Here is a 72,089-nt window from a genome sequence, read left to right on the forward strand (position 1 = left end):
TCACTCTGAGGGTTTTTTTCTGGTTCAGTCCGCAACTGATATGTGTGAATATGGCGTGTGATGCTGTGTTTCTCATCATGGAGAGGAATAGTGCGTCTAGAATCGTTGCTACTGGCGGCATGAGGGAAATCGGATGACTTCAGTAGCCATCTTTTCAGGCTTCGGATACAATATGGATGGCTAAGGATAGGTTGAGGACATTTGTTAAATACTCAACTCCGGGTTCATCCAGTTGCTCAGGCATTACTATTGAGTACTTCCTTGGCTGGGAGGGCTCTTATAGGGCGTAACACAGCTCTCTTCGGCCTATCACTCTCGGAGTGCTCTATAACGCACATCTTCGGATCTGTTACCCACTTTTTCCTACTAGCCTGTTCACATTAGGCAAATATTTGCTCCAGCGACCGGCAGTGAGCGGTTACTGAGAGTAAGTGAGCATAAATTTCAATACATTAGGTCAGTTCGATAAACCAAAAGTTTGTACAAATTTTTACAAACTTTTACAAAATCCGGGGCACAGTGCGAAATATGGGAAGTTTAGTGGAACTTTAAGGAATTTTGAAGTATATAACATTAATTAAATTTTTACTCCACTGCAAATGATCCATACTCAGTTTGGCGATTTACTCCGCGAAAAGACTTAAAAATGCACTTTTGTTTCATCTTTTCTTTTTTTTTAAGAAATATAATTTATGTTCATTAAAAAAAATAGCGTGGTGCGGACAAATGGTAAGTCAGTATGCATGATTTATTTTACTAAGTAATTGTGATATTTTACTTTTAAAAAATGCAAAAAACTCTTATTGTTTTCATGCAATTTTAATAGGAAAGAAGTGCTTTTTGAAGTTTTCAAAATTAATTTTTTATTTTACGTGGATATTTCAAAAGAGAGTTCAGTACATTTCCGTGTTAAGATATATATGATCTGAAAGCTTGGGGTCTGCTCTGTTCGCAAAGCCATAAAACAGCTGCGGAAACGTGCAGTCTTCGGAGAAATTCAAGTTTTTTTTTTTAAATGACTTCGGAAATTTCATTTAGTTGTATTTTCCAAAGTTGAAGTTAAACGCGGCAATGAACGCCATTGTTGACTGTGTTTTGAAGAAATTGACTCACTAATACTAACAAATGATGATTTCTGTTAAATTAAGAATCCTTTCGCAATTTTTCATAGTTTTGACCCGTAAATGTTGGTGATTTATATATAGTGCAACATTTTTGGATGCTGTGGTAAAAGTACCAATATACGTTAAAAATACAAATACATTGGAAAATGTGTCCCTCTACCGGTACCGTACAATGGGGGCTATACCTAAACGCTATACCTATATTGAAAATATTGTGTACTTAAGTTTTCTATCCGCTGAAAACTGAATATACCAATTTGCAGCGAAATTGATTGAAAAATGAATGTAAAACGTAAAAACGGCAGCCGGAGTTACGTGAACGCTACGGGAAACCGCGGGCCTATGTGGCCCAATTTGAGCCCCACACTATCCACTACTATAAGTGCTCATATTTCGCACTGTGCGGGGGTCAAATAACGGTTTGCAGGACACATCATTTATCAGACCGAGTGCCGCATTGGTGATGTCCACAAGCTGTGGCAATCTCTTCTTATCTTCGTGAGAGCGTCTTCATTCACTGTACAAAATGTAGAGGTAAACTCAAGCGAGATATGTCTGTACTGGATAGACTGATGTAAAAGCAAGGCAAGTCTTTCTCCCCCGCCTCATCTACAATCCTTTCGCAAAACGTTGTAATCTCTGCAACATTGCAAGCAACAGGTGACGGTGAGCTCTGTTTCCAGGATCGTGGCGACCATGATGTTCTTGTGGTTGTAGCAGCATATAATGCTGGGTTGGCAGCCGCTGGGCGAAACACTTTTGGTTTTGGGTCAATCCGGTACGAAAGAAATCGCTGCCTTGGGATTGAAGTCACAAAGTCTACTGATTAATTCAATTAATTAACAACTTTCATAAATAATGACCTTCGTCCTAATAAGACAACAATAAATAAAAATTCCCAGCAGAACCCGACAGCCCCGGCTGAGGTTTGAACCTGGGTCCTCTCCAACAAACAGACAATGTTATCGAGGTCTTAGCGTTCTATGCCAATGCCAATCTATCGAACTTTCGAACTGGAAGGCATTACAATTCATGAAGGAAACCCCCTTCGATTGTACATGTGTATGTAACCAACCAGCTAGCACCCAGCTAGCATTTGGAAGATTGTTTTTTCAAAAATCACATTGCGGAGTCTTTTTAGAGTCCTTATGGTGATCCAAAATTGATTAAGTCGCTTGTATGATCAGAAAGCGACTCGAAAGTGACTCCCAGTAATGATTAAAAAGAGTTCAATTTAAAATACAACAACAAATGTGTAGCAATCACAAATAAATCATTGAGGCGTTTAAAATATGACTATTTTTTCCTTATTTATTGTCACATTTTGATCTTCATGAAGATTAAAAAATGCTTAATCAAAAAACACAACACATGTTCAGGTTTTGCCAAATCCCGATCCACACTAGCGTGAATTTCATTAAAAAATTTCATGAAATTAGGTTTTCTTAAATCGAATTCCCCACTACAGCAATTTTATGATTTTACTCTACTATGGACGTCGATCTAGAGACGCATAATTTCATATCAAAATATCAGTGAAATTACTGTAGTGTGGCCCGGGACCAAGTGAAATGAAGAAGCAGTATACTAACCACCGCGCAACATAAAAGATAATTAAAAGACATAACAGAGAACTTAACAAAGAAAAGACAATAAAACAAAGAAAAGAAACAAAAGAGAATAAAAAGAAAATTCTTTTAATTTATTTCGTCTAATAAAAAGACTCATAAATGACTCCCTAAAGACTCATAAACGATTATATACATGACTCAAAAAGACTCGATAAAGAGTCCCAAATTAATCAACAAATCACCACTAAATGATTGAAATACGATTCGAAAAAGACTTTATGTACCATCAGAAAATGGGCAAAAATGACTCGAAACTAATGCAGAGGAAGACTTATTTGTGATTTGTTTAGAAGAGTCGCCTGAGGTTACGTTTTCCTCCCGACAAAGGAGTCATTTATGATCCGAAAATGAGCTCATATTCCAGCTTTTTAATCGTGCAGTCGGATCAAAAAAGACTCGAATTTGATTAAAATTTTCAAAAAATCCTGGCTGGGTATTGAGAAATGATTCTAGATAAGACACTAGGTTGACTTGATAAAAAAGGCTTAAAAAAAAACTTCATATCTGCAAATACAAACTCCTTAGGTCATGTAAGGTCGATTAATTTAATTAATTAAAAAAGTCTAGTGACGACGTTGAAGACATGCTCTGGCGCAGCAAACAGCAACATAACTCCTATCGCAGTAGTCCTGAAGTGCACCGATTCTCTACATCAATTACATCTTACCGAAGTTGAGAAATGAGAATCTGAACTGAACTAAATTTGAACTTCTGTTATGCTTAACACCACCTGGGTCAAAATAAAGACAAGATGCTGTGGACTTCGCCTAACCACAAATCTACAGCTAATATCAAGTCTAGTTTCATGGCAGCCGCAACACAGTGCGTCACCTGTAATGCGTCTGAAGACAGGGCAGATCGTCGTATTGAAACCGTTTCTGGACTTCATTAACCACAAGTATTATTATTAATAAACCAACACTTACAAATTTTAGCAGTAAGCGGACTTAAATGTGCTTACATTACAGTTGGGCATTTATCCACTTGAGATGAAAGTTGGTCCATCTTTGACATCTATCATCCACTACGTCACCCAATATTGTCTCGCATAAGCATAGCTGTAATTTTAGTCATTTGTGTTAAGACAAAAAAGTCTTGGTTATTGTTTATTGTGGGATTCCTTTTCTTTTACCGCAAATAATACAACAAAAACGGTACTTTACCGCACGCATAGAACAATGGCGCAATTTTAATCATAGCTTTTTATATATAAAGAAATTATTGTACAATTTGTTTAACATAGCCAGAGTATATAAAAGATTTCTAGTCATAAATCATCAGTCATTTTAATTACCCCCTTTAAACGGATATATTGATATCGGATATTGTTTTATTGTGCAATTTTTTATCGGCGTTCTATATAAAAGTGTATAAAGTGCAATGAGAATAACGTTGATTTTATTATTCTGCTGCTTGGCTATGACAGCCGCTTTTAGCAGAGGTGGTGCCGGTGGAAGGGTAAATATAATATTGATTTTCTCAATACATACATATATAATTATTTTTAATATTAAATGAAGTTTAAGTAGTGATCATGGGACAATTACCCAGGTAGTGGCATCATAAAATTTTGAATATGTTATGTCAAAACTTTCTTTATGTTGTTGGGGAAATTACAACAAAAATATTTGTTTTATAAAGGGATTTGACTTTTCATATTCGATCAGCTGGTGTGATACCACTACCTGTTAGTTCTGCCATGGTAGTGATAATATTTATTATTTGCATGGAATATTTTTTTAGTTTGCTGACCGTAATAGCAATTTTGACAAAAGACAAAGTTCGACAAGAGTCATGATAATATTTTTGATTATGTAAAATGGTAGTAAATATTAGAGAATATATAGGAAATCACTCGATCAATATAAGATCGGAAGTAGGCATGTTTCCATTAGGGCTATAACCGAAAAAATACCACGCCAGTACCATGGGCGGAATATTGTTCCGATAACGAAAAAGCATAATTTTAGAAAAAGATTGATTCATATTTATAACACATATAAGGGACTAATTATACAAGGTGGCGCAAAAGTAAACTTCCGATGTTTTTGGCTGTAATTAAAAAAAAAAAAATGAAAAACTTTGATTCTTCTTGTGGATTATTTTTATTTGGTCTTTTCATTTTTTTTACATCAAGTCGAGAATATGATGTTGTCTTTAAGAGCTGAAAGAGTCTGAGGCTTTTTGACATAAACCCGCGACGTCAAAAAGACCCACAAAAAGAAGTCTGATGAAAAATCATAAATAGTCACCAATATTCCGCGTTCTGAAGCAGTGTAGCGTAACATTGTTTATTAACGTGTATTTCGCATGTGACCAAAACAGCGCTGGCTGAGCAGATTGACAGTTCTACGATTTGTTCGGTCAATGAGGAAGCCCCTACCAGAATTGGAGGAGAGAGTCACAGTTCGCCAGACATAACAATCGTGTCACCTGGTCTTACAAATGACGTCACCTGGCAACCCGTCATTTCCCTTGGATCCCCATAGTTGTATCCATTAATCAATCATGGGAAAGTAGATTGGCCGAGTTTCAGAGAGTTCACTAATCACAGATTCAGAGAACTACCCAATACTATACTATAGCGGAAAGTTCCGAGACATCATCACTGCCGCATCCGCTCGCCATGTACCTGCTGGTCGAATACCCGAAGTAAGACCAAACTTCCCAGCAGAGGCGACGGGACTAGCAAATGAACGTGATGAGCTTCGCCGAGACAACCCCAATGACCCCAGAGTCAGGACGCTGACACTGGAAGTTAACGGGCTGGTCGGCGAGCATAAGCGGAACAAGTGAAAAGTTGCAACATTGGAGCCGGTATAAGCGAATTGTGGGCAACGGTATAGGATAACAGGTACAACACAGTTTTCTATATAAATTGAGGGCGTTACTAGGTTAGGTTTAGGATGTGCAGCTGCTGTAATGGTAGCTACTCCACCCGCAGACCTCAAGGTCCATTGTGATCATCCTGAATATATTGAAGTTTGATGGTTTTAGATGTGTAGATGGTGATGGTTGTATATTGGATGTGTTGTAGATGCGGTTATGTATGCGATTGCAGATATGGTTAAAGATGCGGTTATATATGTGATGATGATGTGATGGAGTTGTTATCGTGATGATGATGCGATAGAGGTGTTGATAGATGTTTGTGGATATGGTGATGATTGTAGATGGTGATGGTTGTAAATGGGATGAGGTTGGAGATATGGTTATAGATGTGGTAAGGATTTGAGTGAGGTGTTATCCTGATGATGAATGATGACTTCTGAGCTATTGCATTACAGTTGACGCTATGGAGATGGAGGTAGATTATATTTAGATAGGAAAAAGTGGAGGGGATGGAAAGTGGAGAGACAGGGAAGAAGTAGAAAGAGAGTAGATATAGAAGAGAGATATGAGATGGAAGTAATAAGATGATAGATTGATTGAAGAGATTTCCTAGACTATTTTTAATCTATATTGACCTGTCTCATAGCCACTTAAGGCTTCTGCAGAATGCCTTGTTGTTAGCAGGGTCGATGTTAGTTGTAGGGTCGATGGAAGAAAAGTAAGTGAGGGATTCAATCATATATGCACCTCGATTGTCTCCGTCTCCTCTTCATCCTCACATAACCTACAATACACAATGTTATTGTCATCCCACTTGCATGTCATGACCCCTATAGCGATTCTGATTTCTGACTTGCACCGTGAGAGGAGGGACGCAGTTATACGCCCTGAAATTGTTGGCCAGATTGACTTAGATACCTTACAACCAGGTACGTCTTGCCAAACTTGTACGGGTTTCTCTGCGTAGAACGTACTGAGCTTGTCGAGGAAAAAGCAGAGCGGTGGCTTGACACAATTATCGACCTTGAGGTCCGAGGATTGGGAGCCTCGTCTTGCTAATTCATCAACTATCTCATTTCCCTCAACATTGCAATGCCCTGGAACCCAGCAAAACTTAACAACTATGTTTCATGTTTTTAGGATAGACCTGCAAATTTGAACTGTCCTAGATTTAATAGTGTATGATCTTAACGCTTTTAGATCAGCCTGGCTGTGCACGTAAACAGTGACTATCTTATGTACAAGGTCCGTCATTCCCACTAGGAACTCCAAGGCTTTCCAAACCGCAAAGACTTCTGCCTGAAAAACACTACAATTGTCATTAAGCTTATACGAGTTCCTGATGTTTAATTCTTCACAAAACACCCCAGATCCCGTGCATTCTTCCAACTTTGACCCATCGGTGAAGATTTATAGGCTATCGGTAAGTGGTCTGCCTTGTTCCCATTCACTCCTATCGGGGATTATTACTTCTGCTACGTCAAAGTCCAGGCATGGTGAGATATAGTCAGTCTCATCTCCCCTGTCTCTTAGTCCAATTTGATTGTCTATCCGCTGTAGAACACTAGCATGTCCAAGATGTGAACAACGCCACAGATTTAGCTCCTTAAGTCTCAAGGCAGACCGTTATGGACGATACTGTACCATAATATCCAAGCGCTGGACGTTCAGTATGGCATTCAGTGCTGTCTGAGGGTTGCTTTTTGCTGCTCCAGTAATGAGAATTGAAGCAGCTCGTTGCACAGTAGCTAGTTTGGACAGATTGGCCAACAGACGAGACAACCATAGGTTAAAATGGGATAGACCACTGTCCTATACAACCAGTGTATTACATGCGGTCTAAGGCTCCCCTCGGTGCGCTCCTCCGTGTTCCTTTTCCATCTTAGCCGATGGTCGAGGACCACTCCCAGGTATTTCGCCTCCGTAGAGAGATCCAACCGCACTCAATCCAGCATTGGTGACAAAAATTCAGCAATATTGTTTTTCTAGGGAATAGTACCAGCTCCGTCTTTGCAGGGTTCACCCCAAGGCCATTGTGGCGAGCTCAGCAAGAGAGCTTTACCAGCGCACTCTGTATCGGTTCAGACAGCGTCGACAAGAATTTTCCAATAATTAAAATGACAACGTCGTCAGCGTATGCTACTACATACTTTAGTTCCTAATCCGTCAAATTCCTTGAGTATCCCGTTCACCACTAGGAGCCACAGTAGAGGAGATAAAACTCCACCCTGTGGGGTGCCCCTAGTGACTGACATCCTTACGGAACTCTCTCCAGCATTCTATCAATCCAGTTGATTAGGATAGAGGGGACACTCAATATCTCTAGAGAAGAATGAATGGATTCAAGTTTCACATTATTAAACGCTCCTTCTATGTCTAGAAAAGCGGCCAATGTGTGATTCGTGTTATCCATGTTCTTCTCTATATAACAAACTACCTCATGTAGCGCTGTTTCTGTAGATTTCCCTTTCATATAAGATTGGCTTCCCAGCCTTGGGAGTATAAGTCACTGTTACTTCTTTCCACAGTGCCGGTATGTGCGATTTCCATTTCATATAAGCTGTAGATTTCCCTTTCATGTAAGCGTGCTGTGAGTTGCTTATAAGGTCATGATTTATATAACTAGGCGTTTACACACAGACAGTATTGGCAAGCAATGAACGGAAAGAAACAAAACGATTCCCGTACCAATCACACAAAGCCACAAACTTTTCAGCTTCTCTGAATCGTTTCATTCCCACAACCAAAACAAAAACACAAACTTTTCAACGTAAAAAGATGGAAACCGTACGATTGGTGAAATGTAACTTCGGCTATGCTTTGCCTAGTTGTTTCATTCACCACCGAAACGACAAGTATTTTTGGGAAACGTTTGCCGTGCGTTATGGTCAATGACACACTCAGACACACACACACACATGTGATTGCTTAACAACCCTATAAGTTAGCATCAGCATACCACAGTGAATTTTATCAACCACCAAACGTTTTTGATTTATTCACATGTGTTAAGTACTATTTAGTTTTCTATCTGTTGTTGTGGAGTTGAGTACTTTTCGTTTTGTTCGTACTCACGAATGTAAACAAAACGAAACTAAACAGCGAGCTCGGCCAACGAGGGTTATGTTTCGTTTTGTATTGTTCCTATGGAAAATACGAAACGAAACGATTGGAAATTTTATTTAAAGTATTTTTACGTACTCTGTTGGCAAGACAATAGCAAAGTTACAAACCATTTTCACCAATACATTCATACTTTTCTCTATACATATTTAAAAATTTATAAATGTATTTGTGAAAAAGGTTTGTATTTTTGATATTGTCTTGCCAATACTGGCAGTACAGTGATCAGAACCGGCGGTGAGTTCGGAATCATCGCCGGAATGACCAGGAGATTTGTAGGGCCGAAAAGTGCCGATCGCCCAAGAAAGACCCCCTCGTCAGGGGTATAGGTTCTGTTCGTATCCAGAATCAGCGTCCTTGCATCCCGGAAAGTGGGTCTCTGCCAGCAGGTCTAGAGTCTCCCAATAGGCTTAGAGTCGTTTAAGATCACCTTGCGAAATCTAGTCGCTGAGTTCACTCCCTCTATCACCTCACTATAGTTTATCCAGGAACTCCTCTTGGCTTTCCTGACCTCGCTTTTGTACTTATTGAAACTATTTCTATACTGGTCCCAATCCGTTTTAAGTTTGGTCCTGTTCGCTTTGTTATATGGCCTCCTGCTAGCCTTCCTGAGGTTAGCCATATCTTTATTCCACCAAACTGGCTGTGTTCTCCTGCCTGGATAAGATAATGGGCAAGACTGTTCATAGCAATCCCGCAGAATCTTTGTGAGGTCCTCAACCCGTTTGTCAACTTCCCTCTCTGTGGGAAGTTCTGGAATTTCACACAGTCTTGAAGAAGCCAAACAGTTGAATTTCTCCCAATTGGTTCTCCTGGGATGCCTATGAGGTGGTTGCCTTTTACTTCCACACGGGACTCGAAAGTGTATTGTCCTATGGTCCGAAAAGGAGCATTCCTTCGATACCCTCCAGTCTGTTATGGAAGCATCCTCCATATTTGTAAGAGTGAGGTCTATTACCTCCTCCCTTACCCTATTCTGGAAGGTGGCCGTGTTTCCCCTATTACATACTCGTAGGTTATTATTTAAAATGAAATCGAATATGGACTCACCTCTCGTATTGGTGTCGCAGCTGCCCCAGTGGAAGTGGTGGGCATTTGCATCAAGGCCCATTATTATGTTGCAAGTGCCCGAGTTATCATCCACCAGCTTAAGCCCCAATCGACTCGGTGGGTCAGGTACCTCATACGGTATGTAGACCGAGGCTAACACCAAGGCTCTTTCAGAGCCTACTTCCAGCATTACTATATCCGGACCAAAATGGAACTTGTTTGCCTGAGGAGCAGCCTCTTACCCTCCAAATTCGCAGAAGGATGTTGATTTATTTATGACTTTATTGATTTTATAGCCGTTTATGCCTTCGAATAATGTCTGTATTGAACGGTTTTGATGATAGAACCGAAAGTTGTCGAAGACTACCCCGCAGTATTTTTGGATTATGTACTGTGCATATACCCAAGCCTTCGATAAATAATAAATTATATCTAATTATCGAAATTTTGTTATCGAAGTTGTCACATTTCCCATGTTAAAGGTTATAAGATCGTTAGTTTAAAGTAATCTAAAAGAATCGTTCACTTTTTGTTTCCGGTTTTTTCAGTCAAGTATGAGGTCACCATCTCGATCGTCAATGCGATCTGTCCATATGGTAAAGTATTTTGCAGCAATTTTAAACTTTGTTTGCCTCAGATTTACATTTATTTCTTATAATATTTTTCAGACCAGTTTTAAAGCTCCATCTCGTCCAGCAATGAGAGCGCCATCTCGTCCAGTAATGAAGGCACCATCTCGTCCGGTTATGCGAACACCATCTCGGCCAGTTGTAAGAGCTGCACCGAAACCTGTGGCAAGACCCGCTCCGCGACCAGTGATAAAACCTGCTCCGAAGCCAGTTGCAAGGCCGGCTCCGAAGCATATAGTAAAATCTGCTCCGAAACCTTTGGTAAGACCTGCCCCGAAACCAGTTGTGAAACCTGCACCAAAACTCGCTCCAAAACCAGTTATGAAACCGGCACCAAAACCTGCGCCTGCGAAACCAGTTGTGAAACCTGCACCAAAATCCGCTCCGAAACCAGTTATGAAACCTGCCCCGAAATCAGTTATGAAACCTGCCCCGAAACCAGTTGTGAAAACCGCTCCGAAACCAGTTGTGAAGCCTGCCCCGAAACCAGTTGTGAAACCAGCACCAAAGCCTGTCCCGAAACCAGTTGTGAATCCTGCACCAAAACCCGCCCCTAACCCAGTTGTCAAACCAGTTCCAAAACCAATTGTGAAACCTGTAGTAAAGGTAGATATTACATGCTTCTTATCCGTATTTTAAAAATCTTTCTTGGTTCCGGTCCACAAGGTCGAGTTCCATACAAAAGTAATTTTATGAAATTCCTGTAGTGTAACTCGATCTAAGAAGCCTAATTTCATGAAATTATTTCGTTGAAATCACTCTAGTGTGGATTGGGACTTAGAGGTGGATTATAAAGAATGTTGCCTAAACTTAAGTATATGTATATTATACGCAACTTTGAACTATAGTTGTATAGCTCACGAAGAACTACGCGGTGCGCCTTAACTAATTTTAAATGGAAGGTGCTTACACCTCGGAAGTTTTTGCAGATTCTGAAACTACAATGCTCATAGAAGAGAAATATCAAGAAACAAAAAAATCGCCGGAGGGATTTTCAAATAAATCGCGATTTAAGTTCACATTCTTAGGGATTCTTTAAGTTTTCACGTTTTTGCTGCGAAACCGCGAGTCCTATGTAAATGGGCCTAAAGAAAATGTTATAGCTGTGAAAATTCTCTACAAGAAAACTCTACTAAAGAAGACTTCTTATCGCACGTCTTCACTGTCCTATCGCACGGCTTGCTCTGGTTGAGTCCTCGACTAATATGTGTGGAGATGGCGTGCAGCGCTGTCGTCATGCTGTGCTTTTACGGATCGATGATCGAAAATTCTCCACAAGATTGACTATTATGATCGTTTCGTAGGTTTTACCGTTTTTGAGATATAGAAGTTAAAATTGAGACAATGCACTGACTGTATTGCCTCCTTATAAAACAATGTCATTACTTCAAATTCCCAAATTAAACTTATATATCTTGAAAATGGTACAACCTAGGAAAAAACAAGTGAGCAAAGGCTATAGTCGGGACGGGGCCGACCATGTGATACCCTACACCACTACCCCTGTGCATAAGCTTTTCACTGGTAAACATTTATTTTAGGGAACATAATCCGACTACCACCAAACATATTTTGGTTTTTAATCAAAAAAATATGCCTCTTTCTCTCTGGGACCCACATAAGCAACCAAAATTTTGTGACCATCCGATCAAAATTTCGACCTGTAGAATGGAAGAATTGTATGCATTACCGAATATTGTGGTATATCCCTTGTTTGACCACTTCGCCAACCTACTTTACACCAATGTACAGGTAATATTTTCTTCTTCCATTGACAGGCTTTGCCGTTGAAATAACCCTACTAGAAATCGATATATTCACAAAGAATAAAATTTTGAATTTGTCTCCACATGAGTTTTTCCCCATTCCGATCCCTAAATATTATCCGACTATCACCAAAATCAATAGGCATCTTCCTCTGTGGGGCCCCCATCAACCTCCAAAAATTCGTGACTATCCGATCAAAATTCCAACCTGTAGCGTGATTACAAAAAATGAAAAAATTGGATATAATATATTTTATAATATATTTTGCGATATCTCGGTTGTTTGCCCATTTACGCCAACATACTTTGCGTCAATATAAAGGACATCTTTTCTTCTTCCATTGGCGGGATTTCCTTTTGGAATACTCCTACTAGAAGCGGAAATATTCGCATAAGAAAAAAAACGTTGACTTTTCTCCACATAAGCTTTTTGCTTATTCCGACTCCTGAATATTATCCGACCATCACCAAAATAAATAGGCTTCTTCCTCTGTGGGACCCGCATAAAATTCCAAAAACTTCGTGACGATCCGATCAAAATTGCGACCAGTAGCGTGGTTACAAAAAATCGGAAAATGGGATGCATTAACGACTATTGCGATATCTCTGTTGTTTGAGCAGCTACGACAACCTGCTTTACATCATTGTAAAGGTGATATTTTCTACTTTCCTTGCCAGGTTTTGCTTTTGATACACCTCTTAAATAAACAGAGATATTCGCTTTGAAATAAAACGTTGACCATTCTCCAAATAAGTTTTTGCCCATTCCGACCCCTTAATATTATCCGACCATCATTAAAATCAGTAGGCTTCTTCCTCTGTGGGACCCCCATTAACCTCCAAAACTTCGTGACGATCCGATCAAAATTGCGACCTGTGGCGTGATTAGAAAAAAATCGGAAAATGGGATGCATTATCGGCTATTGCCATATCTCTGCTATTTTACCACCTACGACAACCTACTTTACACCGTTGTAAAGGTGATATTTTCTACTTTCCTTGCCAGGTTTTGCTTTTGATGTACCTCTTAAAGAAACAGAGATATTGGCTTTGAAATAAAATGTTGACTTTTCTCCAAATAAGTTTTTTGCCCATTCCGACCCCTAAATATTATCCGACCATCGCCAAAATCAATAGGCTTCTTCCTCTGTGAGACCCCCATTAACCCTCAAAACTTCGTGACGATTCGATCAAAATTGGGACCTGTAGCGTGATTTCCAAAAAATGGATAAATGGGATGTATTACCGACTATTGCGATATCTCCGTTATTTGGTTACCTACGCCGACCTAGTTTACGTCATTGTAAAGACGGGATCTTCTACTTTCATAGTCAGGCTTTGCTTTTGGAAAGTTTCCAACCAAAGCTGTGATATTCGTCAATATAATTAAAATCGCAAAAATGAAAATTGGGGTTTTATTTGCTACTATTGTGATATCTTCGTTGTTTGATCACCTACGAGCACCTACTTTACATCAGTAGAAAGGTGATATTTTTTACTTTCATTGTCAGGTTTTGCTTTTGGTATACCCCATGTAGAAGCTGAGATATTCGTTTTGGAAAAAAACGTTGTCTTTTTATCCACCTAAGTTTTTTGCCCTTTCCGACCCCTAAATATTATCCGACCATCACCAAAATCAATAGGCTTCTTCCCCTCCGGGACCCCCATCAACATCCAAAATTTCGTGACGATCCGATCAAAATTGCGACCTGTAGCGTGATTACAAGGTTTAGATGGACAGACGGACGGACGGACGGACTGACGGACGGACACACATAACCAGATCGACTCAGCTCGTCGAGACATTCATTTTGGTATATATAAGTATGGGTCTACGGCCATTATTTCGATGCGTTACAAACTTTTTGGCCAAAACCAACTTATAATACCCTCCCCACATAGTGGTGTAGGGTATAATAAATCATACAATGTTCACAGCTTCAACATTTTCTTTCTTTTTCCATTTTGATATGACTTGCGGTTTCCATGCAAAATTTTAAAAACTTAAGATAAAAACCTAAAAATTTGAACTGAACCTCTATATCTCAAAAATGGTAAAAACTACGAAAAAACCTAAAGGTTAGTCTTATAGAGAATTTTCATTTTCCTTTAGACTCATTTCGATACGACTTGCGGTTTCGAAGCAAAATCGTGAAAACCTAAAAAACCCTAAAATTGTGAATTTTGATCGCGATTTATTTGAAAATCCCTCCGGCGATATTTTCTGTTTTTTTATTTTTCTTATCTATGAACATTGCTGTTTCAAAATCCGCGAAATCTTCCCATGTGTAAGCGGTTGGTTGGTTGGTTAAGGCGCACTGAGCATGATATTGTTTTATAAGGAGGCGATACAGTCAATACATTGTCTTAATTTGAACTTATATATCTCAAAAACGGTAAAACCTACGAAACTATCATAATAGTCAATCTTGTGGAGAATTTTCACAGCTACGACATTCTCTTTAGGCCCATTTACATAGGACTCGCGGTTTCTAACCAAAATCGTGAAAACCTAAAGAACCCCTACAAATGTGAACTTAAATCGCAATTTATTTGAAAATCCCTCCGGCAATTTTTTTGTTTCTTGATATTTCTCATCTATGAGCATTGTAGTTTCAGAATCTGCAAAAACTTCCCAGGTGTAAGCACCTTCCCTTTAAATTTGGTTAAGGCACACCGTGACTAGTTTAATTGAATGATTCATTGAAGCGTATAGTTCATTATAGTTTACTGAGCACCGACCGAAAGATAAGAGAACCGTCAACGAAGGAACGATTAAAGAACAAACGATTACCAATCTATTTCAGTTCAATTCAATAGTTCAATTTTGTGTTTGTGTTCGTGTAGTTTTTACCTTGGGAGTGGAAATTTATCCCGGGATACCTGCTCCGAGCTCCTTTGGTTCGTGCCGGGATAGAGATGAACCCCGGGACAGTATGGATATATTCCTTTGCCAAATTCGCATGCACCACATGTCAAGAATGGAGAGATGTAATGGATATAGGGCATGGGAGCATTCCGAGGGTGCCCTGGCATTAGTCGCACTCAAGATTACTGCGATATGTATGTTGCTGCTATCTGCTCCAGAACATCTGTCAGTATGTTTCCCACAACAACAAAGGCAGCATCTAACACCACAAGTTGCTGTTCAGCGACCCGGAAATGCATTATTTCTGCAATTCTATTGCAACGATCTCCGCAATAAGTTCAGCGAAATTGTAGACTTTATGAGTCGGGAAAACATCATGGTCTCCGCGATCTAGGAAATAAAGCTAACATCCACCGTTGCTACGGTTAAATCGTTCTGCGAAAGTAACGCACAAGAAGTGGAGGAGGAGGACTTGCCTTCCTAATACACCAGACTGTCTAGTACAGACCTATCTCGCTTCAGCTTTGTTCTAGTGACCCGTACATGCAGAAAAGTGTGTTACTGTCGAGGAAGAGTTGCCTAATGCGTACATACTGCTGATGAATTGCTGTGCCCTGTGTTATATGCCAGATATTAATTCGTTTTTAGAGGGCAATAACAGCCTGGTGCTAGGAACTTCTATGCCCATAATGAGCTTTGGTATTTCGTCCTAAATAATGACCAGAGGGGTACAGTGCTGGCGGAGCAAATTGATAGCTCCACGTATTACACGGTGATTGAAGAGGATAAGAGGAGATTGCCACAACTCGCCAGATATCACCATTGTGGCACCAGGTCTGATAAATGACGTAACCTGGAAATTCGCCATTTTCCTTGGCTCAGACCACCTACCCATCATCTTCTCCGTAAATAGACCACCCAACTTCATAACTTCTGAACGCCGTACTTTTCTGAACCATGGGAAAGTTGATTGGCAAGGGTTCAGAGAATTTACCAATAACCGCTTCAGAGAGCTGTTCATTTCCTTAGATCCTCGGATAGCTGGGAGACATCATAACTGTAACAACCGCTCGCTAAAAACCTATTGGTCGAATATCCGAAATCAGACAGGCAAAATGATGATAGTACGGCTGTTACTTTCAAACGCGTGACAGTAACTGATCCAAAGAGATGCGCGTGTTATTGTAACAAGCACCGCGGAAGAAATATTGCGAAGAGGAGTGCGGCGTATAAAAAGAACCCTCCCTGCCGAGGATGGCGATGTTGCAGAAGTCTTCCGAAACGCGAAATAATCCAAGGCGTTGGCGTTAGCCTCCACCTTTCTGAAATTCCACACCCACCCCTGCCGGCATAGAAATAGTAACGTATGCGGGTGATTGTACGATATAGTGATAGGTTAAATGTCTACATACATAGCTAACAAAGTACAGTTTTTCCATCTGAGGAATATGAAAATATCAGCCGCTGAATCCACTGCCACACTGTTCATCACTTGGATGGCTGAAATAAGGCCTCACTGAACATAATGGTCGATGGTGATTACGACCACTAACTACCCCAAAATATTGGGTGTAACGTTCGATAGCATGTTTAAGACGTCCGCGCCAGCCACAGCTATTTCAGATAATATGAGGAGTAGGAACAAGGCCCTCCTTGTTTAACCTTTTACAAAGCAATATACCGGTCCGTTTTAAGCTATGCGGCGCCACTGTTGTATGCAAATGTTAGCTGTACGCAGTGGAAGAATATTCAAACCTGCCTGAATGTTGCCCTGAGAACTGCAACAGGGTGCTTTCTCATGCACGTTTAAGACGTCCGCGCCAGCCACAGCTATTTGAGATAATATGAGGAGTAGGAACAAGGCCCTCCTTGTTTAACCTTTTACAAAGCAATATACCGGTCTGTGTTAAGCTATACTGCGCCACTGTTGTATGCAAATGTTAGCGGTACGCAGTGGAAGAATATTCAAACCTGCCTGCAACAGGGTGCTTCCTCATGACACCAGTGGACCATCCTCATGATGAGACGAAGGTTTTACCGGTGCATCAACACGACAGGATGTTGTCGATGCAGTACCTAAGTGGGTGTAGTCGCAGTGAACATCCCTGTCACGATTTAATGGATAGGCTTCCCCCACCTAGGCACGTCAGGAGAGATCTTCATGATCTAGAGAGACAGAGAGAGTTCCAAAGGTATAAACAGGAACCTCTAGACCAATGTGAGGCATTGTGAGTTTCGTGAGCGTAAATTTACTATCGCTCACAACTTGTGTAGACTTTAACTGGTGGTGAGCGAGAGTAAATTTACGCTCACGAAACTCACAATGCCTCACGCTGCTCTAGACCAACGGGCCTATCAGTCAGTCTTGGATAATATTGCAGTCGCGCAGGCAGTACAGAGATACAGTGTGAATGTCGTGCTCGGAGACCATCCCACATTCATTGCAGCAGAAGAGGGCCAGCTGCCAAGGCAAGCACGAGTACTTTTAGCCCAGTTAAGATCCGCCTCAATTCATATTGGGCCCGAATTGATGGCACGATACCCAACACATGCCCTGCATGTGGATTGGGACCGCACGACACACTGAATTTGTTTATATGCCCAGCTAACCCCACTCACCTGTCTCCTGATTCTTTATGGACGCAACCAGTACAAGTTGCAGATTACACTGTGCAACAAAATGGAGCTCAAAGTCTGGGGGGTGGAAAATTCCTTTTGGGGATGAAAGCTCTTGGTGAGTATATACAGAACCCAGAAGGACAGATCCGCCGTGAGTCGAACTTTTGATATATGGCGTGATGAATATTTTGCTGGAGACCCTATAAGACCTCAGATATTAGCGTTATATCTTTGTCCGCTGTTGTTTTAGCTTATTTCTGAGATCACACTTCTTCAGCCAAATCAAATGAGGATTATTTTCGTAGAGCATTTCGACCTTCTATCTCGCTTCCTTCAATGTCCTTTTCGTCCTTTATTTTAAGAGCCGCTATAAAAGTACCACAAGATGACGTTTTTCAGCTTCGAAATATTCTGCAAAAATGTCGGCCAGAAAATTTTAGGTACGGCTCTTATTGACAACAAATCCATTTTGTCGCGTTTTCGTGGTTGTTTTGGGCATTTACCCTGTTTTTGTTCAGAAAAATACTATATTTTGTTTTTTGTATATTCGTTACAGAACATACAAAAACACAAAACACAGTTTTTTCTGAGCAAACAGGGGTAAATGTAAAAAATTACTATGAAAACGCGACAAAATGGATTTGTTGTCAATGAGAGCCGTACCTAAAATTTTCTGGCCGACATTTTTGCAGAACATTTCGAAGCTGAAAAACGTCATCTTGTGGTACTTTTATAGCGGCTCTTAAAATAAAGGACGAAAAGGACATTGAAGGAAGCGAGATAGAAGGTCGAAATGCTCTACGAAAATAATCCTCATTTGATTTGGCTGAAGAAGTGTGATCTCAAAAATAAGCTAACACAACAGCGGACAAAGATATAACGCTAATATCTGAGGTCTTATAGGGTCTCCAGCAAAATATTCATCACGCCATATCTCAAAAGTTCGACTCACGGCGGATCTGTCCTTCTGGGTTCTGCATATACTCACCAAGAGCTTTCATCCCCAAAAGGAATTTTCCACCCCCCAAAATTTTGGTTCACAGTGTTATTTGAGTCTATATACAAAGGAACTAGAACCTGATAACTGAAATAATACATGATCGAACATACATACTTGCGTTGATACTAGGGATAGGCAATGGAAAGCAATAATCGATTTTTCGATTTTGGTCTAAAACTAAAAATGAGATTTTTCGGTCTGGCGATTATTTCAGTTATCTTAAACTCGACTTTCGACTTTTTCATAACCGCCAAACCTGTAAAAACGCCAAGTCAAAAATCTGTGGGCAAACTCGAAAATCGATCACAAGATAATCGATTATGCGATTTTCACTGCAGACAAAAGTCGACTACGATTTTTAAACTATTAGGTCTGTTCGATAACCCAAAAACTTGTTCGTAAAAGAGAAATGAGAAGTAGTTGCAATAACTTACAGTACTTTCTACTTGCGAAGTTATCGAACAGGCCTATTGACCGCAAAAAGTCGATTAATCGAAAGTCGACTTACCTATACCTAGTTGATACAACAACAACGAGCTAGTTCAGCATGTTATTCACGAATTAGAGTTGTTAAAATCTTGTTCTTTTGAAGTAACTAGTTGACAATTTAGTTCAATGAACCGGATCATTTGTATGAAAGCATTACGTATGAGTGATTACAGATAAATGATTCATATAAAAATATTAACAAATTCCTCATGTTTTAAAAGTAAGTAATTCAAAATTTATTTTATATTTCTAGACACCTGTCAAACCCGCTGTAAATCCACCCAAACCAAATGTTATTAATAAGGTATGCCCTCAGAACCAAATGCCACTTCGAATTATAAAAATAATATATTTTTTTCCTATTACCTAGACCCCATCAAAACCCTCAGTTGCAGTTGCACCAACTAAAGTTGATCCCAAACATAGTGGAACCATAAAAATCAATCAAAACTTAGCACCCAACAAGCAAGGCCAGTTGAGTATCGACGCCAAGCAGAATATATGGGAGAGTAAAAATAAACAACATTCGTTAGATGCTACAGTTAATGTGAATAAACCAATAGGTGGAACCAAGGGTAATACGAAAACGGATGTAACTCTTGGAGGGCAATACTCTTATAAAACGGATAAGGTGGGTGCAGGGGAAACACTTTTTTTTTGCATTTTTATCATTTATTTCCATTTCTTAGACACAAATAACCGCTACGGCCAATGGTAAACCCCATCAAGGTGTTGATCTCAACGTCCAGGCAAATCAAAATATTTGGCAAAGTGCAAATCAAAAACATTCGCTGGATGTGAGTGCAGATGCTTCGAAACATTTGGGTGGGCCCTTGGGCAATACCAAGACAGATTTAACGCTTGGTGGTCAATATAGTTTTAATACTGATAAGGTAAATACTTCTCTGATAAATTAAATACTTCAAATACCTTAAACAATATTTTCCCATCCTATAGACCCAAATTGTGGCCGGCGTTAAGGGAAAACCGGGTCAAGGTGCCGATGTTAGTTTAAGTGGCCAACAAAATATTTGGGAAAGTGCAAACAAGCGTCATTCCTTCGATGTTAATGCTGAGGCATCAAAACATCTAGGAGGTCCTCTGGGTAATGAAAAAACACAAGTCAATATGGGGGCTCAATATACCTATCAAAATCCCAAGGTAAAGGTTATTAAATGAACAATTCAAAAGTTTTTAATTTACAAAAATATTTTTTTTGTCCTTTAGACCCAAATAACCGCTGGTATAAATGGTTCTCCTGGCCAGGGGGCTCAAGTCAGCATTGATGGCCGTCAGAATGTCTGGCAAAGTGCCAGTGGCAATACTAAAATCGATGTGACAGGTGGTGTGTCGAAACAAATTGGTGGTCCAAATGCCAATGAAAATCCAAACGCCCATGTTGGCGTTGAAATAAATACTGATTTCTAAGTTATAATCTTAAGCGGAAAAATATTTTACTTTTTTTTGTTGTTGTTATTAAAAAAAAATTTTTAATAAAATATTTTCAAGGAATTTTGAAGAAATACAGACTTGACGGACAGACAGGGCAACGCTAGGGAGTGGTAATCACGCCAGCCTTACATTCAGAACGTCTGCGGTTCAATCCCAACCAGAACATTCGAATTTTCGGTGCTGGTAAATCCCCTCTAATCGCCAAATGTAGGTCCCATACTATTGAGCCAATATGAATCGGCGTGCACTCTCCCTTGACCCTTCGGGGATGTTGCGGAAACATATGTATGTATTTGTAAGATGCGGGGTACTTGTATTGGATTGTCGCGAAACTGGTATAATTTTGTTGTTGTTGTAAAAGTATATGATATGTTTGTAAGCTCGTTTTTCTGCTTAATCTCACTCTGGTCCTATCTTAGGTTCTAGAAATGTAGCTGCCACAGGGCAGTTGAAAAGGTGCAGTGTGTAGTGCGGGTCTGCGCTGCAACTGGTCAGATGTTTTGCACGGTGTCATCGATGTTTGTCCTATAGGAATTTAGACGGCTGCACCATCCTAGGGATAGGTAATGGAAAGCAATAATCGATTTTTCGACTTTTCGATTTTGGTCTAAACTGAAAATGCGATTTTCGGTCTGGCGATTATAGGTCTATACTATAACTCAAAAGTTTGTACAAATTTGTACAAACTTTTACAAAATGCTGTTCGATAACAAACTTGTTCAATAAAAGTGAAGAAAATCTATTATAATCGACTATTCATCGATTTTCGAGTTTTCTTTTGAAACTGCAAAACCGCCAAAAGTGTAAAACCGCCAAGTCAACAATCTATGGGCAAACTCGATAATCGATCACAAGATAATCGATTATGCGATTTTCCCTCCAGACAAAAGTCGACTACGATTTTTAGACCTGTTTCACTATGTGTGTTCGTTTACTTACAATTTGTACAAATTGTTACTGGATGTTGTTCGTTTACTTTACAGCACCATGCAAAAGACATTAGTCGAGTACAAGATGTTACTGGACTTGTAGAAATTATTGAGTAAACGAACAGACCTACTATGTCGAACAAAAATGAAAACGAAAGAAATACTATGTACTTAAAGGGGAGTACACACTAACAGTTAAAACTGACAGTCAACGTACTTTAAGGACAATTTTCCGGCAAATAACAACTTTTATTTAGCAAAAAACGTTTGAAATACAATATTTACGATATTATTTAGAGATTATAAAAGAAATTTTTCAATTAGGCTTTGATATTCACGAAATAGACCTCGATGACTGTCAGTTTTGCTTGTCAATGTGTACTATACTTAACTCGTGTACGATTTTAAGATTTTGTAGTTGCTTCGAAGCCAAAACAAAGTCAATATTACCATGAAAAGCAAACTTTAGGTGTTTTTCGTTCGCATTCATTTTCTTTCGACGATTCGAATACAAATTCGTTCGAAAAACTACCAAACTACTGTTTTTTTTTAATGTTTGAGTTGTTTTTATTTTCAATCACGCAAACATTTTTTACAAGAGCAGTTATTTGATAGCAATTCGAACGAATTTGGAATCGAATCGTCTTAGAGAAACAGATCATTAGTCTCTTCATGTAGATGTCCCACTGAAGACATGAGCAAGCGTTCTGTTGCAGTTCTCAGGACGACATTTGACATTTTTCAATATTTTTCCATGAAGTTGCGCTTATGTTCGCGTAACACACTTTCGCCGCATAGCTTACTACAGACTGACCCATCGCGTTTTATGTTGTCAACAGCAAGGTTTCTTTATCTGCACCCCAAGTGCTGCTGGCTAGGGACTTGATGACCTTACTACATCTCAGCTTGTCGCAGATAGCTGTGACATGCCCAGACGACTTGAACACGATGTCAAATATGACCCCTAGATACCTGGGGTAGTTGGTGGTCGGAATTCTGCATCGACCATGACATTCAACTCAGTGCTCGCCTCTGGAGTCTATGTGCTGAATAGAGTGACCGTAGATTTAGTAGCGGATATTTGCATATTCCTCATCCGCATACGTTACGATCTCAATGCCGTCTGGAGGAGGTGGAATTCTTGTTCCTGAATTCCAAGTACGTACGTTTCAAACTTGGCCGGAGGGTAGTCTGCACAATGCCCTCGAGTGTTTGAGAGTATCAACGGCTTTTGGTAAGTCTTGCGTCACCATCACTGTTCTATCACAGGGCTTGCTCTGGTTGAATCCTCGACTAATATGTGTGGAGATGGCGTGCAGCACTGTTGTCGTGATGTCCTGCTTATGGAACCAATACTAATAATAGGCAAATTGATAGCTATTTTTGATGCTGGGGAGGAGTAAAGCCTCAAGGGTCCTTGCTACAAGCAACAAAAGCGAAATCGGTATGTACGATGCGCCTTTGCTGGCATCCTTGCCCGGCTTCAGTAGCAGTACGACCCTGCCCATTTTCAAAACTTCAGGAACGATGTGATTGGCAGCTGCAGGTTGAGAACTATGATGAGATATTCGACTCCTCCAAATGTTTCAGCATTACTATATGTTGAGGGTTAGTTTGGCTTAAGGTCTTCGAATAAAACAATGTTTATTTTATTGTTTGTTCTCTAATTTTTATTGTTTCCAATATTTCGACTGCCATCGACAGTCATCTTCAGGGATATTATTTTGTGAGAAAAGCAACAGTTTTGCTGCACTGTCTACGCTAAAGCATTACAATGAAGATTGCATCAGAGTCCAACGCTCTGGATGATTTAGCGTTGCTGATGACATTCGCAACAACATCCATTGTAAAATGTGGTGGTTCATCCTCCGAAGACTTCAAGTCTTCAGAGAATTTACCAATCATCGCTTCAGAGAGCTACCCATCGCTGCTGCAGCCGCTCGCTACACACCTTCTGATGTTTAAGCAACTTGAATAACCCGTTAGACACCCAGAATCCAGGAAATTTGGCAGATTGGTACTAAAGCCAGCAAGGATGCCAGCCCAATAAAAAAGAAGTCAAACCCCCCGTATACTGAAACAGGGAGTTCCCCAAGGCGAGGTGACGGTTTAACATCTACCTTTCTGAAATTCCATACCTATCATCCTATCATCGAATGCATATTTGATAGGTAAAATGTCTACATAGCTGTCTTAGTGTAGTTCTTTCATTTTAAAAATATGAAAATATTCGCTGCTAAATCCACTGCCACACTGTTCATAAACTGGGCGGGTGAGACCCCGCCTGAATATGTTATTCGATGGTGTCCTAATTCCGACCACTAACTACTCCAAGATATAGGGTGTAACGTTCGACAGTATGTTTATGTCGACAATTTTACCAGTGCATCGACAAAAAAAGATGATGTCGATGCATTATCTGATCGGGTGTTATCGCTGTGGGCATCCCTGCCACGATCAAGTCGAAAGGCTTCCCCCAACTAAGCAAGTCAGGAGAGGTCTTCATGATTTGGAGAGTGAGTCCAGAGGTATACGCGAGAACATCCAGATCAACAAGCCTATCAGGCAGGCTTGAATAGCATTCACAATAATGCAGTTGCCCACACAATCAAAAGTTACAGCAGAACGCCAGCTGCCAAGGCAAACGCCCAGTTAAGATTCGTTTCCCTTTGGTGAGACCATCTCCCCATTATTATCTCCATCAGTAAACCTCCAGTGATGGAGTCACCTATGTATGTTCGTTTTTCTGCTGGATCTATCTCCAGTTCTATGAACGTGACTGCTTCGATGGATTGTAACCACAAAGATACTGGAGTTAGTTGAGTAGGTTTGTTTTGAAAAGGTGCGGTGTGTCGTGGGGCATGTACCGTATGCTGCTTGCCCTATAGAAATTTAGACGGCTACACCATCCCGAGCGTAGTTGAGTCAAAAATAGTCTGGTTTATTGTGGCAGATAATTTCGATAATTGGCGGATGTTATCCGAGGACTGCATTCACGATAACTGTTTATGGCATCTGAAAATGCATTTGTGTGAATGCCATTTAAACCTGCTTGATAGGCTTGTTGAACTAGGGGTTCTCTCTTGGAATGCTGGACCTCTCTTTCTAGGTTATGAAAATCCCTCCTGCCATGGCTGGGTAGGGGCATGAACAAATACATGTTTGATGAGCTTTGACAAGCCAGCCGCGTAAACCCCGGAGTCAGGGAGCTGACACTGCAAGTTAAGATGTTGGTCGGGGAGAATTAGTGGTTAAATCATCAGAAAAGTTGCAGCATTGGAGTCGGGATATGTGATTTGTGGGCAACATTTAAGTCGCTCTCGAACCATTCAACGAAGTAAGATAGGACCTCAGTCACGTTAGCGACGTTAGAGGCGCACAAGTTACTTTAATATACAGTTTCTTGAGCACTTTAGAAGCGAGTGGGCGAAGAGAAGAGTACTACGATGCATTAGGTCTTTTCCTGCCGATGCCGAGGAGGAACCATCACAATTTATAATTAATGTTGTTGCAAATGCCATTAGGAACGCTAAATCATCCATAGCTTTGAGCCTTAAAGGAATCTGAATGGTAATGCTGAAGCCAGGCAAGGATGTTAGCAAATGTGAATTGTACAAACCGATATTCCACCCCTCGAGAGGGCATTGCGTTTGTCACGTATGCAAATTATTGTTCGATCTTGGCGTCGTGTATCTTCCCTAATGCCATTTATGAAAGTCTGAGCTCCTTGATCGACCTTACCGTGTTTTTCCACGCGAGAAATATGCAAATATCTGCCATTGAATCTACCGCCACTCTGTACACCACGTGAACTGCGGAGATGAACACTGAGATCAATGTCATGGTCGATGGTAGCAGAATTTCGACCACTAACTGCGCACGTTCACGTCGTACTTCGTTTAGGAAGTGTTGGAACAGGTTTGTCAAGTCTCTATCCAGGAGCACTTGGGGTGCAGATGAAGAATATTTGTTGACAAAATATAACGCGATAGTTCGGTCTGTGGAGAGCAATGAGGCGGATAGGATCCCCCATCCATACATGTCAGGATCGTCATTATATACAATGAGTGGTCCAACGTTACAAGAGAGAACCTCTAGAACCAATCAAGCAGGTTTTCAACATCCTGCTGGAAAAGATTACACGAGATGCAAACGTTAAAAAATGGCACAATTTACACCAGTAGCCACATGTTACTTGCTTATGCTGACGATATAGACATCATGCACCGATCAGTAAAAGAAGTAACTGATACCTTTAAGAAGGTCGATGGTAAACAGCGGGAAGACCAACTTGATGTTGTCGACGCGCAATGTGTCCATAGAGCTCCGGCTAACGGTGGAAGTTGGTTCCTATAATTTTGAGGTAGTAAAAGAATTCCTCTACATCGGCATCACCGTAAACACAACACACAACATCGGTTGTGAAATAAGAAGAATTGTATTGGCCAACTGATGCAAATTTGGCTTGCTTTATCATGATCATTTTAGGGCGAAATCTATAGCTCTGCGTGTGCGTTCAAAAATACAAAAACAAAATACATGTATTTGTTGTTGTTCTCAATTTGAAATATGTACATTAGGGTTAGGGTTAATTATGTGGAAATGGCATGTAGGGCAGGCAAAAATAATAAGAATTGCGTTTTTACTTTTTCGAAATTGTAAAAAAACCTTCCGCACAAAATGCAATTACTTTAGCTAAAACAAATTTTTTAGTTTACTTTTTTTTAAATTTTTAAATTTGAGAAATTTTTTTCTGCAATAGTTGTTCTTGGGAATAATTTTTTTTAGTTGGTTTTAGTGCATCGATTTCAAATATGCAATTTGATCAAAAATCTGTCATTTAGTTTTTAAGCTACATCGATTTTAAAATTTGTAACTCGGTTTCATTTCCCAGTTTTAAACATTTTAAACGAGTTGCTCTAATAAAAGTTTGACAATACAGAAGTAATGTCATAATACATAATTTATATCGTTTTGAGTTTTAAATTATGTTTTCATAGTTTGTGTTCACATCGCCATGTCGTTTAAAAAAAAGTTGCAAACATGTCCAAAAGAAACAGTGATAACTGGGTCAAAAATTTTAAAGCAAAAATACCGAATGAAATAAAAAAAGCTGTTTTGCCGCTATACCATTTATACGAATTTCCGAAAGAAATTTGAGAATTTTAGCTACAATTTTTAACCGAACTAGCTGTAATGATCGGTATTTTATTTAAAAAAAAATATTATCAAATTTTAAAAATCAAATAAAAAAGTTGGTTTTGAGCTAAAGTAATTGCATTTTGTGCGGAACGTTTTTTCACAATTTCGAAAAAGTAAAAACGCAATTCTGCTTGTTTTTGCCTGCCCTATATGCTATTTCCACAGATTTTGAATCTAAAAAAAATGACTAACCCTAATGTACATGTATTTTGTTTTTGTATTTTTGAACGCACACGCAACACGCAGAGCTATAGGTTTTGCCCTTAAATGTACTTTTATATTATTTTGGAAGGAAATGTGAAATAATAGCGGTATGTTCAAAGGTTTTTTTTTTAATTTTTTGGAAAAAAAGTGGTTTTTGAGGCCACTTTTGGACACATGGTTTTATTATATAACTAAGTTTGATGCGACCCAAAACAAATGACATGTAGTCCAAAGTCACATTTTCGGCATCTAGTTAAGTTTTTTTGATAGCAGGTTCCACATCGTGTTTGTTTTTCTATAAAATTACTCAATGGTCAATCGGTCATAACGCAAATCAGTGTTAAAACTAAGCGTTGGATGACACCTTCGAAGAAGTAGAATTCAAAAGTCAAAAATAGTAGCTCAAAATAATGGAACAACAAATGGTCTGTTCCAGAATTGCAAGAATCGACTAATTTTTACTATTTTTTTTCCGATAACATAAAAGAAAATTTGTTATCGTAGTAAAAAATAGTAGATTCTTGCGGGTTCTGGAACAGATCAATAGTAACCCACGAGGTATAGATGTATACTGAGTATATCAACAAAATAAACAGTAATTCGATAAAAGTACACGGTGGTCTTGAAACAATTTTAAATGGAAGGTGTTTACACCTTGGAAGTTTTTGCGGATTCTGAAACTACAATGTTTACAGATGAGAAAAATCAAAAAACAAAAAAAAAATTGCCGGAGCGCTTTTTAAATAAATCGCGATTTATGTTGATATTTTTAGGGGTTGTTTAGGTTTTCACGATTTTGTTTAGAAACCGCAACTCCTATCAAAATGGTAGAAAATGTTGTAGCTATGAAAATTCTCTACAAGATTGACCCTAATGGTATTCTCGTCGGTCTTACCGTTTTTGAGATATAGAAGTTCAAATTGGGACAATTCAAATTCAATTCAATTCTGTATCGCCCCCTTATAAAACAATGTCATTACTGCAAATTCCCAACTTAAACTTATATATCTAAAAAAATGGTACAACTTAGGATAAGTTACTTAAACCAGTCTTGTAGAGAATTTTCACAGCTTTAAGATTTTCTCAGGTCCCATATCGATAAAACTTACCGTATTCAAGCAAAATCGCGAAACCCTAACAAAAAACCTAAAAATGTAGAATGAGCTTCTTTATCTCAAAAATGGTACAGGCTGGGAACAAATGATAAACGTCAATCCTCTGGAGAATTTTTACAGCTACAACATTTTCTTTAGCTCCATTTCGATTGGACTTGCGGTTTCCAAGCGAAATCGTGAAAACCTAAAAAACACCTAAAAATGTGAATTTTGACCGCGATTCATTTAAAAATCCCTACAGCGATTTTTTGTATGGTTCCGTAGCCAGGGAACTTACGCAAGCAGATAAGGAAGTGCATGATGGGTTTGTGAGAAAGATCTACGGGCCAATCTGTGTTGATGGTGAATATCGGCGTCGTATGAACCACGAGCTATATCTGCTATACAACGACATCAGTATATCTAAACGTATTGAAATACCACGATTGCGTTTGCTAGGTCATGTCAAAAGAATGAGCGATGATTAACCTTCTAAAAAAGGGTATAAATAGGGGTCACATGGCGGTACACGCAGAACTAGCAGGTTAAGGCTTCGATGGTGCAAACAAGTGGAAGACGAGATCGAAAGACGCGATTTTCCAAAAAGTAAAACAACAGACAGAAAGGAAGAGAAATCTTTTCTTAGTTCGGCTTATAGGACAAATGTTCTGTAATAGGCCAACTAAGTAAGTCATTGTAATTATGACTGCGACATTATATATATTTTTAGTTATTTATACAGCAAACAATTATATATTTTTCTTATTTGTTAAGGGAAGACAATACTACTTGTGATATGGACCCCAAAATTACGTAATATTTATAGTCCATTCTTCATACATCTCTCGTAGAAGTCCTTGATACAATGCTATAATTTTATTCTGTCCAGACTGTATTATCGGTGGAAAATTTCGGCCCGCTGAAAACTTCCAAAACTTCTTTTGTCAACTACGAAAATGCTATTCATTTCAAAACTAGGGATCTGCTCTTAGCACATTTACGAGGGCAGTTCGGAAACTTCTTAGCCTAGCACAAAAAGCGCGGTATAAACAGAAAAAAGTTAATTGTTTTGGAAACTTTCATCTCTGTTATGAACACATGTTAAATTTTGTTTCGATCTGGCAACTCCTTCATATAGAAACAGGTGTTCAACTACGAAAATGCTATTCATTTCAAAACTAGGGATCTGCTCTTAGCACTTTTACGAGGGCAGTTCGGAAACTTCTTACCCTAGCACAAAAAGCGCGGTATAAACAGAAAAAAGTTAAGTGTTTTGGAAACTTCCATCTCTGTTATGAACACATGTTAAATTTTGTTTCGATCTGGCAACTCCTTCATATAGAAACAGGTGTTCAAAAAAGACGCATCCGCAATTTTTTTATAATGGAAAAATTAGAAATGCTTGCTGTCATTAAATATTTACATAAAAAAGGTTTATCAGGACAAGACATTCATAATGATATGGTGAATGTGTTAGGTGAAAGTGCTCCTTCATATGCAACAGAAAAAAATTGGTCGTAGAAGCATTGAAGATGAACCACGTAGTGAACGTCCAAAAACAGCAACAACAACAGAAATTGTAGCCAAAGTGCATGATATGGTATTAAATGATCGACGAATAAAAGTGCGTGAAATTGCTAATATCATGGGCATCTCAAATGATCGAGTCCATTTAATTTTGCATGAAGAACTACAGATGAAAAAGCTTTCTGCAAGATGGGTGCCGCATTTGTTAACAGTCGATCAAAAAACGCATAAGAATGAACATTTCTCAAGCTTGTTTGGATAGTTTTAAGTGAAATAAAATGGATTTTAAGCGTCGTTTCATAACTGGTGGGGAGACATGGATCCACCACTATACTCCAGAGACAAAAGAACAATCCAAACAATGGACTGATGCTGGAGGAAGTGCCCCAAAGATGGCAAAAACAATTCAATCGGCTGGTAAGGTTATGGCAACGGTTTTTGGGACTTCAAAGGTATGTTATTGATTGACTATCTGCAAAAGGGTAAAACAATAAATTCAGAGTACTATTGCAACCTTTTGGATCAATTAAATGTACAAATTCGAGAAAAACGTCCTGGCTTACAACACAAAAAAATAATTTTTCATCAAGACAACGCACCAGCGCACAAGAGTGTTTTAACAATGGCTAAATTCAACGAATTAAAGTACGAGTTGCTTGACCACCCACCTTATTCTCCTGATTTAGCTCCCAGTGACTTTAACTTGTTCCCAAATCTAAAAAAATTCTTTGCTGGCAAGCGTTTTACCTCAAATGAAGATGCAATTACAGTTGCAAACCACTATTTTGAAGACCTTGAGGAAAACTATTTTAATCAAGGGATAGAATTGCTAGAAAAGCGTTGAACTAAGTGTATTCAAGTTTCAGGAGATTATATTGAAAAATAAAAATATTTTTGAAAAACATACTATTCTCTTTCATTGATAGACTAAGAAGTTTCCGAACCGCCCTCGTAGGTTTCACCGGTCCTGTTATTTTTCTATGTAGATTCGCAGGCAGAGAGTATATCTCTGTTGGGGTCTGGGGATCTGCTCTTAGAACATTTAGTTTCACCACTTCTGTTATTTTTCTATGTACAGTAGCAGGATGAGAGTATATCTCTGTCTGCATAGCTGACTGATACTTTCTTACTTGCTTAGTATTAAATTTATTGAGGATACTGGAAAATCCCGACTCTTACTTTAAGTTCGACTAATAGATGAAAATCTGTACGAGGAAATTTCCCTGATTTACATAAAACAAACCTTTCAAAATATTTGCTTTTTCAACGTTTCTTTTTATTCTTAATCATAGTTTAAGCAATTTTAATTGCATTTAGCCATTTATTTTCTACCATCTGTAAGTGTAAATACCGCCACCGCGATAATCAGGACGACTATTACCATAAGGTCCACCCAGATGTTGGCCATAACCAGCTGTAGCATCAAATGAATGTTTACCATTATCACTGGTCCAAATATTTTTACGGACATCGGCATTCACATTGTAGCCATCCTTGGGGGAGCCACCAACATTAACATTTACTTGCGGATCCTAAAAGGACAATAATTTCAAAATTTACATTAGGTCTGTACGATAACTCAAAAGTTTGTACAAATTTGTACAAACCTTTACAAAATGTTGTTCGATAACAAACTTGTTCAGTAAAAGAGAAATGAGAAGTAGTTGCAAGTACTCGCAAGAACTTGCAAATACTTTTTACTTGCGAAATTATCGAACAGGCCTATTATTGGATATTCAAATTCGTTCGTACCTTAATTTGTTGCGGTGGTGGTGATTTATCATCGGCAAGTGCAAATGCGCTTAGGGCACACAAGAGTACGAATGCACAAATGAAATATTTCATCTTTTTAATAACTTTGTTTGATTGTAGAGCGAATGAAATGTCTTTTCAAACTGTGGCATCTTTAGAATTTGTTTCAATATTTATGGGAAAATACAGTTGACAAGAAATGTGGTCTAGAAATTAAATGAGGGGAATCACTGGCAATATTCCCCTCAGAAATTATTTTATATTTTATTTTTATTAATTATTATGTATGTTTCGTAGATGATTCATGACGGAGCTGTGCTTTTCAAGCTTTTCTGTTTGTATTATTAAGAAATAGGGGATTTCTTATACAATGTCGGTATCTTGAAATCTTACTGTATTGATAACACTCAACATGACCCTTTCATGGGTTATACAATTAGTTTTTTTTATAAATGCATTACAAAGTAAAAAATGAATCAATCAGCTTTGCCGACAGCTATATGCCGTCAGCCTATGACTACAAAAAAAAAAAAAAAAAAAAAACAGTAACATATTTTATTCTATGGAAAGATCCCCAATAGCATAGAACTCGCATTTCGTAGGTGAAAAAAGAAGTTTTTAAATTTTTCAGCTTAAATTTTTTAGGAAGTGAGCCTAATTATTCTGACTTGCTTGTTCCACAAACATCCCAAAGGCACTCCCCGATTATTATTAGCTCAATGATATGGGACTTACCTATATAGTGATTAGGAAACCTCTCACGGTAACATCCGAGCAAGTACTGCAACGAAAGCTTGCCATTCTGTTGTTGTACTCGAAGAATCTTTGTAGATGGTCTACTGAAGACATGAGGAGGCACTCTGTTGAAGTTCTCAGGGCGGCATTCTGACAGGTTTGAATAATTTTCCATCATATTCCGGACCATACTGGCGCGGCATAGCTTACCAAAGACCGAAGGTTTCTTTATCTACAACCCATGTGATGAATATAGTGGCCGTAGACTAAGTGGCGGATACTTGCATATTCCTCGCGTGAAAATGGTGGTAATGATATCCGCATACTTTAGATCTCAATGCCGTCTGGAGGCTGCGGAATACCGGAGGGGTAGAGGATAAACAGTTCCGGAGATATCACCCCATCTTGGGGCTTGGACTTCTGGTCTAGCCTGCCTGACTCAGTGTACACATGTACATGCGTTGACGGTGAATACGCGTACAAGCGTCGTATAAACCACGACCTGTACCAGCTGACCGACATCGATATAGTAAAACGTATTGAGCTATAACGATTGGGTTGGCTGGGCCATGTCAACAGGATGAATAAAGATGTCCTCGCCAGAAAGACATATGAATACGATCCATTTGACGGTTTACCCCTCAAGGAAAAACTCCATGCAAAGATTAAGTTAAAGAAGACATCAGAAGATCGGTGCGTTTGGAAGTCTGTTCTTAGTTCGACTTATTGGACAAAACGTTCTGCTTTGGTGCAGCGATGATGCATTGCATCAGAACGCTTGAATATTTTTCGGGTCAACTTTTGTAGCACAGTGTCATTTATGGACATTTTCCGAAAAATTTGCACTGTCTGAAAGCCAAAACTTACTTAAGAAACGTTCCAATGCTTTTGCGATGAGCTAGAGAGTTATCAATTATTATCTTGGTTGCAATTTTTGTCTTAGTGCGGGGTCGAAAATCTCAATGGTAAGGCTGTTTATGCCAAAATATCAAACAAAAAGAGTGGATAAAAAAACTTCAGGTCAAAATTGGAATGCTCGAATTTCACCGTAGACATATGCTCTAGTAGACATTTTTGCTCAGTACAATCCAAGGAATCAGAAACGCGACCCGCCCGGTAGGGTTTTTCCTTCCACACAAATCTCCCCGCCCTAATACTGTATATTCTTGATCAGCATAAAATTCGAAGTCGATATAATCAAGTCCGTCTGTCCATACGTCTGGGTGTATAAATAAACAGCTCGCAATATTTAAGTTAGAGCTTTATAGTTTGGTATAGAAATTTCTATTACACCTAAGATGTTTGGTTGTGATTATGGGCAATATCGGTCCACGTTTTGATATAGCGTCCCATATAACGATACCTCTCGATTTTCGGTATTTCGATGGTTGTGGCCTCAATATCCCACCAAAATGGCTGCAATTTAGTATTTTGTCTTCATTAGGGACATAAAACTTTCGGCCAGAAATTTGTCGGTATAGAACGTTCCCTTCCGATTTTCTGTATTTTTAAGGTTTTAGCGTCATTGTCAAACCGAAATGGATGAAATGTATAATATAGTAATATAGCCCTCATAGAAGGGTACCTCCCGATTTTCAGTATATTGAAGGTTGTGACCTCAAAAACCAACCGAAAATAAAATATTCCACCTCTCCACTTTGTCGATATATGTACGTCCATGACTTCAAACAATATCCATAGAACAGCTGCAGCTGCAAGAAACATGGTAGTTAGCAGTACCAGATTTAATCATCTCGATATTCATAAGGGCACCTAGCTGTCTCCAGATCAAAGAACAAGTAATAAAATTGATCATGTTGTGATAGATGGAAGACATGCATCAAGCGTGTTGGATGTACGATCGTTCCGAGGTGCAAACATAGACTCGGACCACTACCTTGTTGCAGCAAAGGTACGTACCAAATTAAACGTTGCAAACAAAGTGCGAACAGACACAACACGGAAGTTGGACATCGGTAAGCTGCAATCACAACAGATAGCCGCAGCTTATTCCACTCAACTGGCCCAACTGCTTAATCAAAGTACTCCTCGTCCCTATAGCATAACAACACAATGGCAAAATATTGCCCACTCCATGCAAACAGCCGCAAAATCCATATTTGGATTCCAGAGACCTCCACAAAGGAATTCATGGTATGACCAGGAGTGTCGTGCTGCTACCGAAGAGAAAAATGCGGCATATAGAGCTACTTTACAATCAGTAGCAATTCGTAGCGCACGAGAGAGATATCGGGAGAAAAGGAGAGAAGAGAAACGTCCGTGCAGCAAGAAAAAGAGAGAAATGGAAAAGCGGGAGTGTGAAAAAATCGAGATGTACAGGAGCCAGAATGAAGTCCGAAAATTCTACCAAAGAGTGAAACATCAAACAGATGGCTTTGGTACAGGCACATCCTCCTGTAGAGACCAGCAAGGTAATCTGGTAACAGATACAGATAGCGTGCTCAGGATATGGAAGGAACATTTTTCCAATCTGCTGCTACCACAGATCCAAACCCAGAAGATGGTATAGAATGCATACCACCCGGCCAAGATGAGGTAAAAACAGCAATCAACCGGCTGAAGAATAATAAACAGCAGGAGTCGATGGCTTATCAGCCGAGCTGTTTAAAACCTGAGGCGAAGTGCTGATATGGTGTATGCATCAGCTAGTTAGCACCATCTGGCAGGAAGAACGCGTACCCGACGATTGGAACCTGAGCATCCTGTGTCCCGTCCACAAGAAAGGAGATAAGACCGTATGCTCCAACTATAGGGGCATACGTCTTCTCCCTATTGCCTGTAGTGTCAGGGATATTGTGCAAACGACTAAAGCCAATGGTCAACGAAATAATTGGACCATACCAATGTGGCTTTAGACCTTGCAAGACCACCATTGACCAGATATTTACCCTGCGGCAAATCCTTGAGAAGACCCAAGAGATGCAGATCGACACATATCACCTTTCTGTCGATTATAAAGCAGCTTTCGACAGTCCCCTCCGATCAAAGGTATTCCATGCAATGTCTGACCCAAAATTTCAGTGGGCCAAAATGCATTTTTGAAATTGTGAAATTTTCACAATTTTAGTGTTTTCTAAAAAAGTTTTCCTAAAAAAATATTTTTATAAAACCGAAATTCGCATACGGCGCTTATTGTGGTCTTATTAGGACGATTGTTATTATTTATGAACGTTTTTAATTAATTGAATTTTAATCGACCTAACATGACCTAAGGAGTTTGAATTGAAAAAGTAAATTCTAGCGAAGTCCCACACACCCAACCAATATGCTACGATCGTTTCGCTGGTGGTTTAATTCAGCTCATCAGACATATCGGATGTGAATGGCTAGAAGACAAAGACTGATTTTGATAACTTCTATTATACAACCATTATTACAAATTTGCAGATATGAAGTATTTTTGAAGCCTTTTTCTTATAAAGTCAACCTCTAAAATTATTTCTCAATACATACACATTTACAATCAAAGATGGCGCGATTTTTTTACAAAAATATTTTCACATTTGTAGTAAATACAAAGTTTTTCTAAAAAGTTGCAAATAATTTTATAAAACCGAAAAAAGGCCGCAGGCGAAAATATTAAAATCGCTCGATTTTTACAAAAATATTTTTGTTATTTAAAAAAAATACAAAGATTTTGTAAAAAAATGCAAACACATAAAAATTTCCTTATTTAATTTTTTTTTTCAATTTAAATAATTAATATACTCTATATACGAAATGTCTTTGTCGAATACCGTAGTCTGGTTAAATTTCTCCGAAATGCTACTGACAAATTTAGATATAATTTCATTTCTAAATACTTTTATGAAATCTGGAAGATTTTGTGGAAACTTCGGTATTGTTTGGCACTTAAGCCTTCTCAAATGTACAATGCCGTTTATATTCTAACTTCTTTCTAAAATTTATAACCGTTCATTGATCAATAGAAAATAATGAAAAATTTCGCAAAAAAAAAATAAATAACTTTGACACTAAGAAAAAAAATCGTTGGCACTTATTTCTGTGTTTTTTTTTTTTTTTTGTAGTTATGTCCGCATTACTTCACGGACATTACTCCCAACGAATTTTGGGAGTTATGTCCGGGCACCGTTTTTTTTTTGTTCTTTTTATGAAATTACACCCTAATTTTTGTTAGTTTTCTTCATAATAACTTTCGAAAAATCACACCAATTTATTTTCTGTTAAACACTGGATTACATTTGGGCCCTAAACATCTGCAAAAAGGCCTCAATGAAAAATGCAATTAGACCCCAATATTATTTTGATCCCAATTTTTCAAATGATCGATTTACTTGTTGTGAAGACAAGTTGGCCCCAACAGCTGAATGAAAAAAGGACCCAAAAAGACGAAAATAGGCCCCAAAAGTTTTGTTGTTGTTTTCCATATATCTGTTTGGGGCTTATTTTCATTTTCAATTTGGGGTGTTATTTAATATGGCCTTATTTCTGTATGCCGATTAGAAGCGATTTGTATTTTTAAATTTTCGAAATGGTGACATGAACTATTTGATTTTTGTCGTTGGGCGCATCCACTGTGGTGTAAGGTATAAAAATACCGTCCACTTGAGAATGATAAACATGTGGTAAGCAGACCGCATCCTCGTACGTGGTCGATAAAATAAAATGAGATTAGAATTTACATTGCCACATCGGCCCGGCCGAACATAACGCCGTTCTAATAATAATATATAATAATAACTGTTCCACAAACATCCCAGTCGGGACAAGGGAGACTTCTCTCACATCAATGAGTGCACCCCGATTCATATTAGCTCAATGATATAGGACCTACAGTTTATCGCCGAGTCCGAACGGTGTGTTCTAAGACACCACTTGCAGAGAAGTTTTACATGGCTGAAATACTCAGGAAATGTCACCAACATTACTGAGGGGTATTTTGTCACCGTTGAAAATTTGATGTTACATGGTCGGGGAACCGAACCCACGACCTACTGCATGCAAGGCGGGTGTGCATTAGGGTTATGACTTTTTGACATTTTTCCTCAAAAATGATTTCCTGTAGCAGGGATGAATGAACTTTTGCCTATTAATCACTATGCTATCATTTATTCCATTGAAATATAAAAAAAGTTCACGCACAAATCGATTTAAAAAAAATAATTTTTTGAAAAAATATATGAAATGAAAAAAATTTTTTTTTTCAAAAAATTATTTTTTGTTGCACGAATGAATAAATATAAGCCTACTAATAACTATAATAACGTTTATTTCATTCAAATATTAAAAAAGTCGCGAAAAGTCACTTTAAAAAAATTTTAAATTTTTTGTTTTTTGTTAAAAAAAAATATATTTTTGAATAAAAGCGTTTACGAAATTTTTACGATTCTCAGAATTGATGAAAAATAGTGAGAAATAAATTTTATGTCATTTTAATTATCTCATGTGGCTCTAAAGTTTATTTCCAATTATATATCTGTTTTCAGTGACTTCAAAAAATTGTCCATAATTTTGATAAATTCAAATTTTAAAATCATTTTGTGCGTGAGGTTTTTTCACCGAATCACCTTATAATTAAGATTTTATGTAATCTTATGGCAAAACTCATCACGCTATGATACAGGGATATGAGGTTGTAAAAAAGTCATAACCCTAGTGTGCATACCATTGCACCACGGTAGCACCCCGTTCTTACATGTTTTATATACAATAAATTCGATGTTGTGGATGCAAAACGGATGTGTTATCAAAATATGAAGAACAGGCTGTATGAGCCATGGCTCTCTATGCATTGCTTCGAGAAGAAACTGTTAATGTACAGTTTCATTGCAAAATAAATTAATTTTATTTTGCTGGGTAAGTTCTACCTAAAACCACGTGTTTTGTATTTTTGTAATTTATAATTTATTATTCTATAATCTTACTATTAATTTAATAGCTAACATAATATTTAAAATCTAAAAGTGTAGACACCACCACCTCGAAAATCAGGACGGCTATTGCCATAGGGTCCACCCAAATGCTGTGAGTATCCTCCGGTCACATCAATTGAATGTCTGCCATTTTGGCTTTCCCAGACATTTTTACGAACATCGGCGTTAACATTGAAACCATCCTTGCGGGAACCACCACCGCTGACAAAAATTTTGGGATCCTAAGAAAAAAATAAATAATAATATTAAAAAGAACATGAAATATTAAAATTTTATCTTACCTTTATCTCTTGCGGTGCTGCATATACAGCAGCAATAATGCACGCCAAGAGCATGAAACAGCCAAAGTATTTCATTATGTATGATGTGCTGTCTGTTAAGTCTGATTCGAAACTGATAAGAGATATTCTCCAGCTGGCTTTTTATATAGCTCGAAACATATGTATGTTTTCTTTATCGCTGAGCTTCTAAAAATATTGGGGAATCACTTGTGGTGCATTTCTGTCTCTCAGTATTTTTATTTGTTTCTTATTTTTTTATTTTTATTTATTTGCTTATACTTCAGTCTTCGGAAACTTTTGGGGGATTTTTTTTAATATAAGACATTGTATGTATTTTAATTCTATGGAAATTATATTTTAAAAGATAATTTTATAAGCTACAACATTTTTGATGATATGTGGAAATAACTCTTAGAGGATGATATATCTTCTTCAAAAAAGTTCTTAAAGTTATCTTGTAAGACCTCTACTGAGGTACCAAAGGCTATATTCTACTCAGTTTGAGGATGAATCAATGTGATCTGACTCAATGTTTTGACTTTATTTTTAATACAATATTCATGTTGAGACAATTTTTAGTGCAATTGGTTCTCTAAAGATCCCTGGCAATTGTACCTTTAGCGTGAGGTTTCAAGCAGGATCGATTACTTACCCCTACATTTATGGCAAAAATCCCACATGTACACTTTGGAATGGACTATATCGGTACATTCCTACGGAGGTACCTCCCACACAAAATTTAAAAATTTTTGGCACAAGTGCAGCTCAGGATCACTTCTTGGATCGTCATGAAATTTTTTGCAGCAGGTTGTGCTCGCCGCCCCTTAAGCGACGGTGCAATTTTTTTCGGGTGCATGTATGTACATACTTTTTGAAATAATGTCCCAATAGATCTAAATAATCCTGCCAACACCAACTCAAATTTCCGAATTTAGTATGCGCTTGGGCCGAAACTTTGCACATCGTAAAACTTCTTCCAAAAGAACATGATTCCTGACATAATGATCTAAAAGATCCACAAAAATCCATTGTGACTAACCAAAGTGCCTGATAACTGTCGAAAGAGAGGTTGGCATTAGTCTAACCTTTGCTCGTCGTTATATTTCTACACTCTTAAATCATGTTCAGAAAATGTTTTTTCAAAATTTTCGCTAATGCGAAGTTTACGGACATGTCATTGAAATTTGTACAGTCTTCGCGGCTCAAATTACGATAGTATAACTTTTATCGGGTGTTAGTACATAATAAGACTATTGCCCTTGAGCTGTAAAAATCCTACGGTCGCCAACTATGGCTCTTAGAGGGAGTTCTCCATTTGGTCCATTGAAGATGGACTATATCGGTCCACTTTTGCCGGTACCTCACCGGATGCCAAATATGGCTCTTAAAGAGAGTCCTCCATTTGGTCCATTGAAGATGGACTATATCGGTCCACTTTTGCCTGTACCTCCCCCACTGATCATCAATAAGAAGGCTAACATTTCTTCTACGTAAGTCCGACTGGTCATTCATGGAAGCCATATTGATCTTCTATAAGAAAACCTACTGAACTTCTATGAAGATTTTTTTGAGCAGAGCTTCAGCTACTACTTTCCTTCTATCATTGTGCTGCGCAATAAATCTCGAATATTTTCAATTCAATCAAAGTCGCTTAAGGTAAGTTTAAGGCTCTCCTGGTCTTTAATTGCTTAGAATTTTTACCGCATGTAGTCCTAATGAGGTCTTTTTTGTCATATCGCTCATATTCCTGATGAAGGTCTGAGCTCTTTAGAACTTATCTGTGAGTAGATTCCAGAAACGGAACAAATGTATTTACCACCATATATCAATGATATACAAATGGGGGCGTGACCTCCTATTAATTTAAGTTTTATTTGTAAGATAGTGCTTTATTATTTTGGTATAGAAGTTACTATTACTCCTAGCAGCTTTGGTATCGGTTGTGGCCTCAATATCCGAACGAAATGACTGAAATTTGGTATTTAGTCATCGTTGGGGATATAAAACAGTTCACCTGAAATTTGTCGGTTTAGGTCCACGCCTTCATATTGCCGCCATAGAGTGGTACTTCCCGATTTTCGGTATTTTGAAGGTTGTAGCCTCAATATCCCACCGAAATGGCTGAAATTTGCTTTTTACAATTCGTTGGTGGTATAAAACACTCCACCTGAAATGTTTCGGTATAGGTCCAGCCTTCACATAGCCCTCATAGAAAGGTAATTGCCGATTATCGGTATTTTGAAGGTTGTGGCCTCAATATCCCACCGAAATGGCCGAAATTTGGTATTTAGTCATCGTTGGGGATATAAAACAGTTCACCTGAAATTTGTCGGTTTAGGTCCACGCCTTCATATTGCCGCCATAGAGTGGTACTTCCCGATTTTCGGTATTTTGAAGGTTGTAGCTCCAATATCCCACCGAAATGGCTGAAATTTGCTTTTTACAATTCGTTGGTGGTATAAAACACTCCACCTGAAATGTTTCGGTATAGGTCCAGCCTTCACATAGCCCTCATAGAAAGGTACCTGCCGATTATCGGTATTTTGAAGGTTGTGGCCTCAATATCCCACCGAAATGGCCGAAATTTGGTATTTAGTCTTCGTTGGGGGTATAAAATCAACCACCTGAAATTTGTGTGTATAAGTCCAGCCTTCACATAGCCCCCATAGAACGGTACCTCCCGATATACTGTAGTTAGCATATTCCACTTCACCTAGGAGAAATCCCTAACGTGGCGGAGATTTTAATACCTTCACAAATGAAGGGAAACTATGTTATTGTTCAATTTTTCTACAATACATCTCATGGTGGAGGGCATAAAAAGGTCGACCCTACCGATTCTAACTTAGCTCTTACCTGTTTAAGTATGCAATCATTCCGAGACTACTATCACACACTAAGTTTATGATTTTCGCATGTTGGAAGCGTGAGGTCCTGACTCTCAGATTTTACGCAATCTGTTGCGGGTTTCTGGTATCAGAATAAACGCAAGTAGAGCTAAAATTGCACCAGAGTTCCAGCGTACATTTCAAATGTGAAGTAACGGAAGAGTAACTGCATGTCGTCTCTGCAGCCCCCTGTTTCCTTCATCTCATGTTTACCGTTGGTGAAGGCTGCTTTTAATTGAGCAGAATTGTTCATCATGGATTTCATGTTAGTTGAGGGGCACCGATGTAGCAAGAGGGTCGGCCCTTTGTCGGAAAAATGTAATATTTATATTTCCTATTGTAGAGAAAAACGTCGGTAGTTTTCTTGAAAAAAAAAAAAAAATCATGAAGAATGTTTTTTGGCCTGGACAACGGGGGTAACCTTGTAATAGTCCTATGGATATCTTCGAATTTCTTCACTTAAAAAATAAGGTCTGATGGTAAACAAAAAACCAATATCTTGCATTCGAAAAGCCCCCAAGCAAAAATAACTATGTGAATAGAAGATTCCACAAATTCTACGAACGACATACCAAACAAGTAATTCCCCAGTAGTTTTAGACACTCATAGGAAAATGAAAAAGCGATAATGGTCTGATCTATAAAAACTGAGCTTGTGAAAAATTCACTATCAGTTTTGAATCAATCTTCAATACAGAACAAACACATTATTCAAAATGAAATTCGTTGGCTGTTTTGCACTCATGGCTTGCATTATTGCTGCTACCTGTGCAGCTGATCCACCACAACAACAGATAAAGGTAAAATAAAAAATGCTGTTTAAGTTAGAATTGATTATTACATTTAAATTGGTCCTATGAATTGCATAGACATATTCCTTAAAATCTCCTCATTCCCATTTATTACACCCCTGTAATAGTATGAGAGATTTCAACGAATATTCACTTGACAACCGCCCTCTTGAAGCATCTATGCAGATGTCAACATAAACTAACAAAAAAAAAAAAAAAAACAAAAGAAAGAATCGATCGACAGCTTGACTTGCAAGCAACAACACCCGCGCTTTTTCGTAAGCATTGCTACATATCGTTGTAGAAAGGTAATATTGTTTACCATTAAATAAACAACGGCAATTGAGCCAAACTCTTTTACTAAAAACTATCGTGTTTTTATTTTTATTTTCTATTTCTTTGCATTTGTATTGACGGCCAAACGTACGCATTGGGCGTACTGGCTCTATTGGGAGAGCCTACGTACACTTGTTCCCCCCAAGTCCCTATAGTGCGGACTAAACATTTGGTCGCTTCGGGCCGAATAAACATTTGATCCAATCGAGCCGGATATTCCAGTTGGCATAATTTTGGAATTAAAATACAGTCCACAACATAATTGCAGCTTTCAACTACCATCGGTACGAATAGTGCAAAGTGAGCAATAAATAAAAAGAAACACAAGTGTTCGTTTGTTTGTGCGGTCGTTTTACAACGTCATAGATTCCCTCTTTTTTGTTAATCGGTCAAAGTCCAAATCGTGGACAGACATACGGAAATAGAAATATCAAAACAAAAATAATACATATTTGCTTCTAAATATTTCGCTTTAATTTTTGTTTATTTTCCTCTAAATTGTCGTTTACCTGTTTCTTATTGTTGTTGCAAAAGGTGTAAAAAATATTCCCAAAAATATTTCTATTTTGCATTGATTTGTTTTCGCTAGCATTAGCAGTGTAAATATACAAACGTATATTCATCAATACATCGATTACATATTTACACTGCACGGCCTATTCGTGGTCCCTTCTGTGTTGATACACACACGCTTGTATAGCTACATACTCCAGCATCGTCGCTCTGTCGTACCGTCTAGTCGGTCAGTAAGTGGCTTGCATGCAAATATATACAAACACGCATGTACGCATAAATATTGCATTTTTGGACATTCCTCTTTCTGTCGTGTCCGTTTTTATTGCACAGTCTCCCGCCGGTGTATTATTACACAGTACTCGGTCAGTAAATTAGTACTGTGACACACTTTATTATTTTTTATGGTAAATATAATAAATCGGTGTCAGGGAACATTTTAATAAAATTTTTGGACATTTTAGAATTGCGTGCACCCTACAATCGGTCAATTGGACATTTTCTTGTGTAGGGAGTTATTAAAACGTATTTATTTCGATTTGTATATTTTTCGAATTTCAATATAGTTTGAAATTCTTCTTGCATTTTTGGACACAAATACGCTACATTCGGTGGCTATTTGTATAAAATCGCACCCTAAAGTCGCTCAATTGGACATATTCTTGTGTAGGGTGTTTTTTAAACAGAATTTTGGCAATTTTATATTTTCTTGGAATTTCAATATAGTTTGAAACTTTCATTGAATTTTGGACACAAATAAGCTACATTCGGTAGTTATTTGTCTGCATTTGATATTGCACGCACCCTACAATTGGTCCATTGGACTTTTCCTTGAGTAGGGCGGTTTTTACTCAAATATTTTCGAATTTTATAATTTTTTGGAATTCTTATATTGTTCGAATTTCCAGTTATATTTTTTGGCAAATACACTACAATAGGTAGTTAGTTCGTGTCATTTTGGTCGAAAGCAGATATTTATTATTGGCTTTTAATGCAAATTCATATCGCCTCGTACCGTTTTTGGTAATAATCTCGTCAACTAAATGGTAATTTACAAATTATACATCATTTTTGGATCTAACTATTAATTTTAAATTTCCCATTGTTGTTCTTAGACAAATTTGTTGTTCTTAGACCCTTAGAGTTGTCAATTCTATTTTTAGTTGCTTTTCGCTTGCAAAATTTAGAGACTTTTTGGAATTTTGAATACTGTTTTAAAATTTCTCATTGCAATTTTTAGATAGACGCTACAATTGGTAGTTTGAGAATTTATCCCTTTGTTGAAAATAATATATTTTAGTGTACATTTTACCGATTTAAATATAGTTTAAAATATTCTTTCTGAAAGTTTCGCTACAAAAGGTAGCTTGAACATTTCTGGTTTTGTGAAAAATAATATATTTTATTTTCATTCTTCTTTGTGGCTTTATATTTTTGTACTTTTGTGTCATTCGCCATTTTGTTGGTTTGTTTTTCCTAGTTTTCACTAATATGGCTTTCACTCCTCCACATTTATTAATTCGTGCTTCCAAGTCTATCGTGACATTCGCTGAACACTTCAGTACATTAAAGGAAGACGAACTTGACTTTTATGGCCTCGAAGTTTATTGTGAGGAAATTTAAAAATTGTGGAAAACCTTTCAGGAAACTTTTCAAAAATGCCTCTCTCGTATAGAAAGTCCCGAGAAACTTCAGTCCATTTATGAGGAGTCGTATCAAACATATGTTAATTGTTCTTCAATAATAAATTGTTTGTTGTCAAAGTTTAGTAGATCATCTAAATTGTCCCTGAACTCATTGAAAAATAGTTCGGTAGATTCCTTAACGGAACATCCAGGCGATATTTCTTCGGAAAAACAGTCTTGTGATATAAATGTTAAAAACAAGAGTTCGCCGCATCACACCTCTCAAGATGTTGGCACGCAAGCGACTAGTTCCACAATATTTGGTATTGGGAATCCTAGATTAGGCTCGAGCTTTGTTCATGATCTCCCAAAATTTGATAGCATTCATAATCTTGCGTTACCTCCTTTGGATATTGAAGTTTTCGATGGAAACATTCTTAATTGGCCCACTTTTAGAGACTTGTTTAGTGTGGTTTATATAAATAACTCCCAGGTGACAGATATTGAACGCTTGTGTCATCTGGTGAGTAAAACTAGTGGTGAGGCTCGAGAAATCGTCTCGAAGTATCCTTTGACTCATCGGAGTTTTAATCTTGCGTGGAATGAATTGAATTCCACCTATAATAATCCACGGTTGCTCGTCCACAATCAATTAAAATCTTTGTTTTCGCTTCCTGTGTTGGATCAGGAAACTAGTTTGGGACTTAAGTCTATTCAACGCGGGATCAATAGTTGCCTTTCGGCAATGGCAATTTATGAAATACCTACGGATAATTGGGATCCGATTGTGGTTTTCATTTGTTTGCAAAAATTGCCTCAGATCACTTATGCTTTATGGGAGCAGAGTGTGAAAAATAAGTCTCGTCTTTCAACTTGGAAAGAATTAGATCAGTGTTCACCAGCGAGCTGCTACTGAGAGCAAATTATCGTAACTTTCAATCCAAAACACACGGTAATGTATGCTCAGTTGCTCTCCGTAGGGGCTCGCTGGTGAACACTGAATTAGATGCATTCTTGACAGAGAGAATTCGTACTCTTCTGTGTTTGCATGAGATGAGAAGTGTTGGCACTTTGTATAATTCGACTTGTAAAGTGTCTCCTAAATCTTGTACTTCTTCTCCTTACTCTTCTCCCAGTCCCAAACTATTCTCGACACCTCTTCCATCGTCGCCCAAGACTTGTTGCGTTCTTTGTGCAGAGCAACAACACAAATTAAATGTTTGCCAGCGGTTCGTAAATTGTACGCCGTTGGAAAGATATAAATTGGTCAAAAGGCATCGTTTGTGTGTGAATTGCCTTCAGAAGGGACACGAGGTCAAAAATTGTAAAAGTCGTTCTTGTCGCAAGTGCAATCAGAGGCATAACACTCTATTGCACTGAGATCGCTCTATGGTGAGCAGTCCGAGTCAAATTGTGACTCCCAGAAGAAGAAGTAGAACCTTAAATTGTAGCACAAGTTCGTCTACATCTAGCGCTCCGTCGACATCGGTCGATAATGTAGTTCGACAATCCTTCCACGTCAGGCAGAAAAGAAAAGTTCTATTGGGAACAGCACTGGTGAATATCGTTCACCAAGGTGCTTCTTTTCCTGTTAGGGCGTTGATCGACCCCGCTTCTGAGTCGTCTCTCGTTTCGGAACGACTTCAGAAGGATCTGGGACTCCAGGTCCACTCCAATAAGTCGTCCATATCTGGAGTAAATAATACTGTCGCAGCTACATGTCGTAAAAGTTGTACATTGAAACTTCGTAGTTGTGGTGACAGGTCGTCTATTTATGAAATTTCGGCGTTAGTTGTAGATTCGATATCGGGAAATCTTCCAACATTTTCGGTCACTTCGGACCTTAACGAAGACGTGACAAATATAGTTTTGGCAGATCCTCAATTCGGCGAATCGCGTCCCGTAGATATTTTGATAGGAGCAGATTTGTACCCGAAGATAATTAAAAATCATTCTCTTCGACTTTGGTCTGGTTCACTGCTCGCTCAAAATACATCGTTTGGGTGGATCATTACTGGCCCTGTCACATAATTTGTCGTTTTCGTAAATCGTACGGAAAAAAAGTTGTAAAGCGGCCTCAAACAAACATAACGAACGTTAGCTCACGTTGCACTATCGTTCGCAGGGTCCCTAATGGCCCTTTCGTTAGCCAGGTCTATAGTGATCTGCACAACTACTGGGTCCCTAATGGCCCAGTCGCTTGAATGGTCCCTCATGACCATATTTACCGCGGGGTCCCTAATGGCCCAATCGTTTAGTTTGTAAGCCTATCACATGGTCCCTAATGGCCATATTTACCGCGGGATCCCTAATGGCCCGGGGTCCCTCATGGCCCATCGTTTAGCATGTAAGAATGTTTTTGAAAAAATGATATGCTAAAAAAAGAAAAAAAATTGTTTGAAAAAATGTAAAAGGTTATGCTCACGCCTGCACTATACTACAGCTTAATACTTTTGTATACATATATCGTTATAATGGAATCTGTTAAAACACTTGGATGTTTCAAGGGAGGCGGCAAATGTTTAAGTTAGAATTGATTATTACATTTAAATTGGTCCTATGAATTGCATAGACATATTCCTTAAAATCTCCTCATTCCCATTTATTACACCCCTGTAATAGTATGAGAGATTTCAACGAATATTCACTTGACAACCGCCCTCTTGAAGCATCTATGCAGATGTCAACATAAACTAACAAAAAAAAACAAAAGAAAGAATCGATCGACAGCTTGACTTGCAAGCAACAACACCCGCGCTTTTTCGTAAGCATTGCTACATATCGTTGTAGAAAGGTAATATTGTTTACCATTAAATAAACAACGGCAATTGAGCCAAACTCTTTTACTAAAAACTATCGTGTTTTATTTTATTTCTATTTCTTTCATATTGACGGCCACTCGTACGCATTGGGCGTACTGGCTCCATTGGGGAGCCTCGATAACACTTGTTCCCCCCAGTCCCTATAGTGCGGACTAAACAAATGCTATTATTCCAAGTTCCGGTTTGATTTAATGTTATTATTTGCCGTTTTTCCTTAGGATCCCCAAGTTCATGTCAATGGTGGTGGTTCCCGCAAGGATGGCTTCAATGTCAATGCTGATGTTCGAAAAAATGTTTGGGAAAGTCAAAATGGCAAACATTCAGTTGACTTGACAGGAGGTTATTCTCAGCATTTGGGTGGACCTTATGGCAACAGTCGTCCTGACTATCGTGGTGGTGGTGTTTACACCTATAGATTTTAGATAAAATATATTTGGGAAATTTATGGCAAAATTATATGTATATTAATGAAATAAAACAAATGAATATAACATATATCTTTATAGCTTTTTCATTAGTTTGAGAATTACGAATTTAAACACAAAGAATAATTTGTGTTTACGGAGTTTCACCCTCTTCACACCTCTTGCCTCTGAACTCGTTTTCACCTTAATGAAAATTTTCATAGTCTGGCACAAGACAAAGTTTTCATTTCACATTTTCATAAAAAGAGAAATTGAGCCCCTGGAATGTTATCAATAAAATAAAATCATAAAATACAAAAAGTACAAAAGTGAGGAACATAATTGCGATCTCTGCTGCATAACAGAAGTCCATGTTTTGTTGCATGTTGGACCCTGAAAAGTATATGGAAATTTTGATACAAAACATATTCTGTTCCTACAAAAATATTCAAACAAATCAAGCATTTTAACTCTGATATACCTTTAAGTAGTCCGTTAAATTTGAGAGTCCTTCCTCGATGATTCCTAAAAACAATTTAAAGGCTGCGCTAAGCGTTTGTCATGGAAGCCATGCAGATTGAATGGACAAATATTCACCTCTGTAAAAACAAATTGCATATTATAGAAAAAAGTTCGATGACAGAGAAGCCACTCCACAGCCGATATGTCCAACAGCGAAAAATCATCGCTCATTAAGCACGACTCCAACGAGAAATTAATTGAAACTCTATTATATATTTAATTATTGTTTTTATTTGTTATGCACTTTATTGTTGGTTTTTTTTTTCTTAAAATTAAATATTAATTTGTTTTTGTTGTTTTATTTTACATTAAAACATGTAACATTTGATTTCTTTTTATCAATACATAAACTTAAATAATTGAATATAGTATTTATTATTTTAATAAGTTGTAGTTGTTGTTTTGTAGGCTTACAAAATAGTTTGCTTTTGACAGTTGTTAATATTATTAGTTTTCATTTGCTCAGTATAGAGTTGAATTAAATTATGTTTTTATTTTATTTATTTTTAATATAAAGATACAAAGTAGCACACAATTAGCAAATTAAAATAAAATATACATACAAGAGATTTATTTTTTTTTCATAATTTTTACATTAAATGGCACAATTTAAGAAGCTTCTGTTTACAATTTTTTTTAAACATTTTTATTCGTTTTTTATTTGTTCGTTATTAGAAAGAAGTGTGCCTTTAAGAGTTTTTTTGTGAAAGTAGGAGAGAGACTCTTTGTAACAGAATTTTTGAACTTTTTTTAGTAAAGAAATGCTAGATTTCAGCAATTGATTTTATTTTTTGTTTTTATTTTCATACAAAATGTTCGAAAGCCTGTTGTTGAGATTTAAAATGGACGTTGTTTAAAGTAGAGCCAAAGAAAAGAGAAAGGATTACATAAATAGTAGAAAAAAAAATCAATATTCCGTAGCACAGTGATTTTATTATAACATTTTTTTAGGAATATACAGTCCAATCATAAACATTATCTCACCGTGAGTTTTCTCACTCTCGCCTCCTTCCTTATTATAATCATCACAAGGGAGAACAAAACTCACGTTCGTGAGAAAAGTTGCTATCATAAATGTCATAAATGTGAGAATGTGAGGCAAATTTCTCTCACTACAGAAATGAAGGTGAGTTGAACAAATAATGTAATTATGGTCATTTTTATAGAAAAAATCGACAAAAACGAATATTTTGCATTTATGTATAATGATAATCAATTGTATTTATTTTTGTTTTACGTTGAAAGTAGCAAATAAAAAACAATTAGAAATTCTTTTGGCAACTATACATATTCATCAGTGTATCAATGACGCAAGGAAAACCTCAATCGAGTTTGGCGTAATTTGGAGGCGGAGTTGAAGGTGGCCATCATTTTTCAGATAAGGGAAGCGGTTCAGAATCATAGGATGGCAACAGGAATGGAAGAGGACCCAATCAGGAGCACCCCTTTCTGCAATTGTTGTCCCTCGATACAACAATGTGCATATTACTAAATGTGCATACGTTATTTAAGTTAGGCCGGGGCGATTTGTATGAAAGGAAAAAACCTTAATGGGCCCTTCGCGTTTCTTATTCCTGGGATTGAACTGAGCAAAAAAGTCCACTAGACCATAGGTCTACGGTGAAAACCGAGCCTCCCGATTTTGAGTTCAAGTTTTTTATACACGACAAAAATTGTAGCCAAGATAGTAATTAAGAACTCCCTACAACATCGCAAAAGCATTGGAAAGTTCATTCACGCGGTTTTAGCTTTGAGAAGGTGCAAACTTTTCGGAAAATGCCGATAAATGGCACTGTGCTACAAAAGTTGACCAGAAAAAAATTCAAGCGTTCTGATGCAAAATTTTATCCATGGAGAACGAAAATGCCTTTAGTTCGTTTGGGTCACTTCGTTTTATTTTTTTATAACGGTAAAGGTAATGAAAATCTGGGTTTCTTACATTTGCAAATTTAAACGGGCATATCTTCTTATTTTCACAACGGATTTCTATTGATCCTCCTTCCTTTTAAATCGGTTAACAAATGGCTAAATTATAGTGGTTTAAGTCTCAAAAACACAACAAAAAAAAAAAAAAAAACTCACAATTTTCAAAATAAATATTGAACAAAACAAAAATTTAAAATATTTTTGAAAATTATGAGAAATTCAATTATAGTTTTTTTTTGTGGGGGTTTTCAGACTTAAACCACTATAACTTAGCCATTTGTTAACCGATTTAAAAAGTAATAACTTGTTCGAAAGATATAATTCACCCCTTTAAAAGGAAGGAGGATCAATAGAAATCCGTTGTGAAAATAAGAAGATATGCCCGTTTAAATTTGCAAATGTAAGAAACCCAGATGTTGACTACTTTTACCGTTATAAAAAAATAAAACAAAGTGACCCAAACGAACTAAAGGCATTTTCGTTCTCCATGGATCCCAACACGATAAAATTTTGCATTAGAACGCTTGAATTTTTTCTGGTCAACTTTTGTAGCACAGTGCCATTTATCGACATTTTCCGAAAAGTTTGCACCTTCTCAAGGCCAAAACCGCCTGAAGGAGCATTCCAATGCTTTTGCAATGTATTAGAGAGTTCTTAATTACTATCTTGGCTACAATTTTTGTCTTTGAGTTGGATCGAAAATCGCAATGGTTTTGCCGTTATATGCCAAAATGTCAAAAAAAACCTTGATAAAAAACTTAAAGTCAAAATCAGGAGGCTCGATTTTTACCGTAGACCTATCGTATAGTGGACTTTTTTGCTCAGTCCATTTCCAGGAATCAGAAACGCGAAAGGCCCATTAAGGTTTTCAAATCGCCCCTACCTAATGTAGGTACTTACAAACTTTGCGGCAACTCAAGATGGTAAGTGCCATTGAATTGTTCTTTTGTTCGCTAAGGTTCCCAGAAAAATATTCGATGCCACGGATGCTATTCAAGCATGAGTGCGAGTGACATGTCACCTTTTTACCACCTTCGCCCATACGTTTTACAAGACCGCGACCCCCAAAAGATCCAAATAATTTTGCATGGCATCTTCAATAACCCAGCGCAATGGTATCTTAACCAACAACTTGGCATGTCATCTATATCAAAACTTTGTCATGGCATCACTAACGCTTTGGCATGTCATATGCCACGAACAAGAAGAAGTCAAAATAGGAAGGTTTAAATTCATAAAGTAAAATATAAAAATATTATAAATAAAAACATAACAAACAGAAAGTTAACATTATATTATTCTTATTGAGATTGTATTTAAAATTCATGAAATTGGTTCAAATGTTGAAGAAAGGATTTGAATTGAATTGTACTTAGCATTCATAGAATTGGTCCTAATGCTGGAGAAAAGATCGGATGTTTCACGTATTGCATTTTTTTACAATTCTTGAAATTCCTTCAAATAATGCTGAAGATGGGATCTTTCACAACTCTATTTGAACCAATGCAAAATATCCAGTGAAATATTGGCATCGCATGGAACAACTTCCACAAATGTTTGCTTGTTTTTCTTTGTATTCCTCAGCATTTGTCGTTTTGGCCATCATCCAAAATGAAATATTAAATATTTTTATTTCTTTTTGCCATATATGGCCATTAAATGATATTTGTTGAAATTTTTGCAAATTGCGGAAATTTTTCGGGTATAAATAAACAATTTTCACATATTTGTCAAAACAAAAAACAGCTGTTACAGATGTTGCCACATATCAAACATTTATTAATTTTTACCAATTACCAAGTATTTTTAAAGTGGATTGTTCATAACAAAAATTTTTCGTTTTGGAAATATTAGTTTAATTTAAAATAAAGTAGTGTTTTATAAAAAGTTATGAATTTAATTATTGCAAAATTATTTGTAAATAAAATAATGGTATGGCAACACAAATTATATTTTCAGTTTTCCAACTTGTGAACCCTTCTTCACTTTTTTCGCCCCTCCCTTGTCATTTGTGATAGGTCGAGAAGTGTGCTACAACTCACTCGTGAGAAGCTCCCTTCGTGAGTAGTCATGATCGTTATGATTATTATACCGCCGTAATAGGGGCCGCGAAGACTACCTGCTGTAAAATTTCAAAACTAAGTGAGATCTGTCCCTAAACTGATTTTTTGTAAAAAATTTTGAAATATTGTGTTGGAGGTCCCCTAAGTAATAGACAGATATAGTTCATGAACGAGCCTGATCTGTGACGACATCAATTACTTCGAGATTTAACGTGTGCATCTTTTTAGAGCAAAATGTTGAACCTTTTTGAGGAATATAACCGAAAGAGTGGACCAACATTGGCCATTTCAAAACCTAATCTAAATCTGGACAATATATTACGAGGTGATTTATGATTCACTTCTTAATATTTAATCAAAGAACACAAATTGAACTAAATAATGTGCACCAGGACATGCAGAAATATACAGCCCTATTCTGAACGCATGGGAGTTGGGAATTTTTTCCCATTCCCACATTTTCGTATTCTGAACAAAATTTTGTGGGAGTTTTTTCCCATTTCCCATCTCCCCTTATTCTGAATGAAGTTCGAATTGGGAATTTGTTCCCATGGGAAAAAAGTATACATTCTCTATCTTGAATTGTGGGAGAATTTTGTGTCTTTTTGTGGGAAAAATCTCCCCAACAAACAGTGTGGGAGTTTGAAAAAAAAAAATGCAAGAAATTTCATATTTTTATGAAATTTCATATTTTAAGACATCTACTCGACAAAATTATTGCAAATATTTATAATCGCCATGTGTTTGCTTAATAAAAGCATACAAAATGTACTGTAAAATATGTCATTAGTAGACTTCGGATTTTGCATATTCTTATATGATACAAAAACCTGCAAGAATCTAACATGTTTTACACCGATAAAAAATTTTCCTTTATGTTATCGAACAAAACAAAAAAAGTAGTAAAAATTAGTAGATTTTTGCAGTTCTGGAACAGACCATATGTATTGAAATACGAGAAAAAGAGTCATGGTTGATTCTATTAACGCAGAACAACAAGTAAAAACAAATCAATTTCAAAAGAATTTTTGGCAATAATTATTAAAATATATTGGAAAATAACCATAATATATACAATCTTTACAACTTTTATTCATTTTCGTAATATAACCTTCGGGTTTTTTAAATCAGACGACCAACGTTCTATTGAAAACGTGTTAGTCTCCTCAACGACACGACAAAGATCACAGGCGTACATACATATATGCCAAATTATTGCAATGCTATTCCATTTTCCGAAATGCCTTTTCTTGAATAGGATCGTTATTTTTGAACGTAGAAGCTTGAAATTTTGCAAGGGCATGTGTTTTAGTTTTAGATTCAATCACAAACGTATTTAATTATTATTATTATTATTATTATTATTATTATTATTATTATTTTTTTTTTTTGAGATACGTCTTCGGATATTTATGGTGACGATATGTAATAACAAGCAAAAATATGTAATAATCGAGAAAAATATCCGAACTTATCTTTTTGAATTTTTTTAAAAATATGCAAAATACGAGTTCTAGCGATCATTAGGAATAAGTAAAACTAGCGATATACTCGTTAAACCCCTAACTAAAATTACTCGGTAACATACAATTTTTAAATTCGTTACAAACTTAAAAAGTTCCTATTACTTTTTACATAAAAATTATGTTTGCCTACTAATTAAAAAATGCTTACACCAATTCGCACAATCTGAAGAAAATGTGCTTATTAGAACAACCTCAAACATCGTTGACTCCATTCACTTAAAAAATCCATAAATCAATGCACGGTTGTTGAATTAAGTAAGTTGTGCTTTTGCTAATCTAATTCAAAAACCGCGAATTCAATGCAAATAGGCATTTTGTATTACAAAACAAAATTACAGCCCCCTAAAAGTATGCTATCATAATTTGGTGTAACTAATTTCGAATTTCGAAAATTCAATTCCCATGATTTGATGTTCCCACGTCGTTGAGAATATGGAAAACGTGGGAATGGGAAATTTCGCTTCCATGGGAAACAGTTCCCATGGGAATGTTCAGAATAGGGCTGATAGATATTCGAGACTTTGGTAGAAGAGTAAAAACTATATGACAGAACCACGGGAGGCACTAAACCTTTTTTTCACATTTAACTCGAAGAATTTCCGATGTAATTTAAAATTAAAAAATAAAATTCTAAACTTCTCACTTAAAATTCCATTTGAAATTCAATTTTTTTTAAATTATAATTTTAAATATGTATGTTTTTCAGTTATCATTTGAACTATTCCTTTTGTAATTCGAATTAGACTAATACCTCGATTTGCGTTGCCTTTGAATATCGTGAAGATGACATTCATGGGATCTTAGCGTCGCACGATAAAACAATTATCAACGATTTTTATTCAACATTGCCTCGGAACATACATTAGAGCGACAATCACCTGCGTCTAATTACCGCAGAAAAAGGTTTTTTTTTTTAAATTGACTTATACAGTCATCCCACATACTCCAATCGGAATGGTTTCAATTCCGTAATTTCATTTCGATCGTTTTTGTTTTAGCTTCTTCAGATTTCGATCGATTTGGTGAATTCCGAAAATCTTATTATTTGTATAAATGTGGCAACATTAGAGGAACCAAAGGAAACGAAACAAAAACATATGATTAGAAAACACTTAGAAGTGGGAATTGTGAAAATATTGTGTTTAAAGAAAACTTTTTTTGTGCGAAAAGAAAGTTAATTTCTTTATTAAATTTTCAATTTTTCTATTGTTTCTTTAATTGAGGCGCAAAAAAATCAACTTAACATTGAAAAATCTTGCTGGAGTTCTTTCTTGTTTTGTTTTCTTTGTTTTCTTTCATCATTGTTTTAATATATATATCATTCGTAATGACAGATTGTCTAGTTTTTACAAATTTAAAACAAAAAAATTATGTGGTAATACATTGTTAACAATTGATTTCGTTGATAGAGAAATAATGGAAATGTGCGAATTTTTTTAATAAAATGATAAGAAATATGAAATTAAATATGATTTTGTTGATAAAACAATATTTTTATTATTTTTAAGTGTTTTTGCAGTGTTTTAAAGCGACACGTTTACAAAACAATACAATTCCACTTGAGAAATCAAAAGTGGTTTCATTCCGAAAAAAATTTTCGTTTTTCGGTTTCTGAAGAAGCTAAATACGGAATCAATTCCACTTTCGATCGGAATTGGTTTCTGTGACATGATAACCAAAGCAATTGAAATGATTGTGGACAACGATTCAAAAAATAGCAACGGTAATTGTTATATTTCTTTATTATATTTTATATTTCTTTATTTTTACCAAAAAATGTATTCTACCAAAAATAAACAGCTTTTCTCAGAGAAATAAAATGCTACAAATCATTGACGATTGTTTAATGAAACAATAATAATTTCAGTTAATGGACTGATTACATGCTAATAATAATATCATTTATATAGCATTTGTATCATTAAATATTAAAAACCACATTAGATTGAATTTTTAGTGCAAAAATTAGAAAAAAATCTAAAAAACAATTTTGGAACCAATTAAAAAAATCTTCACACAAACACGTGGAAACATGTGTTTCGATTTGCGTTGTTTCGCATTGTGTTGAAGTTTGTATTAGTGTATATTCATTCAATATTTGATGTTTTTAAATTTAAATTCGAAATTTATTTTTGATTTTTTTCTAATGAAATAAGAATTTTATATTTGTAATTGAAGTAAAACATTTTGAATTACAAATTGAGATATTCGATTACAATTGGAATACCAAGAAAACTTTCCGAATTACAAAGATCTCACGCGTGCCCTCCTGTGTTGCTATGAGAAGTCCTGCCCATTAACTTATCCTGGTAGGAGAACACAACCAGTTTGGTGGAATAAGGAGCTGGCTAAGCTTAGGAAAAGTTGTAGGAAAGCATATAATAAAGCTAACAGAACAAAGTCTGATACCGACTGGAATCTCTATAAAGAGAGTTTCAATCGGTATAAGAGTGAAATCACGAAAGCTAAAAGGGATTCGTGGAAAAGCTTTAGTGAGTCGATATAAGGGGTTAATGCAGCGGCGAGATTCCGTAAGGTGATCTCGAAGGATCCAAAACCCTTCGGGAGCATCAAACGGGATGACGGTACCTGGACTAACTCCGCTCTGGAGACTCTAGATCTGCTGACAGGAACACACTTCCCTGGGAGTGAGGATGCCAGCTCGAGTGCACTGGGTGTGTATGAAAGCAGGAACCGCACGCCCGAGGAGGTGGCTCTTGTCAACAGATTAATAAGCTATCCCAAAATCTCATGGGCGATAAGTACTTTTCAGCCATATAAGTCTCCTGGACCTGATGGTGTCATTCCAGCGATGCTTCAGAATGCACCGGCTGTGCTGATAACCATCCTTCAGAAGATTTTTAAGGCATGTTTACTACTATCGCACATTCCGGCACTATGGAAAGAGGTGACAGTGACCTATATTCCCAAAGCTGGGAAACCAAGTCACTCGCTGCCTAAAGACTATAGGCCGATTAGTCTTTCCTCTTTTCTCTTAAAGACTTTGGAAAGGTTGTTAGACTTAGAAATTAGAACTTTCTTCAGCAGTGACCTCATAAGCAATTCTCAACATGCTTATATTAAAGGTAAATCAACAGAAACAGCGCTACACTGTGTCGTAGGTTGTATAGAGAAGAATATGGGGGATTCGAACTTCACTTTGGCTGCCTTTCTGGACATAGAGGGTGCCTTTAATAACGTGAAGCTGGAATCCATTCATCTCGCTCTAGAATCACTGGGTGTCCCCTCTATCTTGATAGATTGGATTGACAGTATGCTTAGAAGCAGACTGATCAATTCTAATATTGGGGAGAGCTCTATTAGGAGATCTGTTACCAGGGGCACACCTCAAGGGGGAGTCTTATCCCCCTTGCTCTGGCTACTGGTGATAAATGGGATACTCTTGGAATTCGACAATTTAGGAACAAAGGTAGTTGCTTATGCGGATGATGTGGTAATCCTGATTAGTGGGAAATTCTTAACCACATTATCTGATTTAATGCAAAGGGCACTTGCTAAACTCTCACGCTGGGCTCACAACAATGGACTGGGTGTGAATCCGGCTAAGACAGAGCTGGTGCTCTTTACTAGGAAAAGAAAGATCAGCGAGTTCGTACCACCAACACTGGATGGAGTGCAGTTGAATCTCTCTACGGAGGCGAAATACCTGGGTGTAATTCTTGACCATCAACTTAGATGGAAAAGGAACACAGAGGAGCGCACCAAAAGGGGTCTAATTGCACTCTATTCTTGTAAGAACTCGATAGGTAAGAGTTGGGGTCTGAGACCAAATGTCGTACATTGGTTGTTCTCGACAGTGGTATGCCCCATTTTGACCTATGGGTGTCTTGTTTGGTGGCAGGCCCTGAATAGAAAGTCAAATTTGTCTAGACTAGCTAGTGTGCAAAGATCAGCCTCAGTTCTTATTACGGGGGCAATGAAGAGCACCCCTCAAGCAGCACTGAGTGCAATACTGAACATCCACCCTCTGGATGCTTCTGTTCAGTATCTAGCATCCCGTAGTGCCTTGAGGCTCAAGGAGCTTAATCTATGGCGTACTTCAGGGTCTGAACATGCTAGCATTTTACATCTTAGCAGTCAGATCGGACTATGTGGCGGTGGGTCTGTAACAGACTACATCTCGCCTTCGCTGGACTTTGATGTAGCTGAGGTCTATATCCCTGACAGAAGTGAATGGGAGCATGGCAGGCCACTACCCGATAGCCTCTCCATCTTTACTGATGGCTCTAAGATGGTCGAAGGTACTGGTGCGGGGGTGTACTGCAATGAGCTAAACATTAAACGCTCTTACAAGCTTAATACGAATTGCAGTGTCTTTCAAGCGGAGGTCTTCGCAGTAATGAAGGCCTTAGAATTAATAGTAGGACTGACGGACGAAACAGGTAGGGCAGTCACAATCTATGTAGATAGTCAGGCCGCCCTTAAGGCGCTAAGGTCTTATACTATTAAATCTAGGATTGTTCAAAACTGTAGGTCCTTGTTAAAAACTTGTAATTCACGTGTTAGGCTATGCTGGGTACCAGGGCACTGCAATGTTGAGGGAAACGAGATTGTTGACGAATTAGCAAGACGTGGCTCCCAATTCTCTAACCTTATGGTAGAGGACTACGTCAAACCCCCGCTTTGCTATTTTCTCGGCAAGCTTAGCCAGTTCTACGCAGAGAAAACCGAAAGGATATGGCAGGACGTACCTGGTTGTAAGGTATCAAAGTCTATCTGGCCGGCTATCTCGAGGCGTAGGACTGCGTCCCTTCTCTCACTATGCAAGTCGGAGATCAGGATCGCCACAGGAGTCATAACTGGCCACTGCGGCATTAGATCTATGACGTGCAAGTGGGATGGCAACAGCATTGAGTACTGTAGGCTATGTGAGGATGAGGAGGAAACGGAGACAATTGAGCACCTTTTATGTAAATGTCCTAGACTAATTGTCAAAAGGCATTTACTTTTTGGTGTACACGTGATTGAATCTCTTTCCTACTTTTCCTCTGTCGACCCAAAAATCTTGGTAGCGTACTGCAAGAGCCTTAAGTGGCTCTGGGGCAGGACAGTGCGGACTTAATCTGCATCCGTATGTAGCATGTAGTATACCTATATTTACATATTTACTTATATCTATATTTTCCTTACTTTCATTTACTCTTCTCCTACTCTTGATTATTACTAATTACTTTATTTTCTTTTCCCTCCTCTCATCTATTCTGTACATTTCCATTTTCTCCCTCTCCTTCCTATCCAAACCTCCTACATAACCAACCACATCCCAAACACATTGCATTGGAACTCTCACATCATCATCTTTGGCATCACCATTACAAACACCCTAACCAGCAAAAATCATCATCTCCATTATGCACGCAATCACCATATATTCAACACAATAACCTGATTCACCTAAGTACATCACAACAAAAACACCATCAATCACCAATAACAACAATAGTCTGGATGATCACAATGGACCTCAAGGTCTCCGAGTGGAGTGGCTGTCAGTATGGCAGTCACGCATCCTGAACCTAACCTAACCTAACCTTCCGAATTACAAATATAATTATTCGAATTTCAAATAAAAAAAATCAAATTAAAAATCGAAAAATTCAAAAATCAAACTAATATAATTCGAATTTCAAATGAAAAAAATAAAAATACAAATGGAGAAATACAAATTATAAACGAAATAATTCAAATAGCTGAAATAACGAATGAATTAATACAAAATTCAATTGGAATTCTCAAATGAAAAACTGGAATTATTCGAATTACATATGAATATGTTGCAGTGGGGGTTCGAGATTCCCAATCCGCACAGATGAACTTCGATCAATTTTTTATAGATTCCTACAGCGGAAATTTGGACGGAGATTGTGATCATTGAAAGAGAAGAACAATTAGGAAATTTTCAGAAACAATTTTCGGAGAATTTCCGTTTTGGAGAAAATAATTAGAAACATCTTGGAACTTCTAAGTTTCTTAAGTTAATATGTACATTCGGGTGGTTTTATGCGGCACCTCCCTTATGTATTTAGTTTTGTTACATTTTAATATTGCCAACGTTTGAGCACAATCGGAATATGTTAACACGTGCCAATGTGAATTTTGAGGCCACATGTGAATTTTCACGAAATTGCTCTAAAGGCCACGGCACATTGGAAAATACACACGAAGAAACTGCAGAACCCGAATTTCATGTACTATCTGTGTCAGATGCGTACCTAGCTGTGGAAACTCTTCAAAAATTTACTCAGAATTCATTACAAGCAAACAAAGTATTTTGGAAAGCCTTTAAAAACCCGGATCCGAGTTAGATCTAAAACTTATGAATGCCTATAAGTTTCTTTTATACGAAAAGTAGGAAAATTGCATTTATTTAAACAAAACCCAACATATGTAAGTTAACACATAAACATAAAAAATACCAACTGAATTGCCAGACGCTGAGCTTGCAGTTTGGTGCGAAAAGTAAAATACAATGAAAATGCTGATGTTGCAGTTTGGTGGGAAGAACATTTTCAAAACAAAAAGTAACACTCACTCTGCCGTCGCAAGTCAACAACATAAGAGCCAGCAACGCAGCTCGCATAACATAATTAAAAATATTGTAGTCGAATAAAATCAACACTTACAAATTAAATAAATCATCAAATAAAAATAAAACTCACAACAACCTCTATTGATGTAACTGGCGCCCAACACTACCCACAAAACCGCCCAACGACAATTTTACTCACCATTTTACAACCATCATCGTGGAGTTTACAAAGCAAAGAAAACAACAACTTGGATTCTACTCAAAAAAGCGAACGTTAACCAACATATTAAACTTAATTTAAAAAAAAATGTAAGTAGAGTGTTTATTTATAAAAACAGTCAGCATAACAAGTAAAAAAGTATCAGTCGGCTTTGCCGACAGAGATATACCCTCAGCCTGTGTATATTGAAACAATTTTTTTTTTTTCAAAAAACGCATGTATTTAGGGAGTTTTAAAAATTTTGTGCGTTTGAACTGACAAAAATGTTGATTAGGATTTCATCCACTACATATGGTACCATAGGGGTTTTTTAGACCTTCAGGGATGTTTGCTCAAGAAGTATGAACTTGCCCCTGAAACAACTTTTACCATCGCAATTGAGGCAGCAATGCAAGTTGCTTCAACAAAAATCAAAGTGATTCGAAAGCAGGTCTTAAAGTGAACATGTATCCGAAATTTTGAGTGGGAGGTACCGGATGGAGTGGACAAATATAGTCCATATTTGAACCTGATCTATATCTGGTAAATATATTAGGATGTGTAAAGTATGGACCAATTCGGCCACTCTCTTCAAGGGTTATCGTACGCACAATTTTTCCGAACATTTTTGAACTTTTGTGGGGGAGGTACCTGAAGGAGTGGACCGATATGGCTTATCTTCGAACTTAAACTATGTTTGGACAAAATATTACTAAGGCCAAACTTTGGACCGAATCGGCAGACCTGTTCGAGAGTTATTTTGCAACTTCAGGCTATTTTCTCAGGAAGTATGGACTTGCCCCTGATGAAACTTATACCGTCGTATGGAGGGCAGTCAATACAAGTTGCTAAAGCAAAAATCAAAGCGATTCGAGAGATGTTCCTAAACTGAACTTTTCCAGAATTTTGTGTGGGAGGTACCCGACGGAGTGGACCGATTGAGTCCATATTAAAACCTGATCTAAGTCTGGTACACGCTCCACGATGGGCAAAGTATGGACCAAATCGGTTACACCCTTCAAGAGTTATCGTGCGTACAAATGTTCCGAACATTTTCGAACTTTTGTGGGGGAGGTACCGGAAGGAGTGGACCGATATAGCTCATCTTCGAACTTAAACTAAGCTTGGACAAAATATTACGAAAGCCAAAATTTGAACCGAATCCGTTCATCCCTTCGAGAGTTATCGTGCGCTCCAGCCAGCTAGACAGACAGACAGACAGACGGACGGACATTGCTCAATCGACTCCAAATTGTCTGAAACACATTTCGTCCAAACATACTTGGGGTCTAAAACCATTATTTCGATGATGCACATTTTGCCGTATGAAAGTGTATATTCCCTTCATAGCCTAAAGGCTGAGGGTATAAAAAACACAAATAGCTGTAACTGATAAAAAAGTGGTACTTTTCAATTTGAGTTTCGGTATTTTTGGTTCTGTTGAGGATTTTTCGAACATTGAAAACAAAAAATGGCAATGACACCGGAACAGTTGAAAGAGGTTGTAGAAACCGCATTTGCAAACGCGCTCGCTGTACAGGAGCAAAATTTTAGTAGGAAACTAGAAGAGGTTAAGCAAGAATTCCGAAATGTTCAGATAGCTACGCCTGAAGAAATAGATGACGAGCTTTTGGAATTCGACGAACTCAATTTTTTAGGGAATAACTCCCTGCTACCGTTCATAGAAAGGGAAATTGCAGGGAGAAATATTAAATTATTGATAAACCCGTGAGCGTCCAATTTAAATATTTTCGGTACCCATACCATATTTTTTTATTACCAAACCTGACAACATTTGACGGTATAATTGGTCTAGATCTACTTAAGCGGACAGATACTGTACTTGATTTAAAAAACAAAAAACTAGTAAATGTGAGTGGTTCCGAAACTATCAAATTTTTTAAATGCCCGGATGTAAATTTTACATGCGTCGGCGACACTGCACTACCCCAGGATATAAAAGAAAAATTCCAAAAAATTTTAGAAAAACGAATGGGAGTATTTGCAGAACCGGACAAAGCTCTGACATACAACACCAACATCGTTGCAACTATTCGTACAGCGAACGAAGAAATTATTATCCCTACCCAATGGGAGTATCAGACTTTCTTAATTCTGAAACACAGGCTTTGTTAAGAGACGGTATAATACGACCGTCTCGGTCGCCCTATAATAACCCTGTATGGGTTGTAGATAAAAAAGGGACCGATGAACAAGGAAATACAAAGAAACGTCTAGTAATTGACTTTAGGAAACTAAATGAAAATACAATAGATGACAAATACCCAATACCGAACGTGGTTTTCATTCTGGCAAAATTAGGTAAGGCACAGTACTTTACTACTTTAGATTTAAAATCTGGCTTTCACCAGATATTACTTGCTGAAAAAGATAGGGAAAATACATCATTCTCGGTAGAGAATGCTAAATATGAATTTTGCAGACTTCCCTTTGGGTTAAAGAATTTTCCAAAGAGCCACCGACGATGTGCTCAGAGAACAAATAGGGAAATCGTGTTATATTTACGTCGATGACGTAATTATCTTCTCCGAAAATATGCATGATCATTTAAAGCATGTAGCTTGGGTCTTGGATAAATTGTATGAAGCCAATATGAGAGTTTCGCATGAGAAATCACAATTTTCAAAGAAAGCTTCGTAGTCTCGCGAGGAGGCATAAAGACATGCCCTGATAAGGTAAACGCAATTCGTAACTACGAAATGCCGACAACCTTATTCAATGTCAGATCGTTCCTTGGATTAGCAAGCTATTATAGATGTTGCATTAAGGACTTTGCCTCAATAGCAAAGCCTATAAGTGACATTTTAAAGGGCGATAATGGCAAGGTAAGCGCTGGGCGTTCAAAGAAAATACCTGTCGAATTTAACGAAAAACAGCGGCAAGCATTTGAGAAGCTAAAGGAGATACTGGCCTCTGAAAATGTGTTATTGCAATACCCAGATTACAAGAAACCTTTTGATTTGACAACAGACGCCTCGTCTGCTGGTTTGGGAGCCGTCTTGTCACAAGACGGGAAACCAATAACCATGATCTCAAGAACTTTAAAAGAGAGGGAAAAAATTTTGCAACAAACGAAAGAGAACTTCTGGCAATAGTGTGGGCTTTGAGGAATCTCAGGAACTATCTATATGGCGTAAAAAATTTAAATATTTTCACAGACCACCAACCTTTGACTTTTGCCGTCTCGGATCGAAATCCGAACGCCAAGATAAAATGCTGGAAAGCATTCCTTGACGAACATAATGCCAAAGTTTTTTATAAGCCTGGAAAAGAGAAATATGTTGCTGATGCGTTGTCTCGACAACACATTCACGCTTTAGATGACGACACACATTTAGATATTGCCACGGTACATAGTGAGTTATCACTTACCTACACTATCGAAAGAACTGACAAGCCAGTGAACTGCTTTCGGAATCAAATAGTAATAGAGGAAAGTGGAAGTGACTCGGTTAGAACGATCATTATGTTCGGTAAAAAAACGCGACATCTTTTGTATTTTTCGGACAGAGAAAAACTGATTCAGAGAATATGCGACGTGGTCAAAAGCGATGTAGTCAACGCAATTTTGTGCGAGTTGCCAATATTGGCATTCATTCAACACAAATTAGTGGAGACATTTCCCTCAACTACATTCCGTTACATGGACCGGATAGTGACTGACATTTTCGACAAAAATGAACAAAAGGAAATTGCTGTCTTGGAGCACAATAGAGCTCATAGAGCCGCACAAGAAATGTGAAACAAATTTTGCAAGATTATTTTTTCCCCAAAATGACTTGTATAGCAAACGAAGTCGTCTCGAATTGCAAAATCTGCCAAAAAGCAAAATATGACCGACACCCATTTGACAGGATTTGGACAACGCTACTTCTTGCCGTATCGATATCTGCAAAAATTACCGACTACACTAATTCGAACTACATAAAATTTACGCAAAAAGAGCTCATCGAGTCAGAGCATAGGCAAATAACAATTAATACAAAGACGCAGGAAAATATAAATGAATTAACAGAGGCTGTAAATAATTTAGTAAAGAACATAAAAACAGAACAAATAAATACAGAAAGTTTATATGAATCTTTGATTTCCCGAAATAGAATCATTATTGCCGAGCTTGAAACCCTGATGTTATCAGTTACACTTACAAATATCGGAATAATTAATCCGGCAATCCTAGACTCCAATGATTTGGAGAAAATTGTAAATGAACACTCTACCAATATTACGGTTACTGACCTTATGGAAGTATCCCAAATTAAAGTTCTATTAAATAATTATTTTTTATATTTCATAATTAAATACCCTTAAGTTAAATTAGTTTGTAAGATGATTATCATACATCCAGTACAGCACAACAATACCATTCTTAATTTTGCCAATAATAACAACATAGCTGAATGTGGCGACCAGGTTATACCCATCATAAACTGCAGAGCTACACTTACAACAACATTTTGTAAAAAACTACAAAATACGACAACTTGCGCTCAACAACTCCACTTAGGGGGTTTCGCACATTGTACCACACGTCCCAGCCATCTCGAATCGTTATCAATTATTGATGACGGCATCATCATCATTAACGACAGAAGGGTTACCATCAATGGCCTACTAGTAACCGGGACGTTCCTTATTACATTTGAAGATGAGGTGATGATCAATAACTCCACATACCGGAACTTAAGAAGTTATGTAAGAAAATCTCCAGCACCGGCCGTGTCAACACTCGTTAACATAACAGGCCATGAAGAAATTTTGAGTTTGCCATATTTGCAAAGGTTAAATACACAGAACCTGCAATACGTTGACGACATGGAAAAACAGTTCATAAATTGGACTGTTAAGGCCTACGTACATAAGCTGCCTTGCCTGGTTGCCTTGCTTGCTTCTGATAAAAGAATAAAAAAGAAAAGGGCAACCCAGTTCGAAATTTGCTCGGCCTCCTTTATTCTTTTATTTCGATGATGTCAAAAATGAAGCAGGAAAGCAAGGCAACCAGGCGAAGCAGCTTATGTACTCAGGCCTTAATATCCGGGTAGGTATGTGATGGAAATCGATTTCGAGCTCAAAACGAATCAAAAACGACTGTAGGTGTGATGCATGTACATTTTCCAACATCGAATTGTTTTCGATATCGGTTTCATATTCCATTTTGTTCTATGGAAAAATTGATCAAAAAGACGTGTGATGCAATTCGATAATCGTTTATTTTTCTCGTTTTGAAAACGGTCATATTTTTTGTGGTCGATTTATAAACGATGTAATGAATTTTGATACTTTTTTAGAAAAAAAAAACTTGAAATTTAAACACGGATATAGAATAGACAAATTTACATTTATTTGCCTAATATTTAGTATATTTTCTTAAGAAAATATTTGATATTTCGATAAAAAAAACACGGATCAAAAAATCTACTTTGAACATGTTTCTTTCCTCTAGATTAGTGAAGACATCCGCTTAATATGTTGTTTGCACTGTTTGTAAAGTCCTTCTCATGTAATTGGACTAGAATTTCCACACTAAACCTCCATATAGGCCAATTTGAACAAGAACACAAATTTATTTTATTTGTTATTGCAGTTTTTCAGCTTTTGCCATCGCCAAGACTAAAAAAGTGTTTTTTAATTATATTTTTCTTCTTTCAACTGCAGATTAGGGATCACCAGTCCGTTTTTTGTTTGTGGGAATTTAATGACATTGAAACAACGTGGAATTGAAATTCGATGCGGACCCCATCACATATAAAAACAATTCACTCGTTTTGGGCAAATCGTTTTCATTGCAAATCGATTCGAAATTCATCACATACCTGTATATATGAAATACAAAGTCACCTCATTTTATTAATATCGTTTATAACGACTATCGCTTATAGCGTTCCAATTTCGTCTAAGTGACTACAAAAACCAATCAATTGGATGCTTCCTGATGAATCTTAGCCCCAAGAAATTAGCAAAAATAGGAGCAAATGGGGTGAACGAAATGTTTGAGTCGTGTAGTAAGAGGTGAAGTGTGTCTCAGAACATGCCTATTACGAGGCTGTCCCATTTTCCATTGTAATTAAGGGGTCGATTATACATTGCCACTAAACTTGAGTTGCGTTGTCAATTGTCAGCACAACTGAGTAGAAATATTGTATTATTGGTGTCAACCCAACTAGGTTGTCGACAAACGTGTTATCGATCAGTGTTTTTTCAAACTTGTGAACTCTATTAAATCCAAAAGGCACAATTCGCCAAAAAACTATTTTAAAATGATAAGTTCTGTGGAATTATTTTTTGATGATTAAGAAAATGTACAGGACATGATATCTATTATAAGAAATTTGAGGGACAAGTCGAATCCATTAAAATTACCATCTGTACTGTAAGTTAAGCCTCATGTTGGAAAGATCTGTATAATCAGTAAATTATTTGAGGTTTAAGGCGTATTTTCGATTGCCAAAGAATGCCGTAGGTTACATTTTGGAAACGTTAAAGGATGACTTCAAAGTAAGTTACAGATCAACAGCAATACCCCACTTTTAAAAGTGTGCGCTGCGTTGAGATTTTTTGCAGAGGGAAGTTTCCAAAAGGCCCATGGCAATGATTACAACAATTGTATGGCTCAATCTACATTGTCGAACGTATTGAAGGAAGTTGTCCACTTGATAGAGGACAAATTAGATCGTTTCGAAGTTGACGGAGGAGGAAAAAAGACAAAAAAAAAATCATTTTTATCCAAAAACGAAATTTGCTGGTGTAGTCGGCTGTATAGATGAAACCCATGTGCACATTGGATTTGCACTCTATTTATAATATTTCAAACTGTTGTTTTATTGTTATGTTCACCATATTTTTGATACACAAAATTAATTAATCATGCTAATAATCCACAATTGTTAAAAAAATGTTTTTCCCCTTCAATTTTACTTCTTGTTTCTTCAAAAATATTCACTGCAACTGAAAATAACTGGTTGCTGAAAAATAGCCGGTTCGTCAACTGAGATTCGCAATTTCAGTTGAAGGTTGCCATACATAAAGTAATTTTGACAACTGGCAACTTCACTTAACGATAATTGCTATCGATAATCGACCCCTAAATTAATAGCTAAAGGTTGAAACACTGATATTAGATGAATTTGATAAACAATTATGTTGTTTCAGTTATTTTAAATGTATGATTTTCTATTCTGGCAACGCAATTAAAGTTGAGTTGCTATCCATAATCGATCACTAAGTTTGGACAAAATATTACGAGAACCAAATTTTGGACCAAATCGGTTGAACGGATTTCGTTCTGACGTACTAGGGGACTAAATAAATTCGCGTAAGGCTAAGGTGGAAACGAGGAAATATTTCCATTTTTTTTTTCTTATATAAAACCATCGTGCATTTGTGTTGTAACATGATTAGAAAGTATGTACTTTAAAAAATCAGCAAAGAAGGTTGACTTACAAATTCAAAGAACTTGTCACAAAAACTCAAAAAAAAATCTTTCATTACACGACTTTAATCTTTTCATTAAAGTGTTTTTAATATTTCAAAAATATTTTGTTTTGAAACCATCACATTTCTTGTTTCGTTTGCCATTTTACAATTGATTATTCTTATTATTAACTCTCTATACATTCCGTACAAGGTACAATTAAACCTTTTTCAAGTTTTTTCTTTATACATACATTTCCGTTTTGTTTTGTACAATATTTGTTTTCAATATATTGCATATAATGTAAACATTTTATTTATTTGTTTTAAATTCATATTTGGCATACATAAATAACATATTAATTTTACTACTTGAAAATTTCACTCATTTTTTTAATAATTATTAATTATATGGTAATATTAGAGTAAGTGGGAGGGAATAGCAAAAAGAAAAAATATTAATTTATAACACATATACATTAGCATTGCTGTCGGTTATAAAACTAAATTTTAAAAAAATCATTCTTTTTTTTGATAATTTTGTCATTTCTGCCAAATATCCCATTATAAATATTTTCTTTTTGTATTTATGTTGTTTGTTATCCCTAAAATAGTAATTTTTAATATTTTAAAACATAAATTATTGTTTCCAATAAATATTTCTATATTTTTTCTTTCTTTATTATAATGTATATGAAATTTCCTCATAAAATTGTATATTTTAAAATTTTTTATAGATGTGCCTGCCTTCATTTTTTATAATTAGGTACACATTTTTTTAAAACAATAAATTTCGTTTTGTTTCCTTTGCCTATTTTTCTTCTTTTGGAGGGTAGATTAGGATGTTATCGTAAATATTTCGTTGCCAAATATATATTATCAATGGATATACTGTATATATATGTATTATTTGTTTTAAACATTTGGTAAAATATATAAGTATATAGGTAAATATTATATTTAATACAATTTTAGGATTTAGTAATATACCTTTCATGGATGTTGTAGAGACAGACATAAGGATTAAGTTTACAAACAATTTCAAGAAACAAAGTGTGAGAAATCTTTATTATATTCGAATAAAAAATTCTGAAATATTTGCTCCAGCCACCGGCAGTGTGCGCTTGCTGACAGCATGTTAGCGTAAATAATGCATTGAAATGTATGCTCTCTTGTTCTTAGTAAGTGCACACTGCCGTTCGCTGGAGCAAATATTTGCCTAATCTGACCTTACCATTAGTGAAACAGGCCATAAATGAAATCTTCAGAATATCATCAAGGGACTTTAAAATTATTCGAGGCGACTTTATTGCCAATATTGGAAAGAAGATTATCTTTGATCCAAGCATTATTTAATGGTATGAGGCTATTCAGAAGCATTAGATTTATACACCTCGATATACATAAGGCCACATGGCTGTCACCAGATCAAGTCACAAGACAATGATTGTGTTCAACGTATAATTGTTTCGAGGAGAAAACAATCATCGAATCAAAACATTGATCGCATCCCATTGAAAGGTAAGGAAGCGAAGCAACTAACCAATATGCTTCAGAAGGGCTCTATTCGTCCCTACAACGCAATGACAAAGTGCTACAAACTCCATGAAGACAACCGCAAAAAAAAAAAAAAAAAAAAAAAAAAAAACAGTCTGCATCAAGAAACACTTTTATCAACCAACAGTGGCGTGTTGCTACCGAGCAGAAGAATGCGGAATATATGACTGCACTGCAAACAGTAGCACTTAAGAAAGGTATAGAGGAAGAAAGGAGGTTGGTAACAGAAAAGAAGTGCAACAAGTCGACCTAAGAGTGAACACCAAACTGATGGTGCTCCTGTAAACACATGAAAATTTAATCAAGCAAAAGATAAGGCCGCTATTCGTCCCGACAGCGTAATAATCTATACATAGAAGGAGCGTTCAATAACGTGGCCATTCACAGACGGCAGAAAGGACTCTGACTGAAAAAGGCCTGCAAAGGCAGCCCTGATCAAAAGCCCCCACAACCGTCTGATGAAAGGACATGTGAGGCATCCAAGCCCGCCCGAATGATCGCACCAGAAGACCTTTTGATAGCAAATCATTAATAAGTCTGCACTGCTTGCGTTAAGTTTTGTTGGGTACTGGGGCAATGCAAAGTTGAGGGAAACAAGACGTGGATCCAGGCCTCCGACCTTCGGGTGAAGGGCAGTGTCAAGACTCCGCTTTGCGTAACCACAGATCCACTGGATTTAGCTGAGTACATTTGGCAGGGCAGTTGAAAAGGTGCAGTGTGTTGTGCGGGCCCATGCCGCATGCTGGGCAGATGTTTGCCCGGTGCGATCGATCTTTGCCCTATAAGAATTTAGGCGACTGCACTATCGATGCCGTCTGGAGGGGACGGAATAAAGGAGAGGAAGAGGTTATACAGTTCCGGAGATATCACCCCACCTTGGGGAACTCCCTGTTTCACTCTACGGGGTTTGAACTTCTTGTTCCTGAATTCCACGTACGGCTGGCGTCCACACATATAATTGATTATCCAACGTTTCAGGCTTTTGATAAGTAGACATCGGATTTTGCATATTTTTTATTAATAAAGATACGAAAATTCTGATTGGACCAAAATTCGTTTTGAAGAAAACTGAATGCAATGACAGGCTCATATTTTTTATTTTTTTGCATATTTGCATATGCACAAAATATGCAAAAAATATGCAAAATATGCAAAAAAATATGCAAAATATGCAAAAAATATGCAAAATATGCAAAAAATATGCAAAATATGCAACTAATTTTTTTGACGAAAATCGCCAAATTAAATTTGGAAAGTCATTCTAAATTAAGTTTATTGTCGTTAAACGTCGATTTCTTAACAGATTATTATGTTATTAATTATTATTCCGCCACAGCAATAAATCTGGACTAAAAGACTTAGAAAATTTCCTATAACCCAGGCTTCTTATTACAACATAAGTTGCTTTCTAATACAAATTTGTTCAGAAACTCAATCAGAAATGTCAAAATGAACGTATCCAAATATGTTGATAGTTTCTGCTCGGCCAAATTGTCTGACAGAATAACAAATGAGCTAGAAATTAAGACTAAGACAATATTGAATATTACATAAAATCTTTCATATTTTACTAAAAACATATAACATATAAAAACATATACAGGGCAATCATGAATATTTCCGTCCGAATTTTCCGCACGGAAAATAATTTTAGAAAAAAAATCAATATTTGTTAAAAGTTGAAAGCTACTAGATTCGCTTCATGATGGCATATGCTAGTCGAATCGACAAAAATATTCCCCTTTTAGGTATAAATATGGAAAAAAAAATGTGAAATTTGGGAAAGGGAACAAATTATGCACGGAATTTTTATTCATGATTGCACTGATAACTATATTTTAATACCCTAAGGGTATTTTGTCTTAGTGAATGAGTTTGCAACATGCAAAAGGAAACGAAATAGACCCACAGTTCCTTTTGATGATCTGCATAGATTCGCACTTATCCATCTGGTCAGGTATTTTTGAAAACAAAGTGCAGGTCACATTTATAGACCAATTCCCATAAAAATTTGAGATTTTTTGGCCCTAGGGCGATCCCTGTTTATTTTGGTAAGAATCGATTCAGATTTGGATATTGCACCCATATATACAGTATAATCTCGATAATCCCTACACCACAGGTTTCGGCGGTGTCCGAATTATCAAATTGTCCGGATTAACGAATAGTAAAGAAAATAAATTATTTTCTATGATTAAATAACTCGTGGTAGTTAAATAATTCTCTACGTGCTCTAAGTGTTAAAAATAGTGAGATTTTTCTATACGACAATCCGGACATTTTTATTGGCATTGCCCGTATTTGTTCCCTTCCTTACTTTTTACCAATTTACCATGCAACAAGACTCAATTTCCCAAATTACTGAAAACGCCAATCAGGTTGTGAAAGTAGAGCTAGAAATATGACGTTTTTATACCCTATACCACAATGTGGAAAAGGGTATTATAAGTTTGTTTTGGTAAAAATTCATGTAATACCGCGAAATATTCGTCGGAGACCCCCAATGTGGTATACCAATCTTCATATCTCGACGAGATAAAGCGATTTTGAGATGTGTGTCCGTCCGTCAGTCCGTCCGTCCGTCTGTCCATTATAAATTGTAAACACGCTCCAGGCCGCAATTATGGACCGATCGTCACGAAATTTTGTATGGAGGTCGGGTTCAGATCAGAATAGATCCCTATTCTAATTGGTGATGATCGCGAAATATTTA

At 37.2% G+C, this 72,089-nt stretch overlaps 4 protein-coding genes across 5 annotated transcripts; 2 read left to right on the plus strand and 2 right to left on the minus strand.

The window, feature by feature from the left end:
• The first annotated feature begins 3,991 nt into the window (after positions 1–3,991).
• Positions 3,992–20,644, plus strand: LOC141397582 (uncharacterized). Of its 2 annotated transcripts, XM_073974030.1 has the most exons (8): positions 3,995–4,213; positions 10,309–10,356; positions 10,429–10,995; positions 19,386–19,436; positions 19,503–19,763; positions 19,822–20,025; positions 20,090–20,293; positions 20,360–20,644. In XM_073974030.1, exons 1-8 carry the CDS (start codon positions 4,136–4,138, stop codon positions 20,558–20,560), a joined length of 1,614 nt encoding a protein of 537 aa, XP_073830131.1. In that variant the 5' UTR covers positions 3,995–4,135; the 3' UTR covers positions 20,561–20,644. The 2 variants fall into 2 exon arrangements, with proteins under 2 accessions (XP_073830132.1, XP_073830131.1); XM_073974031.1 differs by lacking the exon at positions 10,309–10,356 and having other exon boundaries at positions 3,992–4,213.
• A 10,150-nt stretch (positions 20,645–30,794) lies between these two features.
• LOC141397583 (diptericin-D-like) lies at positions 30,795–31,439 on the minus strand. Its single transcript, XM_073974032.1, has 2 exons — positions 31,293–31,439; positions 30,795–31,072 (listed from the first exon to the last, which is right to left on the minus strand). The coding sequence occupies exons 1-2, from the start codon at positions 31,383–31,385 to the stop codon at positions 30,869–30,871; spliced, it is 297 nt and encodes a 98-aa protein (XP_073830133.1). The 5' UTR covers positions 31,386–31,439; the 3' UTR covers positions 30,795–30,868.
• A 6,450-nt stretch (positions 31,440–37,889) lies between these two features.
• On the minus strand, positions 37,890–38,369 carry LOC141397585 (diptericin-D-like). Its single transcript, XM_073974034.1, has 2 exons — positions 38,224–38,369; positions 37,890–38,163 (listed from the first exon to the last, which is right to left on the minus strand). The coding sequence occupies exons 1-2, from the start codon at positions 38,296–38,298 to the stop codon at positions 37,960–37,962; spliced, it is 279 nt and encodes a 92-aa protein (XP_073830135.1). The 5' UTR covers positions 38,299–38,369; the 3' UTR covers positions 37,890–37,959.
• A 3,411-nt stretch (positions 38,370–41,780) lies between these two features.
• Positions 41,781–47,693, plus strand: LOC141397584 (diptericin-A-like). The gene is made up of 2 exons (XM_073974033.1): positions 41,781–41,911; positions 47,417–47,693. Exons 1-2 carry the CDS (start codon positions 41,828–41,830, stop codon positions 47,618–47,620), a joined length of 288 nt encoding a protein of 95 aa, XP_073830134.1. The 5' UTR covers positions 41,781–41,827; the 3' UTR covers positions 47,621–47,693.
• The last annotated feature ends 24,396 nt before the right edge of the window (positions 47,694–72,089 follow it).

The sequence above is a fragment of the Musca autumnalis genome, unplaced genomic scaffold, assembly GCF_047663935.1.
Source record: "Musca autumnalis isolate F117 unplaced genomic scaffold, ASM4766393v1 scaffold_3, whole genome shotgun sequence".
Classification (NCBI taxonomy): domain Eukaryota; kingdom Metazoa; phylum Arthropoda; class Insecta; order Diptera; family Muscidae; genus Musca; species Musca autumnalis.

Bases quoted from the DNA above. Each gene is read 5' to 3' on its own strand.
- LOC141397582 (XM_073974030.1), top strand. From the start codon at position 4,136: ATGAGAATAACGTTGATTTTATTATTCTGCTGCTTGGCTATGACAGCC. The intron at 10,996-19,385 runs GTAGATATTACA...TTATATTTCTAG, and splicing joins TTGTGAAACCTGTAGTAAAG to ACACCTGTCAAACCCGCTGT. The intron at 20,294-20,359 runs GTAAAGGTTATT...TTTGTCCTTTAG, and splicing joins ATACCTATCAAAATCCCAAG to ACCCAAATAACCGCTGGTAT.
- LOC141397584 (XM_073974033.1), top strand. From the start codon at position 41,828: ATGAAATTCGTTGGCTGTTTTGCACTCATGGCTTGCATTATTGCTGCT. The intron at 41,912-47,416 runs GTAAAATAAAAA...GTTTTTCCTTAG, and splicing joins CACCACAACAACAGATAAAG to GATCCCCAAGTTCATGTCAA.
- LOC141397585 (XM_073974034.1), bottom strand. From the start codon at position 38,298: ATGAAATACTTTGGCTGTTTCATGCTCTTGGCGTGCATTATTGCTGCT. The intron at 38,164-38,223 runs GTAAGATAAAAT...TTTTTTTCTTAG, and splicing joins CAGCACCGCAAGAGATAAAG to GATCCCAAAATTTTTGTCAG.
- LOC141397583 (XM_073974032.1), bottom strand. From the start codon at position 31,385: ATGAAATATTTCATTTGTGCATTCGTACTCTTGTGTGCCCTAAGCGCA. The intron at 31,073-31,292 runs GTACGAACGAAT...TTGTCCTTTTAG, and splicing joins CACCACCGCAACAAATTAAG to GATCCGCAAGTAAATGTTAA.